At 40.0% G+C, this 72,089-nt stretch overlaps 1 protein-coding gene across 6 annotated transcripts; it reads right to left on the bottom strand.

Annotated features, from left to right (window-relative positions):
* Window positions 1–18,093: 18,093 nt before the first annotated feature.
* CTXN3 (cortexin 3) lies at window positions 18,094–40,350 on the bottom strand. 6 transcript variants are annotated; one of them, XR_009353886.1, is made up of 3 exons: window positions 28,645–29,010; window positions 20,430–20,826; window positions 18,094–18,335 (listed from the first exon to the last, which is right to left on the bottom strand). XR_009353886.1 is itself a non-coding variant. In XM_059174471.1 (2 exons), exon 2 carries the CDS (start codon window positions 20,725–20,727, stop codon window positions 20,482–20,484), a length of 246 nt encoding a protein of 81 aa, XP_059030454.1. In that variant the 5' UTR covers window positions 20,728–20,826; window positions 40,283–40,350; the 3' UTR covers window positions 18,342–20,481. The 6 variants fall into 6 exon arrangements, 4 of the variants coding, with proteins under 4 accessions (XP_059030454.1, XP_059030453.1, XP_059030452.1 ...); XR_009353885.1 differs by having other exon boundaries at window positions 19,842–20,826; window positions 28,645–29,005; XM_059174471.1 differs by lacking the exons at window positions 18,094–18,335; window positions 28,645–29,010 and adding an exon at window positions 40,283–40,350 and having other exon boundaries at window positions 18,342–20,826.
* Window positions 40,351–72,089: the final 31,739 nt, after the last annotated feature.

Below are 72,089 nucleotides of genomic sequence, written 5' to 3'. Positions count from 1 at the left end.
AAAGGACAGAAACAGTATAAAAGTACAAAGAGACAGTTAGATCCCCCAAAATGTCAGAAATTAAGCTGGGAAAGCTACTCATTTGCAAATGTATGGTATCTTTCATGAAAAAGGAAGGATGACTCAGCAAGCAGAAATAAGAGTCCTGTTTTGGTTTAGATCATGTCTCCCGAAATTCAGATGTTGAAGTCCTAATCCTCAATGGAATTGTACTTGGCTATAGGGCCTTTAAGGAAGTAATTATGGTTAAATGAGGTCGTAAAGGTAGAGCACTAATTGGATAGGACTGGCATCTTTTTTGGAAGAGGAAGAGACACCAGATCGATCTCTCTCTCTCTCTCTCTCTCTCACTGCACATGCGCAGAGAGAGAGCAAAGGCCACTTGAGGATGCAGTGAGAAGGTGGCCATCTGCAAACCAGGATAAAAGATCTCATCAGACACCAACACTGCTGGTCCTTTGATATTTGATTTCTGGCCCCAAAACCGTGAACAAATAAACTTCTCTTGTTTAAGCCACCCAACCTATGGTACGGTTATGGTAGCCTGAGCTGACTAAAACGGTCCCAAGACCAAAGCCAAAAGCCATGGAGAATGATTGTAGGACCCAATTAAGGAATTTCCAACATTTTGTCATTTAGATTTCTGAATTGCTGTGCACCAAGGTCTCCTTTATGACTACCATTTTTTCTCCTTTTCTGACCACAAATGCTTATAATGGTTATCTTATACCTGTTCCACCATTATGTGTTGAGTGTATCAGGAGAAGATTACATAGACCTTTAGTTTCATAGGTCTTTATGTTGAGAGAAACTGCACTCAAGTTGCTGGGTGGCTCAATCTGTTAAGCATCTGCCTTTAACTCAGGCCATGGGATCAAGCTCTGCCCCCAGGTTGAGCTCTGTGCTCAGCAGGGAGTCTGCTTCTCCTTCTGCCTCTCCCCCAAGCTTATGCTTGTGCTTCCTCTCTCTCAAATAAATAAGTAAAATCTTAAAACAAACAAACAAACAAAACAAAACAAAACAAAATAACCACTATGCCTTAATGAGATAGAAGCCTCATATACACCTAGCCCAGATTTAGATGATGAGACTCTAGACTTTAAGCTACTGCTATAATGGAATGAGACTTTGGGGACTCTGTAAGCAGGTGAGTGTATTTTGAATGAGGAAGGAATGTGAACCACTGGGGCCTAACATGCAGGCAGGCTGTAACAAGCAACCACTCTTATGGCCCCCCACTGGGCCTCATCTCCCAGGTATTTTCATCTTATGTCATCCTCTCCTTTGTGGCCTGGACTTACTGACATGCTTCTAAGAAACAGAACACAGTAGAAGCAATGGTATGTCATCTGAAATTAGGTTACATGAAGATTGTAGCTTTCATGTTCAGCTTGCTCTCTCAGTCACTCTCTAAAGAAAATGACTGCCATGTGTGGAGCTACCCAGTGGGGAGAGCTATGTGGGCAAAGAACTGAGTTCTCAGGCCAACAGCCAGTGAGGATCTGAGACCCGACAAGAGTTGCATAAATGAGTTTGGGAAAAGATACTTACCTAGTTAAGCCTTAAGATAATTTAAGCCCCAGTGAACAATCTGATGGCATGAAGGACCTGTGTAGGACCTTGGTCCAGAAACACCCACCTAGGCTGTCCCCAGGTTCCTTTCCCATGGGATTTTGGGATAATAAATATTTTCTGTTTTCAGCCACTAAATTTTATTCTAATTTACTGTGCACTGAATGATAACTAATGCATTTGTTATCACTGCATTTCTCCATCTTAAATTATCTCTAGGATAACCTTTAAGTTTGTCTTTCAACCAATATTTGCCTTTACCCTCTAATTTTTAGTAAACAAATCTCTTAGATTGGCTTATGCTAATTATATATGGTTGTATATAGTATAATTATTATATAATATATACAATTCTTTTTATTTTATAGTATATATTAACTAATTGTATATAAATTATATACTATATATAAGATAGAACAAAATCAGTTATTAGAGATTGTTTTATAAGCATATACAAAAGTAGAGTGAAAAAAATGGAGCACCAGGGTGACTCAGTTGACTGAACAGCTAACTCTTGATTCTGACTCAGAGAGATGAGATGAGATCTAGCCCTGAGTCTGGCTCCACACTCAGCGGGGAGTCTGCATAAGATCCTCTCTTTCTCCCTTTACCCCTCCTACCCTACACTGTCTCTCTCTCTCTCTCTCTCTCTCAAATAAATAAATAAATCTTTTTTAAAAAGTTGAGTGGAAAATGTAATGTGCCACTGTGTAGTCATCACCCACTTTCAACAGTCATGATCAATATTGACACAATACAATACTGATACAATTAGTCATCACTACTGTTTCATCTCTTGCTCTACCCATTCCTTTCCCCCAGAGTATTTTGAAACTAGCCCCAGACCTATCAGTTCCTCTGTAATATTTTCAGCTTGTATTACTCTTTAGAAAAACATTTTAAGCTTATGAATTGATCACACAAATTATATCATGGAGTGTTTTGGTGACAAAGATAATGTCTTCACAGCAGAGCCTCATATAGCCACTTCTGGTAATATTCTTCTATTTTGAGATATAGATAAATTATTATACAGGAATTTGGGGGTTAAAAATTAGCAAGGTGAAGAGAGAGGGGAAACAGTTGAAGGAAGAGAGGAGAACCCAGCAACACGACAGTAGAATGTGGCCCAAGTCAAATATACAACCAGTGAAAAATAGCTGTAATGGAATGGTCCACTTGAAGAACAAGGCTGTCTAACACTGAAGGTTAGATTCCATCAAATACGCTGTACATTTTACATAACTGTCCTATACACTGGCAGATCTTCAGGAAAACCTACTCTACACATTTCCTAGATCCAGAGATATTTGGGTAATAGAGAGATTCAGAGAGTGTAAAACAGAGTGAAATAGTGCAGAAGGGCCTGACAGATAGCAAGTGAAAGACCAAGAAGAGATTGAGAATTCAATAGAACAAGAACCAGAAGTCAGAAGTTCTCAGAGAAGATGTAAGCAACATCCCTCACCAATCAACAAAAATCAGTGTCACTTTTGGAAAATATTCTACATTTCCAGAAAGATGTGAGGAGTCAATAAACTTTTTGCTTAATATTTATATTGCTTAATAATAATAAGCAATTTATATTGCTTAATATTTGTTTAAATATTAAGCAAAAAGTTTGTTGACTCTAGAAATCTAGCATATGCATAATTGCTCCAAGAGGCAAATGTCTTGGTTATACACCCAGACACAAAAGCTCAGATACAGACATAGGTCCTATTGATGGAATCAGAAACAATACTACTACTGATGGCCTTTATAACATCTACAACTTCATATTGGGTTTTGCAAAAGAAAAGAATCAATTTTGCCACCTGGTTCTGCCATGTTGGTCAACTTCCAGATATGATAGTGTGCAAATAGCATTGCTCAGCTGAGTACATCTGCAGAATACAAACATGGCTGTTCCTTCACAGGTTGCTCACAGAGGGTTGTTTAAGATACAGTAATAGACCTAGAATATCATTTTCAATTGACAAGAAATAAAATAGCATTTAAATCCTAGTCTGTGGGCTACAGTAGTTTTCAGTTAAATATGAAGCAATATCTTTCTACAGGTTTTAAAATTCCTGTGGCAAATCAAATCCAATTTACTATGTTTCAAAATTTTAAAAAACAAAAACAGAAATTTTGGCCCCTTTGTTTTACACAATCAAAGCAGCAGAGAATATTGTGAATTTTATATAAGAATTTTTTATCTTGGTCACAGAAACCTAGCTTTTTTAGTAACAGCATCCATGATTCACAACTCTACTTCAACCCATAAAACTGGAAACTTTCATCTCAGTAACCTAACTCACTGTACTGGAGGAATATTTTATTTTTCTTGGATTTTATTGCCAAACACAGAGGGATAATATCACAGAACAATTTTCTTTCTATTGCTCATAGTAATGATAAACCAAAAATGCATACAAGTTAAGGGTAAAATATGATGTCAATCAAAAAACAATCTATTTTGCCATATAAAGAGTTCTTTTTTAATAAAAATATCTTCCTAGAGTAAGTATCAGCCTGTCCTTGATTTCTGAAAGGAAGATGGTTTTGCTGGTTATAGTCAAGGGCAGCCAATTCCTTACTTCTCTCTCATAACCTCTCATTTTATGGGTCATTCATTGCAGATTCAAAAATTACAAATTGAGGGTGCCTGGGTGGCTCAGTCACTTAAGGTTCTGACTCTTGATTTCAGCTCAGGTCCTCACCTCAGGGTCATGAGATTAAAGCCCACATCAGTCTCTGTTCTGGGAGTGGAGCCTGCTTAGTGTTCTCTTTCTTCCTCTTCCTCTGCCCCTTCCCCACCTCCCACTCTCTCTCTCAAAAAAAAAAAAAAAAAAAAAAAAAAAAAAAAAAAAAAAAAAAATTTACAGATTGTCATCTTCTAGCAACCCATCATGTTTGAGTTTATCAGAAACATCTTAATAACTTGTGTAAGGCAGGTATTATTTGGAGATAAATCTATGTGTACACACGTAGTACACATTCATAGGCAACCATAAGGATGGATGGATGTAGGAATGTGTGTGTGCATATACAGAAAGCAGGAGGGAGGGGTACTGAGGGAGAGAAGAAGGAGAGGAGTGAGGAATACAAACCATCATACCATGCTCATTTCCCCTCTCTGGGCTCTCCTTCGTCTTCAACTCGTTGTTCTTGACTGTTGTATCCTTCCTCTCCTTTCCTCGTCCAGTTTCTCTTTCTCGCTTAGGACACTCTGTGAGTCTCTCCCAGCCCACACTGCCCCTCTGCCTCCTCCCTCTTTCCATCCTCCTAGTATACAATCTGATACACCACATGACTTAGCATTTAACTGCACCCTGACTTTTCTTACTCTCTGTTCTATGTGTCATTTTGTCTCCCCAACTAGATTATGGATGACTCAAGGGCAAGGACTCTATGATCATTTTGCATTACAACATTCTCGCTTGTATGCTGGATCATGGATACTCAGAAAATGAGCATTGATATAATGAAATAACAAAATTTCCATTTAGCTTGTAAATTTGATTAAGGAATTATAATTGGCTCTTACAGTGGGGCCTAAACTTTTGAGACCGTTTCTATGCATTCCAGACACCCATGCTCTCCATTTGCAATATAATATAACTTAGTGATTAAAGCTACACTGTCTTTGGGGTTTTGTTTTTAAGCTTTTATTTTAATTCCTTTTAGTTCATATACAGTATCCACACAGTCTTTGAGTACCAGCTCTCCAACTTACTAATTGTGGGATCTTGAGCAAGTAACAAAAATGTCCTCTGCTTAGACTTAATCTATAAACTATGGATAATGATAGCATCTAACTCACAGAATCCTAGAATATTTAAACACATTAATTCATGATCAGCATATAATATACCTAATAAGTAGAAAGCATTCTACAAATGCTATTATGCTATGGTTGAATGAAAATCATAGGTCATTTCTAGACTAGCAACTTCCACAAAAGGTTGGCTCTTAGTAGCTTGGGAAAAAAAGTAAAACAATGTCATTTTAGGCTCAGTTTCTAGAAGAAACATAATATTTAAGAATATATAGGGAGGCAAGGTCTGAATGAAATCATAGGAGGTTTATGCCAAACACAAGTTAAGAATGATCAAGGTTAGTTTCTGCCAAAAGCCTAAAATGTAATCTTTCCCCAGGCCTAGACATTTTTTAATTTTGTCACTTTCCAACCTAAGAGAGTTTATACCAAATTAGTATGGCAAAGTTGATTTCAGGAGAAACCCAAATATAATAAATTGAGGAGGATTAATATGCCCAGTAGCCTAAGCAAGCATCTTAAGCTGACAGAAATGGGGTTTATTTTGGGAGGGGGGGGATAAAAAATTTATATATATAAACTTATGAATCTACTATTTGCCATATTCCATATACATTTCTCTACTTCTTGACAACCTCATTAAGAAGAAAGATGTTTAGGATAAGTCATAAATGTGTCCCTAGGCCATTTTATCACTTAATAAAACCCTATCACAGCATGAACCCTGAAATATACTTCATAAGGCTTTTGTGAAAACTCAGTAAGATAATGTTTATAAAGCTCTTGACATAGTATTTGGCCCATAGGAGAGGAATCAAGTACTATGAGTTATCTTGTATTATTCTAGTATTACGGTTAGAAAATAAAAACTCAGATACATGGTAGTTTCTCTAAATCCAGTTCGTGGCAGAATGATCCTCAAATCAAAACGGGAATTTCTTACTACCCCTTTCTTACGGTGATTCCCTTTCTCTCCTGTCTTCTGTCCCTTCTGAAACCTGGATAGGCCTCAGCTCAGGAGTCCCTCATTCTAGCACTGCCAGACCTGGCTCTCCCTCCAAGCCCCTGCGTGGGCCCCTTTCTCATTCACCACACCACCTTCTTTCCTGTCCCCTCCGACTGCAGCATTCCTCAAGGCTCTCTCCTCTCCCTGAGTTTGGTTACATCATTGGACACCACCATTCAGCGATCACCCCCTCAGAACCAGTTCCCAAGTTGTTGTTTGTTTGTTTGTTTTTTAAAGATTTTTATTTATTTATTTGACAGAGAGAGATCACAAGTAGGCAGAGAGGCAGGCAGAGAGAGAGAGGAGGAAGCAGGCTCCCTGCTGAGCAGAGAGCCTGATGCGGGACTCGATCCCAGAACCCTGAGATCATGACCTGAGCCGAAGGCAGTGGCTTAACCCCCTGAGCCACCCAGGCGCCCCAGTTCCCAAGTTTTTATATCCATTCTGAGTTCTGTCCTGCATGCCAAATTGTAACTCTTCCTTCACAGTTGCAGACTACATATTTCTTAACAGCTATTCCACTGGTGCCTGTAAGTCAAAATGAGAATCATTCCTTGATCTTCCTCTCTGTTCCCTCTCTCTCCCCACCCACTTACATCTTCTAACATTTCCAGTTTTAATAAAGGAGTCGCTCTTCTTCTTTGAGACTCAAACCCTCACCTATTCTTCCCCTTCTACTTCCAGGCTCCAATAGATCTATAATTTATTGTTATTCTAGAGTTACAGTGAACAATATGGTAGGCACTAGCCACATGAAGCTAATCAAGGCCGTGAAATATGGCTAGTCTGGATTGTGATGAGCTGTAAGGACAAAGTGCACACCAGAGTTCAAACACTTAGGATAGTAAGCAATAATGTAAAATATCTCACTGATACTTTTTTATATTGATCACATGTTACGATGACAATATTTTGGATGTATTGATTTAAATATATTATTAAGATTATTTCTCTTATTTTTTATCTTTTGTTTCAATGTGGCCACCAGATAATTTAAATTATATATATGGATTGCTTTATATTTCTATTGGACAGTATTGTTCCAGATCATTCTAGTCTTTTTCTCAACAGTTGTTGAATCTCTTTCATTCCACTCTATTATCATCGATTAAATCTTCCTAAAGTGCATGCTAGCACGTTTCTCCACCTGTATAGTCTCCTTCCTCCCCTGCCCGTCATGCATGCTGCATTCTGTCTCTAAGTCAGTATTCCTAATGAAAGGTTCAAATCAAACCATTTCCTACACAAAAATAAAAAACAATTACTTCTGTCTGCCTAGCAAATGAAGTCCAAACTGTTATAGCATTATAGCTCTCCAGTTTCTTGCTCCTTCTTATATGCATTGGGGTAATAAGGTAATGCAGAGTGAGATAAAACTCTTTTGGATGGAAAAATTTCCACCACCCCTTGTTCTGAGGTTGTGAAAGTTGAATTGCATTTCCACAGGAGTTGTTCAGTGACTTTAAGTTTAACTCTGATCTGGTTCAAAGAAAGTTATCTTTCACAAGTATTTCACAAGCTGCAATAATACATCTCCTTGCCTGAGTTCTTAAAGCTACCAACCTGTTGACAAAACCAGCAACTTATGTAAAAATAGGATAGAAGGAAGGGCTTCTGATGCCATTTGAAGGTCTTGGCTCCTCCTTTGAGATGCCAAGATTGATAATATTGTGACTTAAAATCTCAAACAGTGGAACAAATTCCTCTCTGAGAAGAGTAAGAAGTAACCAAACTTGTCTAAATCAACTAATTGGAGCAACTAGAAATACAGAGGAAATAGTGACAAAACCCCATGCAAATACCTGGCCGTTCAGTTCTGTCTTCTCAATGTCTGCCATGGGTGGAGTGGACCCGAAAGTTCTTGCTCTTGAAAACTAAAATCTAATACTGTTTCCATATTGGATATTGTTATTATTGCTAATATTCTTCAATCTCAGTATGATATTTAAGATCAAACTCTATTACTCTCTCTTTCAACATGGACCCACACACACCAGCTCCTCCTGATTATTCCTCACTCCAGACAATTTGTACTAATTTCACGCCCCATCAAGGCCATGAAATGGTAATGCTGGGAGGTGGGGAAGGGTGTTGAAGAACACCTAGTCCAATCACTGATTGTAAATGAAGACCCTGTGGTCCTAAAGCTCATGAAAAGAGTTTCTGACAATGGCCAGAACTCAGATCTACCACTTTCCAGACCTAGGCCTCTTAAGTCATGTCATTCATTCTTCCTCTTTCTTCTGGTTTCGCTTATTGAAAGTTCACCTACTCTTCAAGATCTAAGATAAATGGCACTGCCTTCATCGTTACCAACCAGCAGGGACCCATCTTTCTTTGCCCATCCTCAGTCTGTAATCTGCCGGATATTTGTAATCCTTAAATTTCTTCTTAGATTTTAAACATATCAAAGCCATTCATGCTGACACGATGTACATCCAGTACAATGCCTTCTACACAGGAAACTCTCCATGCATCTTTTGGTCAGATAAATGATTGAACAAAGGAAAATGGCATAGCAACTTCGAGCCTTGGCTATCAGATTGGTACTATGAGAAAACAGATGCATGAGAATGTAAAAAGCATAAGGCATAATGCAATGAATTTTGATCTCCTTGAACAAAAAGGCCCCACATTCATTTTAAAGTGTGTTATTGATTTTTTTAACAAAATAATTTCATCCCTCCTCTGTAAGCCTTTCCTTTCATTTGAACAAGCAGAAGGGAATTAGTGAATTATAACAGAGACCAAGCTGTAAGGGGTTTAAAGATTAAGTTTGGAAATCCATGTGTCTCTTTAAAATATGAAGAGTGCCAGTTCAGCTAAGTGCAGAAAGGCTTCTGGCCAAAAAGATTCAGTCAAGTTAAACTGAAAAAGAGTTAGTTTTTGCCAGTGGATGTTTAAATGTAAGATAATCTATCATTCCAATTCTTCTGTCCTGGTATGTTTATTAAGTAAATGTTTATTATACTAAATTCCATTTCCAACTGAGGCTGGGGAGTGACTTTTAAAAAGCTGAAATTTAATATAAGATGGGATTAGCTTAAAAGGGACAGAACCATTAATATAGTTCTGTTTTTAAATATGTCATTTACATAGGGCTCAAAAGATGGTTAGAAAGCAAAATTTATCCCTGATGAAAAGTAACCCTGAGGAAAAGCCCACACAAAAAAACAAAATTTGCTCACAGAGGGCCTACTAGTAATTTTTTAAATGGGAGAGAATGGTAGAAAGGGGGGTTTAAAAAAAAAATAAAGGCAGTCACAAGTCTGCCATGCTTTTGACCTTGAGAATCAGAGGATGGAAGTTTATCACCACCAGTAGTTAGTGGCCACAGTGATAAGTAGGCATTTGGGCACCCAACTAAATTTGCTTCTGTGCTATGTGACAAATAATTAGTGCACATTTGTTATATCTAAAGCAGTATGGTGGCTAGGAAATATGAAGTAGATAAGGATGATAACAGTAATCCTTATCCTGAAATTAATCGGAGCTTTCAGACAGTGTGGATACTGTTTACAGATTAGGTAATCTGAATATCAACACTCTCCCCCTTTATAGACTTTAGCACTGGTTCCTTAAGGCAGAAGAACCACCATTTGCTTCCTTAAGGCAGCAGAACCACCATTTGCTTCCTTTAATTCAACTTGCTAGAATTTATAATTCTTCATTTGGCATAAATCCAAAGGTTTTCTTTAAATCCACTTGAAAGACATTTCTAGAAATGAATCATTGGGTAGTTCTGGGATATGAATACCTCATTTCAAGGTATTTACATATATCAGTAACATTTGCTCATATATTGTATTTTACTGAATTTTATGAAATGCTTTAAAATTATATCCATTCAAAAAGAAATAGAGTGTAATTTATTGTCTCTAGAAGGTATATTAAAACACAAATCAGGGCATCCAGGTGACTCAGTCAGTTAAGCATCTGCCTTTGACTCCAGTCATGATCTCAGGGTCCTAAAATTGAGTCCCATGTCAGGCTCTCCACTCAGCAGGGAATCTACTTCTTCTCCCTCTATCTCTGTGTTCTCTCTCTCTCTCTCTCTCTCTCATAAATAAATAAAATCTTAAAAAAAAACAACCCACACAAATTTAATTCAAGAGGCACCTTGAGCAAAATTTTATCAAAATGCTAACTTCTTCAAAAATTACTAAGTAGTGAGTCATCAGAATATGAACTTCTTCCTGCTTCCCACCTAGAGTGTATGCTCCTTAATAGTCAGTGCTCTGTGTTTATCTCTGTAAACCTAACAAGGACCTAGCAGAGTGCCTGATACCCCTTAGGCACTAGTGATACAGGTTGATGAATGAATTAATAGATTAATGAAAATTATGATTTTGCAGCTTTTGGAAGCTTTTGCTTCTTTAATTGAAATTTCCCAGAAATGTAAGCAAAGGTAGAACATGACCTGTTAATGCAGAACAACCAAGGAAATAGGCAGGTACTTCCTAGTGCAAAAGAGAGAGATGACATTTTGAGAAACTTCACTGGGTGGAGCGTGGGGGTGGTGATAGCAGCTGACCATGGGAGTTACTCCACTGAGCCTCCCAGTGGTATATCCTATAGCATTCACCAATAGGAGGTTTCTCCCCAGAGGCATTTGCCCCATAGAAACCTCACTGCAAAAAGCCATGGCCAATAACCTGATATCCTGGAAAACTGTCCAACGTCCTGAGCAGAGCTATCCAATTTTAAGGAGTCAGCCCAAGTTATTGCCAAGAATTCCTTTGCAAAAGTTAGAGGACATATCATTCTCATATTTTGCCCTCCTTGGTGAGATATTTAAATAAACACATAGTTTCATTCCTGGGTATTCTTTGAAACTTCAGTTACAGATCACTCAAAGGAACAGCGTGACCTCCGTGAAAGCTCAGTCTTGGAATTCTGCGAGGAGGGTAATCACAAGATTAATGTTTTCCCTATTTAAAACTAATTTAAAACTAAAAATAGCGGCAACAGCCTTTAATTATCTTAGAGGGGGAGGCAGGCTGGCAAGGGGCAGGGATTATCCTGCTAGAAAACATCCACAACCAATTCTCCAGAGTTTCAGCATCAAATATGTCACTCAGGGACTACAAAAGTAGCATTGGCACCATGTGCAATGTTTCTTGTTTTATCAATAAAATGTGTGCTTAATTTACTTCTTTTTGGAACACAAACAGAAAGTCATTATTTTTAAATATTCACATTTCGATATTTAATATGAAGGCAGGATTTTAAGCACTCAAAAAAAGATCATTGATGATTTTCTAAATCATCCCATTTATTATTTCCTTTTTATAAGGGACCATGAAGGAATTCAATTGACTTTATCAAGGTCACCAGCAAAACAATGATGAGAAACCTGAGAGTGAACCCTTTCTGCTTCCAAAGATTTTGCAAGTTGGCTCTTGCAAAGAAAAAAAAATCTTATGATGAAAGAATACCTCTGGGGAATGGAAAAAGAGAAAGCTTGTGTCTCAGTGCCTAGAGGTCTATGCTAGTTCCAAAGTTAAATCTTTTATTATAACATGAGCAGAGCTCGAAGGAATCGTCACTTAAAATGGACATTTTCCACATTATATCCTCAACTTGGAAAAATAAATGAAATCATCACAAAAGCACAATTTTATCAAATTTGCCCTCAATGACCTAGTTTTTAATGGCAGAGTTTTATGTTTGAAGCATATAGCTAAAGGACACATATCTAAATTAGCATCTCAGTGAGATATGCCAATAAAAGACCACACCCACATTGTCACAATCATTAAGCCAAAATTTGTTAAAAGCTTTCTAGTCAAGTACTAGTCTCAACTTCTCATTTAGTCCTTGCAAAACAAACAAACAAACTGGGTGGCATCACAGATGCTAGGAATCTCATACCATTGTACAGATGAGAAAATGAGTCCTAAGAAAGGTAACCCATTCTCCCAAGGTCACAAATTTAGTGAGGTTTGGAGGCTGAATGTGACTAGGCTGAGTATCGGAAACAAAACAAAACTCACTATATTAAGAGAACCTCCAAGCCGTGGCCAAGGCCACTTTCTAGCCCTTAAAAACCTCGTTTCCAGGTAGTTTCTTAAAAATAACAGTAATAACAACTAAACCTTCAGCAAAATGTTGGTTCAATGAGTATTTCTAGAAAATGTGACTTCTATTTCTGGGGTTTCACTTATTTTTAGAGTTTTCCCTCTTGGTCTGACTCCTAGTGCTATTTTGTAGAGAGCGAAGTATTCAAGGCAAACTGGGTTCACATATTAACGTTGCCCCCAACTGGCCATGTGACCTGGGCATAGCATCAGATTCCTTAAGTGCCTTTCATATTGGCATTCCATAAAGGATTCCCCAATTTCTAGCTATAGCTGTTTGTTTGTTTGTTTGTTTGTTTTTTTTTTTTTTTTTTTTAAGAAGTAAAAGGATATTTGGAGATTTAGCAGTCTAACATCTCAATTTACAAGTAAAGAAAGTGAGGCCCAGAGGAGTTAAGTGACTTCAGAAAGCTTCCCAGCTCCCTTGTCATCCTTGAACCAGTAATGAACCCAGGCTGTCAGGGAACCAGGCAGGAGCACTTTTCCTTAGTCCAAGCCTTCTCATCTGGATTAACATATGATTGATGATCTCTGCCACAGGGGGAGAAGTTTTCCTCAGGCAGCGATTACATGATCATTTTCATGTAAACCAGAGTGACAGCGGTTGGGCAGAGAGGTGGGTGTCGCCAAAAGTCTTTTCACTGCCTCTGAGTCTTAAGCTGGAGGGAATGTGGATCCAGTCCCTTATTGACATTTGTGTGACTCCCACTTGCCAATTTGGATCCCTAACGTTTCAGCTGAGCACTGCAAGTTACACAAATATCACTTTGGCGGTTTCCCTGTCATCTTAAGCTCTGCTGCAGACTTAAATGAGTCCTCCTGCTTCCTGCTCACCCCTCACTGAGCGTCTCCATGGAGCGTCTCCATGGAGCTTCTGTGGGGAACAGTTGCTTACAATCACCACTGCCAACTCATGCCCGAAACGCAGCGCGATCTCCATGGCATGGCCCGGGGCTCTCCCCTCAGCTCCAAGATGCTCAAAGTTTCATCATTAATTCGGATAAATATATAGATGGCTTACTCTGCCAATTTACGGATGTTGCAAAGATGGTGAGCCCACGGAAGAGGATAATGAAGGAATCAAATTATAAAAAGCCTAGAACAGTAGTCCAAAGGGAATACAGCGAAATCACAACCGGGAAATTTTAAATTCCTGGACTCAGGTGTAAAACTTAAAACCTGTACAAGAATAGGGTGGGAACTTACATTTGACATAACATTGGCATACATTAATTTTCCCCTTGGTGTCAATGAGAAGGCCCCAGAGTTTAGGTTGATGGTGAATTCGGTATGAATCAACAGCAACATGGCTGCCAAAAAGATCGTTTCATCTTGGGCTGCCTCACAACTTGTGGCTTTCAGAACAAAATAAAGGACAATTTGTTTTCACTCATTTTAGTCATATTGCGTGTGGACGGTTATTTTCCTTTCTAGGCAGCAGAGACAGAGTTAAACCAAAGAGCATCCAGAATATTTGATAAGAGCAAGAGATGATTCAAAACACCTGACCGTAGGAGATGGTTAAAAGAACTGCATTTTTTTTTTTTAATCCTGGGGGAATGCTGATATGTCAAGAGCTATGAAGGAGCTGAGGTTTTACCGTACTTGGAAGCTGACAGTTTAGCGGGACACAGTTTCACGAATGCTGGCAGAAGACGTGAGGCTCAGAGACAGAGGAGGGTTCATCACAGCAATCACAGCCCCAACAACACCAGCATTTTCTTGTGCCAGCTCCCCAGGGCAACACAAAGAACCACCAGACGATGTCTGCCCTCTGTGGGTTGCATTGCAGGAGAGGAAACCTGTCCATAGAAAATCCCACTCTTTCATGATAGTGTCCAAGCAAACCCATCAACCATTTTCCTAGGGGATGACAGAGCCTATCTCTCAACACACGTCTTTGAAAAAGAACAAAGTGCTGTCATGCCTCTTCCAGAAGCACAAGCAGAAAGAGGAGAAATCCATACATCGTTTTCAACAAAAACTACATTGGATCACTTCAGGAGGAATAAAACAATGTCCACTTGGTGAAAATTGACCAAAAGACACATTTATGGTAGATAGGTAAATATTTCTATTAAAAAAAAAAAATAGGCAGAACAGAACAAGAAAGAAGAAGCAGAATAAGCTCCAAGTGCAATGGACTCCAGAAGAAGTTGGATGTGGTCAGGCAGAAGCCAGGCAGCCATTCGTGGTGACTGTTAAGGACTATTAATACTCACATACCAGCGAAGTGCTGCATTCAATGTTGCATTGAGCTTCTTCTAACACTCCACTTATCAGAAAAGAGAGGGAAAGAAATAAATGAAGTAACTAGGAAAAAATGCATGACAAAAAAGGGATAAAGAGTACTTTCAAACTTGAAATACTTCATTGTGTATCTTCTGAAGCTCTATCTGGGCCCCAAGAGGATCCAGACGTCTCTTTGATAAGCCAGAGATAGGGCCACAGCCAAAGCCTTTATGAACATCATGCTGTAATCTCCCTCGTCTGCCTCTTCAGCTAAGAAAAAACACTCAAAAATCTACTTGGAAATAAAGACCCTTTGAAGCTTTACCCTGGATTGGTTATCCTGCGTTTTGAGAAACAGAATCTTTGCTAAGGCATCCTTTACAATCCACCTAGAAATATTTCTGGGTGTCTAGACATTTAAACTAAAGTTGGAGAAGACCTTAAAAGAAAATACAGTACCCATAGGGTTTTTGTTGTTGTTGTTGTTTTAAGAAATAAAATGTTTGTTTTACCCCTCCGAGAGAGAGAGATTACTTAAGGATAGCCATCATGACAGTTAGAACATGGACATCTTTTTACCTTGTGGATTGATTACCTGCCCATTCTGTTTGAATCCCTCTTCACACCATTTACATAAGGCAAACAGCTATAACCAGTAGGTGGAGATGACAGAGCGTGCCCCTTTGACCTCTTTGCCTCTCCATTTCTTCATAAGCGAGGTGAGGGGCTTGAAACAGACAGCAGCAGTGTTTCTTTCTAGCTCTTCAGGCTCCAAAGAATCCAGAGAGAGCCACTTTCTTAAAAGCTGGCATAAATTTGGAGCTCTTAGGCTGGGTAATAAGGCTTAGAGAAAAAGTGAGGGTGGAAATCACCTTTGAAAGATGGTTTAAAGGGAATCTCTCCTGCCTTAAAGCACAGTAACATCAATCAGGATACTGGGAAATGAGACAGGATGGAGGGATAGAATAGTATCTTGTGATGCTTTGTGACAAGACGTGAGCATAGTTTATGGCAGGAAACTGCAAACGAAACTTCCATTCTATACTAAATTCACCCAGGGAATGCTCTTCTCAAAAATGACCTTGGAAAGGGCCCCCAGCTGGCTGAAATGTTGGACCCTGGCTCATCCGGCCAAACCACACTGTAGGACAGAGAGGCCTTGCTTCTGATTAGGTAGATATCTCATATCTCTCTGGAGATAATTCACTGATTCTTTTAAGAAACAAGAGATACAAAGTTTAGAGACTCTTTCTATCAAACCTCACAAAGAGCAAATAACTTGCCACCTGGGTTACTTTGATCCCAGATTGTACATACAATACATATTTAGTGATTTGGGCTCTTCCGAGATCCTGGCTCTGCTCTACAATTCTGTGACTCATCAACAATTAAGACTCCCTCAGTTTGTTTCAGCAGACCCACACCTCAAATCTCATAAATCAGAATTTGTTCAGGGCTCTGGGGTTAAATGATTGGGTTTCAATATGCTTTACATATCAGCTTCGGAAGTTGACATCTTCTTCACTACAGGGTTTTTAAAAATTATTTACAGTGGACAAGTAAAATTTCTTATCTCCCCAAATTTACTAATACATTTACAACGGGAAAGCTCCAGGGTTTCAATAAAACACTATGCAACGAAGCCAATAAAAAAGGAACTTGAATGCATATTTTTCCTACATACATAAGCATCTGTTCCAACTTCTGCCTCCTAAAACTTGCTTATTTTGTTTCAGCTTTAACCCTTAAAAATAGTAAAAGAATGATCTGGCTTGGAATGTTCATTACTTCAACAGCAGGAGTCAAGTTAATCTGCTTCACACCCCATGTCAGACTTACTTTGCTCCATGCTTAAGATATTTAAAAGAGGTCTCTTGGAGGGAGTACCGATGATCTAGAACTTAGGGTCCCTTGGGGGCATCCACCGGGCAGATCTTAGGCGGACAATGAGTTAGCCATATTTTTCTGAATCAAAAAGCAGCTCTACTCCAGACTGACCTTGGGAAAGTAGTTTTTTTTCATCCTGGGATGCAGATATACACGATAGAGGGCAGCTGCGCTTGTTATAAATATCTTGTAAGGTAGGCAAAATGCTGCACTGTAACTCCTGAAGCCAGAAAGCTGGGAAAGAGAGGGCTTATATGACCTTTGGAGAATATGCTGTTCACCCCAAGGAGCCATGAGTAATTAAAACAGAGAGTTAGCACTTCTCACAGGAGGGATCGATTTACTCTGAATAGCCCAAAGCTTCTTATCACTTGTTATGGTCCTCCTGCTCTGGACAAGGGAGGGCTGGAGCACGAGAGACCCAGTGAGGGCAGGCTGAACAAGGAGCAGTAATCTGAGAAGGGGAAACAAAAATGGGGCGAGGAATGAAGGGAGGGAAGAAAGAGGAGCAGGCTTCCGGAGGCCCCCTTGCACTTACTGGCAATCCTGGGCTCCAAGCCTCAGAGGGCAGGTGGCTATTTCAGTCCGTTCCCATTATAGAAGCAGATCGCCACGTTGCCCTGAGGAAGGCTGCACAAACTGGAACTGACAGGCACCCTTCTTGTCATTTTCTTTCTCGCCAACCTGCACTGACTCCACACTTCATTTTGCTTTTAAGGACACTCTGGTGTCCACCTTTATCCCTTCTACACAAACTCTGGCTGCGCCCCAACCATCTTCCCCAGCCAGGCTGCTCTCCTCATGGCAGGCTCCACACCCACAGAGTTTTCCTTACTCTGTTGTTTTCCCTCCTCTCTCCTCTTTTGCATATATCCCAAACCTCTCCATCCTGTTAGGTCAAGATATAATTTATTTCATAATAATGACTTCCATTGCAAAAAACTTTCTACCAAACATTTAAACGTGGACCATCGCACCTAAATCATTCTGTCCCAGGAGAGTTCCTTGAATGTTTTGGCCCATGTCCATCACTCCCGTGTTCTGTCTCCCATAACATTTGTTCACGGACCCAGGTCCACAGAATCAGCCTCAGGGGATGGATAGCTGTAGCACTCTATATTTTCAACAACCTCCCCTAGAGAAACTGGAATTGGAGTGACCTAAGAAGGCAGAATTTTGACTATGGACACTTACTTTATATTTTTCCATGACCTTCATACATTTTTTACCATGATCATGTATAACTCTTATAAGAACAATTAGTGGGGGTAGGGGGGCATATATATCTTTTAAGGTCACAGATGATTTTGATACCATGGGAGCCCTAAGTCCATACTGGTCATTTAAACAAGGATTCAGACACAAGCCTTCTTTCATTTCTTAAGCCTCCAACGAGTTTGAAAGGTACTAAAGAGCAAGAAGTGGCCCTGTGCCAGAAAGGCCAGGCTCAAAGCAGGTGCTTCATTAATACTTGAATAGGTTTAAATAGACCCAATAAAATAGGAAAAAAATTGAATAAGGACACATGGGATGTGGTACATTTCAATAAAAAAAGAAAGCTTTTTAATTAGTGGGTTAAATAAATATGTATTAGTAAAGCAGAAAAAAAATATTCAGGTGACATCACAGACCACAGGATGACATGTAGCTCAGCATCGGTATTTTGCTTTAGATCTAGAAGCAAAGGATCTTCAGAGGCATCAGTAAACTAGCAGCATGTAGATACCACAAGGTAGTTCTCTCCTTTTAATCTGGCTCATTCTTGAAGTGGTGTGTTCCATTATGAAGTCTATAGCTAAAGAAGAAATTTGGGTCATTGGAGAGAGTTAAGAAAAGAACCAAAAGCCCCGTACATTGCCAATGGGAATGTAAAATGATGCAACAACCACTTTGGGAAACAGTCTCTTCCTTCTTCAAAAAGTTAAACATAGAGTTAGATATAACCCAGCAAATCCACTTCTAGGAATACACGCAAGAGGATTGAAAATATACAAAGACTTGGAAACAAATGTTCACAGCAATACTCATACTAGCCACTGTATAACGGTGACAGCCAATAAACCAACAAAACATGGTACATGTTTTGGTACATGATGGAATAGTATCTGGCCATGCAAAGGAATGCTACCACATGGATGAACCAACCTTGAAAACATGCTACTGCAAAAAGCCAGACACAAAAGATCACATATTCTGTAATTCCATTTAAATAAAATTTCCAGACTTGGCAAACCCATAGAGACAGAAAGTAGATTCAAGGTTGCCAGGGGCTGGAAGAAAGGGGCTGGGAAATCGCTACTAATGGGTTTAGAATTATAGAATTAGGCAGTGGTGATGGTCATACAATTCTGGAAAAGTACTAAAAGCTGCTGAATTGTACACTTTCAAAGTGTAAATTTTGTGGTATGTGAATTATATTTCAATAAAGCTTTTATTATTTTTTTTAATAAAAAGGTCAAGAGGGATGCCTAGCCCACTCAGTTGGAAGAGTGTATGACTCTTGATCTTGGAGTTGTGAGTTCAAGTCCTACATTGGGTGTAGACGTTATTTTCAAAAAATTAATTAATTTTTAAAAATTTAAAAACGAAGTCAAGGGGAACATGGGGAGATGGGAAAATCCGAACAGGAGGCCCTCCAAAGAATGTTTAAAAAAAAAAAAAAAGACAAGGAAGCAATTTTACTAAGGGCTGCTTTTTTAGGCATAGTTGACTTTTTGAACTTTTTTAATTAATTAAAAAATAGGATGGCTATCTGAGGAGAAAATTAGAAGACAGAGATTATAATATGGCCTCAGGGGCTTAGTGTAGATACAAGGTTTTCCTACCAAGAGAAGTTGGAATAAGAGGTGTTCACAGCTCTCTTTTCAGTGGTCTTAAATAGTGCTTAGAATAGGTTGTACGTGTACAGGACAATGTGTGGGAGCCCTTTCTGAAATGGGAGAGGGATGAACTCGATGACCTTGCAGCTTTTTCTGTCTCTCGAACACGGCTCGTCCCCCGCGCTCAGCATCACACGCGGCCACCAAGGCACTCGTCTCAGTAAAACAGGAGAGAAGACACTACCATTTCTTGAGAAGTTTTATTTGACTTCTCTATTCTGTTACAAACATACATTCCTCTTAAGACTGTGACAGTCTTCTCTTCTAAACAATTAGCTTTTTATTAAAAATACATACACACACACACAACAGCAACAACAACTCATAACTGTACTCACAACCCATTATTTTAATCACTTGCATCAAGAAAGTCAATTCAGGTTATGTATAGCTACCTCTACACTAATAATTAATATGAATACCTAGAATATACTTGGCCTGGTGTAGGGTTTGCAAATCTCCAACAGCCTTTGAATTCAGTTGTACTTGAGAAATAAAATGAGATCAACATCACTCATCTTTTCCAGGGAAGGAACCATCTGTGCTAAGCAACCCCCACCCCCTGGCTTCCCAAGGCTCCCCCAGGTTCACTCAACCCAGTCTCTCTCTGCCCAGAACCCAGATTCCCATGTAAATAAGCCAACTGAGAGACACTCAGAACTCAGAACTCAGAACAAGAAAGCCTCTTCATGGTGCTGTGACCAGATTTGCTTCAGATCCTTTCCATTCTTCATTCTCTGGTTGGGTGGTAGAGGGCTTCATTTTATGGCAAAGTTTGTGTCAGTGCTGATGCTCTTGCTTTCCCCATTGCACATGTTCAGCAAATTCATTCACTGAGTCAACATGGAAATCCAAGGCTTCCTATTTTAGGAGAGTGTTATAAACCTTCATCTCCAATATCCTTCAAATGCTTTTAACTTAACAGCATGTTTAATAAATGAGGGAGGTTTAGGACAAGGTGCTGTTAAAACTTAGTTTGTTGAGAACATTGACTAAAGAGAATTCCTTACCAAGACATGCCACACGTCCCCCTTTCAGGAGGGGAATCCTGCCTCCCCTCTGTTAAGCAAGGGCATGGTCAAACTGCCCCTTCTCCAGCCCTTCAAGTCCATCAGCCCAGGTTGAGGTCGGCATGCTCCGATATGGGTCCAGAAGAATCCGGAAGCACCTGACAATGAGGATGCCCAAGAAAATGAACAACAAAATCACAAACACAAATGTGGTTTTTTGCTCCAGAGACATGCTAGAATCTGCTGATGCGTTCTCAAGGGGCACTAGGGGTGAAGGGACAGGCTGTCCTCCATCCATCGTCCAGAGAAGCAGAAGAACGGGATCTCCCAGTTTCCTTTTCTCCCATCATCAGTCTGCTGAGATCATGGTGGCTGCCCCGTGGAGACGCTGAGTTATCTGCAGGAAGAATGAAAGGCAAGGAGAATCATAGAAAATGATTTCTGTGCTTACAGTCCTATTCGTCAGAGAAAACAAGGAATCTCTAAACTTTTTCACCAGACGTGCTACATTCTGTGTAATTATGAGAGAGAATATTTTACTCTTGCATGAAATTACCAAACTGTCCTCAGAGCAGGCACCTGGTGCCAGGATGGCTGGGCGGGGAAGACAACCAAAGTACAGAAGATGAGAAATGTGCAAGGTAATGTTGACCTCGGGGTATGCTGCCAGCTTGACATCCAAACCGAGTGTCCCCTGCCAAGTCTCTTCCAGATTCCCTCCAATAATATGACTTTCACATCATTCTGATAATGATACCATTGATGGAAGATCAGCTATGTGCCAAGACTCTAGCTAAACACAACATAGGTTAGCCACTCTACTACAAGCTCCGTGAAAGCGGAGACCTCTAAAACCCCAGTGTAAGGAAACTGAGGCTGGAAAAGGTACTTAACAGAGAAACTCTCAGGGGTTCTGAGCCCAAGCCTCTGGCCTCCATTTTACCACTCAATGAGTATGGGCCCTTGATCACTAAGCCGAAAAATGGAATCAGAAATGCCTGTGTATCTCACGGTGCCATAATGAGGATGGATGTCTGCGAAAACACTTAGAAAAAGTATACAAAGAAGAAAAACAAAACTATGAGTTGCTTCTCTTCAGACATGGCTGTGGAAGCCAGGATGTTCCTCCTTTGCTTTCTCTTGCCTAGACCAAGGGAAAAAGAAGGCATCTCAGACTCCCAGACCATCAAGCTCCTGCTGCTTTTCTTTTTTCTTCAGAAAACAAAGGCCAGGTCAATACTTGACCCAGAGAAGCACCTCAAGAACTGAACTAAGGAGAAGGAATTGATTGGCTGCATTTTTTTCAAAAAAGCCTTACAGTGGCCTCCTACTGCTTGAGACCATTTGATAAAGAGGAGGAGAAGGAAAAAGATGTTATCACTATTTCCATTTTACTGGTGGAAAAATTAAGATATGTAGATATTACTGTTTGTCTTTAAGGGCAAGTTGGAGTATACACAAAGGCCATAAAAACTCAAGATGTTGAACTAAATTTATGTGTGAGTCTGTTTATAAGAAAAAATGCAAAAGAGAGTACTCAGCTATGGGAATTAACATGGATTCAAAAGAAATTACATCCAGTGAAATAAGCATCCAAATAAAAATAGAAATTATGACTTAAAGCTCAAACACAATATTTCTACAGCTAACTTCTAATTGTTGCCTTGAAGTATAGCATTAGTGATCATAATAACAGCTTGAACGTATGTTGACACTTAAAAGTTTATAAAATCACAGTTTAGGACACCATTTATAAAGGGATTTACAACCAGTGTCTAGAAGGAAGGAGTTACCAATTTGGGGGGGAAAGAATATTCTGCAGCTCTGTGACTAAATTTTGTTTAAGGCTGGAATAGTTGCAGTAGATTTTGTTTATCATTCATTTTTATTCTGAAGCAAGATCGGGATAAAATTTGATGGTGTTTCTTAAAAATAAGCTCCTTGGGGATATGGAAGATGTTGACGGATTGGGTTTGGTTTGATTTGCTTGCTTTTAAATACCCTCCCAACCTTCGTTTTTTTTTTTTTTTTTTTTTTAATATATATATAAAGATTTTATTTATTTATTTGACAGAGATCACAAGTAGGCAGAGAGGCAGGCAGAGGCAGGGGGGAGCAGGCTCCCTGCTGAGCAGACAGCCTAATGTGGGGCAGGACCCTGGGATTATGACCTGAGCCAAAGGCAGAGGCTTTAACCCACTGAGCCACCCAGGCACCCCCCAACCTTGGTTGTTAACTCTTGGCAGATAACTGGGTTGAAGGGAGGGGGCAGGAAAGGGTGGCCAGCAGCAGTCCTTAGTACTTCCTTAGTACTAGTCCCTAGTACCTCCAGCAAGGGCCGTTTGCACACCCAAGAGATACCCAAACTAGACTTGTTCATACCGCATATAAAATTCACCAAGGGCTGGGTCAAAAGAAAGTTGTGTGCTGCTCAAGGAATAAATGCCTAAGCTCTCCTGTCATGTTCCTTTTTGTCCTTCCATGTCCTACTGAGCATCCCATCACTTTGACCCTGCCCTCCCCACAGACTTACCAGGAGTCCCACTCTACGCCCATTTCCCCTCCAGCCCAAATGAGGCCAGAGTCCCTTTCTGTGTCTGTATCTGCTCTTGACACGGCTGAGACAGCTATGCATTTTTAGGACATTCTCTATGAAAACATTATGTAATCCAGAAAGGAAACAGAGGAAAACGGAAGCCCATTAACTATGTAAGCATACGACATAAAGATTTCTGGGTCTGTGAAGTTCATCGAAAACAGTGAGCAACCAGAAATAGGACAATTTGAGGCTACAATGACTCCCTAGCCACAAGGTCGGGGACCAAAAGAGTGATACCTTTCTTATTCAATCCATCCCTTCTCACCCCCGGGGCCCATTTGACAAGAGCCATCTTGATGCCCAGGAGCAGTCTTTCCCACCCTTGTCGTTCGTCCAAGGCAAAGTACCAATTCCTCTTCTCCTAACTTCTCATCTCGTACTGCCTAGACTTCCTCCATCACTCACCTTTTCGAGCTGGTTCACCATTCATGTGGGGGCTTCAGGCATGGGTGACCCTTCCAAGAAGGCCTACAAGTAACCCAGTCATCCTGATTCAGGTTATGAACCCCATTTCCCTCTTCTGTTGCCCTGTAAATGAGCCTGGGTCCTGGCTTCTTCCCAGGGAAGCCAACCCTTAGAAAGACTTAAAAATCAGTTTTAATTTGCACAGATGCCACCTTGTGCTGATTAAAAGGCAGATGCAAGAATACGGTTAACCCTCTCTGCAGCCTCCTCACTGGTTTTTAGAAGCCCGCTGAAACAGAAACACAATATCCTCCAACCCCTTCCTGATACACCCAACTGATGGGAAAACAGAAAGGAAAGCATTTTGAAAATGCCACAGCTCCTTATAAATCATCACAGCATACTGTGATAACCCAGTACCTGTTAAAATAACTTCATTTGGCTAACTCTTCAAAGCCTTTTATTAAATTGCAGTCTTTTACCAAGGAGAGTGACACATTAACACTTAGCAAGGATTTGTCTGGGAAAACTGTTCTCACTTGAAGGAGGGGAAATGTGGTAGATAGTAAGGGGCTCATGGGTCTTGCTGGAAATGAGGGGCCACTGGGGTTTGGGGGGAGGAGACATGGGGTGCTGAGGGCCAATGGCCCAGGAGGAGAGAATTCCTGGGGAGGGTGGGGAATGGGAGATACAGTTGAGAAGATCTGGAGATGGTTATAAAGGGATATGGAGATACAGAGACCAAGGAAGAAAAGCCAGGTCTCTCACAGTTTTGCCTGGGATGGATGGAAATCCCTAGAAGAGCCTGCTTGATTTTAAACCCGCCATCAGCTAATCAATAATTTACAAATCTGGAAAGCTCCACAGCACATTTAAGTTAAAGGCAGCATCGGATAGAGGAAGAGGCAGAAAAAGAAAAATAAATGTGATCCCTGGACTACCACAGTCCCCAAATATTCAAAGACAGCAAAATTTTTAAAATGTCTGCCTTGGAGTGAAATGTCCCCTTTCTGCAAAAATGATCCTTGTGAAACAGTCACGATGGCTTCTACCTGAATAACGAAATCTTCCTTTTAGACAAATAGAGAAATCTGGGCAAGTAAATTATTTCAAAGGATTTCCAACACAATCATCCTAAGTGGTAATAATAACAAAAGGCGGTTGTGTTAAGTATTAGAGGACCACAGTTTCTCATGTCCCTATTTCAATCCTAATAATCTTCCCCATCATGTGGTACATGCCTGTCTTCCTGGACCTCCATCTGTATGGGCTCAGGACATAATACTGGACCAAGGAAAACTGAATTAAAAGATGCCATTCTCAAAAATCTTATAACGCATCCCTAGAGTCAAGCTCCCTGGACTCCGATCACACAAAATGTAGAACCCTCTGCATTACCTACGAAGCCCAGGGCGAGCAGTTCCTCTCAGCCCTAGTCACTCTCAACACCAGCCACGGGCCCCACTTAGAATGATGTACACAGAGGCCTCACTTTCTTTCCTCATGCTTCCGACATACCACACCAAGACCCAGCCTTCTCAGCTCAGATCTTACCACTGCTTCCCTCCAGAAAATCTCGGCGCCCCAACGACCAAAGACCCTCACCGGCCACTGAATCCCTCCCGGACCTGAGAGCCCTGTTTCCTGGATGACCAATGAGGTCATATTCCGACAATGGAATTTTTGTCAGATAGGAATTTCTTTTCCTCCTAAGTTCGAACAGGAACACACGTCAAATTGCATTTGGCTTGGAGTGCAAGGACCAAGAAGAACAAACTTACGTGGGATGGAGTCTGCAGACACCTGAGGAGGCCGTCCTCACTGGGTCTGCGCAGCAGCTCTACCTAACACGAGCTGTTCCTTAAACCCCTCCAGGTTTCCCACCTCTGAGCTTTTAGTCATAGTGCTCTCTGCCTGATGCCCTCCTCCTCGCTCTATTCCCGCCTGTGGGTTTCACTCCCTCCCTCGGGGTTCGCACCAAGTGCCACCTCCTCAGTGGGGCCTCCGTCTCTCCCTGCACCAGAGGGATGGGGTACTTCCTGCTCTGTTCCTCCCCGCACCCCGGGGAGCCCTGCACCTGCTTTCTGCCGCAGCACCTCTCACAGGACCCGTCTCCACCGGGTGTTCAGCTCGGTCCCCTTACTAAATAGCAAGCTCCTTGAGAAATTCCGGGCCGTTCTGGGGTCACTGCCTTTTTTTTTTTTTTTTTTTTTTTTTAAATAGAGGTTGAGTCAAATCTCTGGCGCCTTACAATCTGAGGAACTGAATTTTCAAACTTTGAGGGGCCAGCTGATAGAAAGAAGGGGTAAAAATGCCCATGTCATCTAGCCAGCCTGGGATGTCAGACCATTGTGTTTGAAATAGATTTTATTTCAAAGAATTGTAGCTAGTCTGAGTCACAGTGACATGTTAATAGTCTCCGATTTCATGATTTGAAAAGCAGTTATTTGGCTTTTTACATTTTCCTGGGCTTCCAGGCTGATGGGTCGAGTCCCATCGAATACAAAAATTAGTGGTGGCCCTGCTGTTCCAGGGCTCAAGCCTTTCTGAGCTCAGGGGCTCTGCTCCTAGGGAAGAGCAACCGTTCCAAATATCCTGAAGCCAGACGCCTTACCTGGAAACCACACATGTCAACATGCACCCTCCCCAAGCTTGGATCCTTCGGGCATTTCATTTTGTTAGCATCACATTATACAATTTAACAGTAGAGGAAATTATTTTATCTGAAGAAAATAGACCTTAAAGCAGTGACACATTCCTTTTCTTATTTTTAAAGCGACAGCAACAGAATGAGTTTGGTGCCTTTGGCACATGGCTCTGTGGAGCTCTGTGGTCCGCCCCCCCTCCACTTTTGTGGCCAGTAGCTCACAGACACCCTCCCCCCACCCTTCCACAGCGGTTTGCAGTGGTCATAGTTAAAACAGATGCAGTGTCTGTGAAGTCCTGCCTAGCACATTGTAAGCGTTCAATAAATCCATGCTGATGAATGAGCGCTTCCTCTGTATACCATTTGTGTGCAAAACAAGTTTCTTTCTAATTTCTCCTATGCAAATAAGCACACTGGGGAATGGAGATTATAAGTAAACCGCCCCAAATCATAAAAATCAGTTACCAGAAGAGAAGCATTCCCCGAAGGCTGCTGACTCGCAAATTTCTTCCCAGCATGTAGGAATGAGTAGCAAGCCAGTCATCCCTCGGCAGCTCACGGTGTGCAGGGTGCCGTGAAGCCATCCTGCCTGTATTTTAAGTACCTCTAAACCACTTAAGTGCCACACCCCGTTTTTAAAACTTCTAGGCCAGAAACCTCATTATGTGACTTGACATGTTTTCCAAAAATAGACGCAAAAACAGTGGGTCTGCTGAGCAAGAACACTCACAGGTTTGTAGAGTTTACATTAGCCTGTGACGGACAGGACACTCCATCCCACAAAGCCATCCTGTGTATCTTATTTATATTTATCTGGCGGACTCGTGAGGCCACTCTGCAGACTGTACCAGGAAGGGAATTGACGAGGTGGGCAAGACTGAATTTGCAATGTCTAACAGATACCAAGTTCCTCCAAGTGCCACATTATTCTGCAACAGTTCTGAAACTGACTGTTGAAATGTTAACATGCCTTTCAATGATTAACATAATACATATGATGAGAGTGAGACTAAATAGAATCATCTCTGCTTTTTGAGCTAAACGAAGCCTTGGCTGCATTGCCGTTTGCAAAACTGAAGGCTCCAGAGATGAACTCCACCCTTCCTCCCAACCCACACACCCCAGACGTGTAAACATCCCAGTTGACCCTATTATATATCTTCCCCTATAACTGTGAGCCTTCCACAAAACCTACTTTATCATCTAAGGAGTCAGATCACTACATAAACAAAAGTTATTACCCATGAATCTTGTAGAACTACTGTGTATGAGCCCAGGGAACAGTAATTTGCATTCCAGAATATATGCACAAGGATGCAAAATATTTCCTATAAATTCAAAGAACTCATGGCCCTCTTGGTGACCAGCCCAGAGATTCAGGTAAAGAGTTCCTGGCTCTTTTTAGGTACTTCATATATTTTAACCAACATATACCTCCCTTTTTTTCTCTCTCTCTCTCACATAAATACATAGCAACTTCCATATTTTTCTTTTCTGAATACAGCCCTCTTGATCCAGTGCAAAAGCCCTAATGCTTCAGAATTCACAGGATGGCTAAGGACGGATAGTACTTTGTACGCCCAACAAAAAGACCCACGGCTATTAGAAAGCGCTGAAACAATGGCTTGACACACACGTGAGTGTGGTCAGCTACAAACGTCAACAGGCAGGTTCGGAACCGTCACCAGCCCCAACTGCTGCACTGGGAAGTCTGTTCCCTCAGACTGTCACTGCCAAGTCAGCCTGCTTGGGTTTGGGAGTGGACCCTGTTGGTCCTGGCTCGCTAGCTCTGGGTCAGCAGGAGACCTTTCTCTTCAGTCTGAGCCCTACCCTTCTCTTTACTTCTTCCCCATCTTCATCTTCCTCCCAACACTTGCTAGAAGAGTTTTAAAGGGACTGCAGGGGAAGTCTGCAGCCTTGCTCAGAACATCAGGAAAACCCCACGTGAGTGCCCAATCGGGAACTGGGCGTCCCAAAAGGCACCATTAGCAAACTGGAACTTTTCTCTTCAAACGATAAACCTTACTAGTATCCCCGGTTTGCCTTCTCTGTCCTTGCATGTTTCCTAGTGAAAAACAGTGCTTGCTGATACCTCAAAAGGCTGGGGCTGCACCGTGCTGACCACCCAGGGACACCAGGGACAGTCAGCATTATCATTAGGAGTAGTTAAGTTGTGATCCTTTGTGAACAAATTAAAACATCCCCATAACATTTTGGAAGGTTTGATGTTTCGGGTGAATGGAAGAATTACTATAATGGGCAGATAGCTTTCAGGAATAATTTACTGCAGCTTAGCAAAGAAAAGAGCCTGTTTTACTACTCCTTTTCCAGTATCGGCAGCACTGTAAACTTAAGCATGCTTTAAACATCAAGGCATCGTTCCATTTCACCCCCTCGTTATTAACTTTACCTAGCAACTGTTTAATTAGACTTCATCTGACATGTAGATCTAAATTCAGAACTTGGATGCAAAAGGCATCTCTGTGATTATCGCTCATGCATACATCGTAAAGTTAGAGAAAAGCATTAATTAGCCCATCAAAGACCCGGTGTCAGTCAAGTACCTGAATCTGGCTGAACAAACACTTGATCCATTTCCCGGTGGAACAGTTACAGGTAGTTACAAGCCTCTTTAGTTTCCATTCTTCCCGACCAGGCTGGGTTGAGGCAGGAGACAGTGGCAGCTGCAAGCAGCTAATGGCACACCCCAGATCTCAAGCCGTTGTTTCAGGCTTAGAAACTTCCCATTAAAACCCCCGAGTTAAAGGAACATCGTCTTTCTGTGTGAGGCATCGTTAGCGGCCAATACGGCTGCTGCTTTGTGGCGAGCCATGATTCTGGTTCTGCCTCAGCAACTCTTCAGAGGATTCTGCTTCAGTGAGTAGAGGCAGTATCCTAGCAGTGTGTCTGAAATCATCTTCAAGAAAGCATTAACATTCGAAAGGAGTACAGGGTGGGGGAACATCACTGGGCATTCCCCTACCTTTTCAAAATCAAAGCCATAAATCTACCAATGCTCACCTCTTCCCTATTGATTGTTGACACTATTCCTCCTTGGGGATGTCAATTAGCACCTTGCAGTACCCGGCCTCCATATTGATTATGGTTTGTGACCTTCGGGCCAACTTAATTAAGGGGAAGACTTCTAAGGAAGGGCACCAACATAGTATTTGGGAAGCCAAAGGAAGGCCCTTTTTCCTAAAAACAAAAACAAAATTGACCTTTCAGAAAAGCAGTAATTATGGGAGGCAAAGAGGAAAGAACAATTTTTTAAAAATCACATTTTTACCACCTGTTTGTACATTTGCTAGGCTGTGGGTAGCCAGGTCCAGCGTATCCTTTGGCCAGCCTGCATTGACTGTGACCTTGACAGGTACCCCCACCCCATCCAGGCTGTCAGAGACCACTGATGAATAAAGAGAGAACTTCAGTGAAAGAAAGTTGTTCTAATTCTACAAATTCTAGTTACATGGCACAATAGTTGAATTATTTTCCTTGGATAGAATGCCTAAATAAATTTGGAAAATGTTTTAGGATAAAATTTATCTTTTTTTTAAAAAAAAAAAGTGCTTCTCTGGAAAAAATTCAACACAATCCTTAAGATGGAACATCCTTGTTTTTTGGCAACTCACCACTTTCTTTGTTGAAATGGAAGCACAGTTAGCAACAACACCCACCCACCAAATGATGGGGTGCACGATATTTAAAGCTCACTCTGACTAGGCCTGTCAGCTTTGCTGTCTCTTTGGCTCTTTCGAGAGGCCGGCCATTACCCAGTAGCTGTAGGGGACTGGGAGAGAGCTCATTGTCTATGAGGAAAATTTCCATCTGCTAGCAACAGACAACAACTCTGGCTAGACCTCAGACCCAAGAAAATGTAAATGCCAGATGTTATGATCTAATGTCAGAATCAAATGCTTGACATTAGGAGCTAACCTCACTCAAATAGGAAGGTTCTCTCCCCATAGGTTTTCCAGATTTTTAACCGTATTTCCTTTCCAGTGAGCTTCTCTGACTGTATTTTCACACACACACAAACACACACGCATGCACACAGAGCAGTGGAACAAATGAAATCCAACAGAGCACTATCGTTCAATACTAACTGGTATCCTTGGTGCTCTTCAGCCCACAGCGCTGGTGGAGGCAGCGACCTGTCTCGGTAATGCCAACAGAGGGTGGCTCAGGGAACATTCTGACCCCACCCGTTCTTATATACTTCTCATTCCATGGGGTGAGAAAGCCCTCTAGTTAGACAGGAGCTGGAGTTACTGTGAGCTCACCCTGCCCAGGAGGCCTCCTCAGATATTGTTTTACCCTATAGACTGGTAGAGGTGGAAGGGAACATGAGAGGCTGTTCCTGCCCCTCAGCTCCTCCGCAGGCTGAAGCCGTGCCACAGAGACGAGTGTCTGGCCTATTTTTAAAACTCTCCAGAGAATTAGATTCCATACCCCACTCTGACAACCTCTGTTTAAACTAACTTCTCCGTTGCTTACTTAGTCTCGATGGAATGGCGTATTTCTTTTCATTCTACCCTGGTTGCAAAGTCAGTCAGGAACCACGACACGGTTTTGTGAGAATGCTCTTTCGCCGAGGAAGCCGAACTAGGGAAACCAAAGGATGCTTGGTGAAGATCCTGCAGCCAAGTTTGGGTGTTGCTTTTATGAGGTAGTTGTAAGTGAAATGATGGGAGTGAGCCCATTCCCCCCATGCACTTGTTATGTGACTCATTGTGACTTCTGAAACAGCAAATAAGGATTGGTGGAATGTTGAGTTTCTTGAACATCTTACAGTAGGTCCTGGTTCTTTAGTCTTTAATACTCTTTTCCTCTTCCTCTGAATTCTTCTCAAAATTTCTGCTTTCTGGTCCAGCTTTAAATCGAGAACCTAGAATGCTCCACAAGGCTATGCAAAGCTCAGACTCCCATGGATTTGCGGGGAATAGAATGACTTCGTGCTATGCCCCTCTTGCACACTCTGATCCCAGGGTTACAACTGGGTGTTAATTCAGTCTTTGTAGCCACACATCATAAGGCAATAGTACTAGAAATCTATTTTCAGAACTTTCTCTATATTCTAATTTCAAGTCTCACTCTTGAATATTCTCGATTACAATTCTTCCCACAACTTCCCATGCTGCATTTTTTCATAAAGTAACAGACAATGAGTATTTTTTTTAAAAGTTGCTTCATGAACCATCAAGCTTTATACCAACATGAAGCTGTTATTATTAGCATTAGCATTACTGTAGTTCTTTGTCTAATTCTCAAAATCAAATTGATTCTTGATAAAATCTTCAAAATAGAAACCTGGGTTTCTTCTCATGTTCATCCCTAGATTCTTGATAAAAATCTAGTTGCTTCCTTTGTGTCCATTTTTCTTTCACGTAGTCAAGAAACATTCACTAGTTTCATTCACTCAGCATCAGATATATATGTTCCGTGTTGGGTGGGGGAGGATGACAGATACGGGGACGTCGGTGTCTGCTTGCGTTTGTTCAGGTTGTCACGGCATAATTCTGGGAGGCTCCCTGGGAAGGACCCAGAGGTGCTCCACATCTAGCTGCAGTTGACCAAGCTTCTGGGCAGATGAGCCCCTCCACTGTTTTCCACCCCCTCACCTCCTCCCTGCTCAGCCAGCAGACATCTGAATTATGTCCTCATTTCTCTACAGGACTTGATCTCACAAGGTCATCTGTGGCTTCTCATTGTCTCAGGCAAAAAAAAAAAAAAAAAAAAAAAAAAAAAAAAAAAAAAAATCCCAAAAAAACAAAAAATAAAAACTTGTAGTATTGATCTTCCTTGCTCTTTGTGGCAACTCTGAGATATAGCTGACCACTGTCTTTAGGGAAGTGCTAGATAAAAGGACACAAAGTAAGGTGGAGTAGCAGAACTGATATCTCAGCCCTCTTCCCTCTTGGTCCACCCCTCTCCCTGGTGCCCCCTTGGTTCTTCTCCCTCCATAGTCTCTCATTCACCCCTTAGAGGCTCAAGCCATGTTTAACTCATGTAACCACCAGCCACTGTGAAATTAAGGGTGGAAAGAAAGGCAGACTTGGATACATATTAATGGGTCCTGCATTTTTAATTCATAAAAAGCAGTGAAAGTCAGTTTATAGGTTATTTCTATGTTTCTGTCTTCTTTATTTAAAAAAATAAATTGATACATAATGTAATATAAAGTTGGGTTATTTTTTAAATCAAGATGAGCTCTAGTTCTAATATCCCTCTGATTTGCCAGGTCTACATATAAGTTTATTTATCCACTCAGCTATCTTCACAGGTCAATGAACATTCAAAGCACAAGGGAATGGTAGGGAAGGTTTAATAATATTCACATGAAGCCCATAAATTAGGATCTATATTCAAGCATTATTAAAAGCAAGCAGGTTAAAGTCCAACTGAAATTGGCAGCCTCCTGGTTTATTTTTTTTTTTTTCTTGAATGCATTCTGTGGTATGTTGAATGCTCAATTAGTAGCTGATGAATCTGGAACAGAGTAATATTTGAAATAAAATGAGAATCAAACAATGCTGCAACCCATTGGAAATGCATTTGGAAGGAAGGAAACACTGATAGAATGTAATATTTGCGAGCAACAAGGCTTGCCCCATAAAATGAACAAGTTTGTTCATTTTTTCCTTTTAAGTCAAAAATAATAGGGCATCAAGGAAGGAAATGCATCATGAAAAAGCTGATGTCCAACCCTGTTCTCTTTAGAGACAATATTTGCAAACTTTCAGATATTAATTCTCATTACAGCATGAAGGTATTAGAACATTACTATGGGTTCTTCACTGTTCTAAAGAAATTCATACCGAGAACTGAACAGCCTAGTGGGTGAATTTATCCTTTTTATATGTCTTGTACAATAATAACAATTTTCTTAATGACTTTGAAATAATTAATGCCTTTAAAATGTCATATAAAGTACCGATTAGAGCTTTAGACACACCATTCCTCTCCATTTTTATGCTCTCATTTCGGCACTGTTCTCTCTGTTCAACAGCTGCTCTTTAGAAGGGACCTTTACTGCATGAACACTTTGAGGTTTGAGCAGATTAAAACATTAAGATGATTTAGAAAATGAAATAGAATCAGCCTGAGAATTACCTACCTCTTAGCCTGACTTTCATACCTGACAAAATTCTGGAACTAAAAATCTCACCACTAAAAATCAATTTGAAAACACCCAGAGGAGAAAATTAATCGTACAAAGCAGTTTAAAAAAATGCTGGTTAAAAAAAAAAAAAAAAAAAAAAAAGGAAAAACCAATCTCAACTTCTGAGATTTCAACTTGTGGAAATGATGGAAAGGAGGCTGAAGAATGAAAAAAATGGTCATAAACAGAACTTATGATCTATGGTCACTGGGCACAAATTCCAGCTGCCTTAATGCTATGTCTTATGAATGATGTAATCAACTGCTGCTTGAAAAATCATTTAACTTTACATATATGCCAATATTCCAGTGGGATCAATCAAAAGTTCCAGTCAGGTAGCATATTATTTTAAGAGGCAGACACCAGAGGCACCTGATCGGTTCAGTGGGTTAAACCTTAGATGCTTGATTTTGGCTCAGGTTATGATCTTGGGGTAATGAGATCAAGCCCCACATCTGGCTCCGGGCTGAGAGGGGAGTCTGCATGAGGTTCTCTCTCCCTCTTTCTCTGCCCCTCCCCTGTCCACTCTCTCTAAACTAATTAATTAATTATATCTTTAGAAAAAAAAGGCGGACATTAAGAATACATCTTTCTCTTCCAAGCCTGCATTTCAAACTTTGCTAGCAGCCTATCATCTATAATTTTGCCTGCAAATAGTATCTATTACATATTTATATATAGCATGTGAATAGTCTCCATCATATGTAATAGGAATACAGATGATTTCTATACATCTGTATATTTCTATGTATTTCTATACATCTGTATATTTCTATGTATTTCTATGTATATTTCTATGTATTTCTATAGAAATACATCTGTATTTCTATTACATATGATATTAAATTACCTCATGAGCTTGTTAAGCATGCAGAATTGAGGGGCCCGGGCTCACAATTTTTAATTCAGTAAGGCCAAGAATCTGTATTTTGAGTAAGAAACTTGTATGATGAATGACTGAGATAGGGCATATGAAGCCTACATTTGGAAAATGATACAGTTAAGTATCTTTTTCCCCTTCTTGGTGGGCCAGATTAGGCATTTTATTTTATTTTATTTTATTTTATTTATAATTGAAATACAGTTGACAGATAATGGTAGTGTTAGTTTCAGGACCATAACATAGTGATTACACAAATATCCTTACCCCAAGATTAGGCATTTTAAGTCCTTGAGGGAAGAGCCTTAAGCTCAAACTTGGAAGTGTTTCAGACCTCTTGGATTAAATCTATGGACCCATCATTAGAAACACACATATACTGTGCCCTCCTTAGAGAACCTCTGCCTGAAATTTCCATCGAAAATACATGCCTCTTCTCTTTCTTTCTCCCCTTCTTTTCTCCAATAAAGTGATAGTGAACAGCGACCAGGATAAAAGCCCATAGTGACGGAGACAGCAGAGTGGAACGAGAGGCAGAGAGGAGCTTGGTCTATTTCTGGGACAGGAAATGAATGGAGGAGGGCTGATTGGTGGCGTGCTCAGACACCCGTGGATAGGGGAAGCTGCAGCTGGGAGAGGGTGTCTGCCCGTCAGGGGACACTGAGGTCAGGCAAGAGATATGGGGCCACAAATAGGAAGAAGTGCCAGGTCTGGGGATAAGGGAGTGTTCCCATTGCCTTCTGGAGCCGTTCAGCCCCTTGTGGGCCTGAAATCCTGGTGTCATTACTGGGAGAGGCAGCCATGAAGACTGACCCAGACTGTCACGTAGGGCGGCAGGGTAAGAATAGGGGGTGTCAGCATTAACAAAACAGACAAGCGTGGGGTCAGTTTGTTAATGAGAAAATTACCAGAGAGCTAAAGAGCAACCATTAAAATCTGATTCCGCCTGAGGTGAGACCTGAGAGGTGAGGGTTGCACACCCGAGCGCTATTTGACATTATTAGCCTCTCCAAGCAATTTGACTGTTTAAACGTGTGCATGTTGTGTATTTAACTATGTGCAATTTCACTTGCCAAAATCTATCAGAGTAATGGGAAAACCATTAAAAAAGAAACAAAACCCTTGCTTGAAACCCAGGCAATGAGTCTCATGATGGCATCTTAGGGGCCAGCAGCAAATAGTGGATAATTCTTTGAGGACAAGGGGCTTCCTTGAACACCTTGAAACTCCCCTTGAGGACTGTGGTCTATTCTGCTCATAAGTAAAGCTAATCCTTCTAGATGTTCTTCAGACCTCTTGTGTATACTTCAAATGTGATTTCTTGTAATCACAGGCAATGCAGTAAAATCTAAACTCTTACCCTGGTTTTCCCCTATCATTCAGACGTCATCTATTTTAATACATGTTGTTTATTTATTTATTTAACTGACTGCTATTCTTTGTTCATTTATTTATATTTATACCCCATTAGATTTCAGAAACGTTTGAAGAAAGTTATGACATATATGTCATTAGTGGTAGCTGTTACTATGTATAATAATTAATTTTTCCCATTGCTGATCTACAAAAGGCTGGATGTACTAGTTCACATTTTGAAAAATAAAATCTTTTTAGAATGGTTGCTTGGTTGAAGTACTAGACACCACATTTTTTTTTTTAAGATTTTATTTATTTATTTGACAGAGAGAAATCACAAGTAGGCAGAGAGGCAGGCAGAGAGAGAGAGGAGGAAGCAGGCTCCCTGCTGAGCAGAGAGCCCGATGCGGGACTCGATCCCAGGACCCTGAGATCATGACCTGAGCCGAAGGCAGCGGCTTAACCCACTGAGCCACCCAGGCGCCCGACACTACATTTAATCTTAAAAAAAACTTGTCTTTTATAAACTTTATTTTGCAGGAATGATATATAAACAAATGCAATAATAAGAGGTACAACGTATATTACTAACACCAAGGTGGAAATGCTGTATGGGTAATTAGTCGAGGTTGAATACTAATTTGGGAAAATTTTTCAAAGAGCTTGTGAAAAGGCAGCTCTTCATTTTCAATGCTCAGGAATAGCACCTTTAAAATAACCTGAGGCAAAGAAGATACCAACTTTCATTTGCTTCCATCCTCATGAGAATGCCCTTCAGCATGACTTCTAGGAAGGGTCCTTGCTCTGGTTCTCAACATTTCTCTTAATTCAGAAATGGATATGGAGGCAATTGAGAAAAATGAACATTTAGTGTTGCCAATAGCCTAGCAATTGGTGTTGTCTATCATGAATACGGTCAGGGGCTCGGGTCAAATGCCAATACAATATTCAGTGGACTATGGGTTACTAATGTATAAGCCAAGAAAAGCTGTATTTGCAAATGAGAAAACGATGAAGAAAAATCTCTATCGTTCCCTGCACATGCCCACATTTGTACACCAAGTCAGGATGGGAGAGTGGGCCATTCGTCATTAACAGTCACCCCTTCTCTGGTCCTGCCTTTGAAAATTAGCCTCTATGATTGGAGTTGAGCTCTTGCTGGCTCCTGGAACATTGTCTTGATTTCCATCTAGAGATGAAGTCCATGCTTTCTTTGTCTACCTGATTACAGCTCCTTATACCTTTTTTTTTCCCCTCCAAAATATTTCTCCTTCTCCAGAACCCCAACTTTCCCTAAGTCATCTGTTTACATCAAACAACAAATTATCCTTCTCCCATCATGGATGGTCCATTAAAAAACTACCTGGCTCAGGAAACTAAATACGACAAAGAAGAGGAATGGAACTTATTTTTGGAACTCCAGTCAACAACTACTCTTTTTATATCTTCTTAATATCTAACAGCACAAAAGCAACAATAAAATATTAATTAGAATTAAAATAATAATACAATCACAATAACAAAATTCAGCCATCTTGTACCTTTGGTCTCCCTAGACTTTGAACTCTTACAGTGGTGAGATTTGTACCCTTTTATATGTTTTTATCCAGTGAAAGTAATATGTGTGTGTGTGTGTTTGTGTATGTGTATGTGTGAATTTGTTCTCACTTCCTGATTAGACTGTAAGATACTTGAGAATAAAGAAGGCTGGGCCTCCTATTAATTAATTTATTAATTTATTTTGACTGGCTATCATATTAGCAGAAATAACAAATTTACCCACGTATTTCATTCTCTGTTACAAATTGTCCTAAATAAACATTACAGTTGTATTCTTTCCTACTTGTTTTCTCTTACAACATCATTGTCATACTTTGCCTGCCATATTAAAATAAGTCTAACCAAGCATAACCATTAATTACTAGCTTCCAACCAGTAATCTGCATTTGAACCAGTCAAGATGGGCCCAATAATGCTGTGATTAAAAAACACATTTTCAGTAACAAAAAAATAACAAAATTTATTTTTTGCTACATGTTCATTATGGGTCACTTAAGGAGTCTTCTCCAAAGTGATCATTCTCCTCATTCCAAAACCCAGACCAAGGGGACAGCCCCTGTCAGCTATGTAGGTGGAGGGAAAAGAGAGAATGGCAAAGCATGTCATGATTCTTACAGCCTCTACAAAGTGGCTTAAATTACATGGACAAAGCAATCTCATGGCCATGTCTGAATGTAATAGGCTAAGAAGTATAATTCTTCCCTAGAGAGGAACATGGAACTCTGTCAAACAGTGACCTTGTCTACCATTACATTTAACTGGAGCTGTACCCTTTACATAGTGACTTCCCATAGATCACACGCCCATGATCACCTTTCTCTGACATACAAATGTCACTCTTCTCAGCATCCTTGAGCTTCACCCAACATCGTCTCCCATCCAGTCAGTTATTGCTCCAGGTTGCCCTAACCTCAGTTGGACCTCCTGCTTCAACCTCCAGGCCTCCCCTTTGCTTCTCGTCTCAGCTTAGATCTTGTTGCCTGGGTTCATTTCATTTATTTAGCCTCTGATCTCTTAGGTCCTCTTTTAGAGTATGTCCTGTCTCCTTTCTAGCTTAGCCCAAGGAGACAGTCCATTTTGCATGTTGCCCTTCCAGTGCAGTCCCAAAGCTATTTGCTCTTTTGGGAGTGGGCCAAGTCTCAGCCTGACATTTCTAGATCCCCTCCATTCCCAGTGTGTTTATTTGGAAATGATTAATAGTTTTAATTTGGTATTTATAGCCTCGTTTTTCCTCCATCCCCAATGTGTCAAGTATCATACTGAGTACCTCACAGGGGTCATACCATCCCAAGACATGTTACATAATTATTCCAATTTTATAGGTAAACAGACAAGGTTTGGGGAGATGAAGTGGTTTGCTCAAGAACACAAAGATCACATTTTAAAATATTTTTGCCTACCTTTCTTCTGTATAGCCTCAGATATATGGACATGGCAGTGTTCTAAATAACTCAAAGTTTGATGGGAGACTCTGGAAAGACACTCATTTCTTAGTGGACAGGGAAAGCGGATGTGGACATACAAGAGACTGCATCCAATCTGGAGTTTGAACATTAACCCTCTGGTTTGCAGAAGTGTCTTGTGCAAACAAGGAGGGGAAGGAGGGAAAGAGCATGGGTGTGGGTGTGACCGGGAGGGGGGTAGAAGGTGGTGAGCTGGATCTCTACAATAAGGCAACCAACCATTTCTTGGGTTTGAGATCCCTAGAGAAAAGGATCATGATTTGAACCCACCTGCAGCGTTTCAAAAATAACTTTTTTGTTCATCAGAGATTATTTTTGTCTTCCTTGTTCTCCTCTTCCATCTTTTATTGTTCTGTTGTTTTTTTCCTAACTGCACATCCCCGTAAAATCCTTGTAACCATCCTGACCTTGGCCACACCCTATCCTGGATGCAGGTAGAATCAGAATTTTAAAACAGCAGCAACATTTCTAATAAGATGGAAGCATTAGTATAGACAACTAGAGACTCCATAAGGCATAAAGATTGTTTAATGGTTCTGCTGCTTCTCTGTCCTCTGAGGAGAACACAAACCTGATGCTTTCCTCAGTGCAGAAACAAAAAGCTCCTCAGAGCAATCAAAACAAAACAAAACAAAATACCCTCCCCTTATGTCAGTGCTCTTGGTAGTGACCAGCTCATTCACCTTCCTGTGGAGATTTAAGAGTTTTGAGGTTAATAGGGGTTTTGTAGAGGCCACTGTGTGGCAACACCACTAACCCAACTACTAGACAGCTGAGTTTGGTGGTCCTTTGCTCCCTGTCCCTACCTCTTACACTGAGACAACTGAATTTGCTCTTGAGTTCAAATATTTCATGATAGGTGCCCCCCACTGAGTATAGCCTTGGGTCAGGGGTTGGATGCAGGAATAGACTGTCTAACTTATAAGTCCACAAAACTTACTATAACTTGATTTAAAAAAGACATTTCCATCAATATGTTTCATGTTTTTGTTTAGTATTATAAAACCATTTCTCTGGGCGCCTGGGTGGCTCAGTCAGTTAGGCGTCTGCCTTTGGTTCAGATCATAATCCCGGGGTCCTGGGATGGAGCCCCCCATCAGGCTCCCTGCTCAGCGGGGAGCCTTCTTCTCCCTCTCCCTCTGCTGCTCCCCTCTGTGCATGCGTATGCTCACTCTCTCCTCTCTCTCTCTCTCTCAAATAAGTGAATAAAATTAAAAAAAAAAAAACAAAAACGTTTCTCAGAACTGTACTCTAATTAGCTTGGAACCAAAAAGACAGCTCCACACTCCATCTCAGGGACATTTTACTGCAGGAGGTATCAACAAATAAGGCAATCAGAGTTCTGCTGGTTTAAGAATATTGAGTTCCTTTATATCAGGGAAAGTTTTTTTAGTCTCTGGCTATATTTTATAACCAGAATGCAAGCAAGCTGCAGTTTGGAGGGAATCTTATGCAATTCTGGACATGATAACTCATTCAGAGCAGTGCAATCTACCACTGAGAAAAAACAATTGAAAGTTACTGGAAGACTCCTGGGTCCTTTAGGATGGGATCTATGGGAAGTAAAACAGTGCACAGAAGACTGAGATCTGCATTCTCACAGTGGCTATGGGCCATGTTACCCTAAGCCAGCTATCCCTTGGGTCCTGCTTTGCTCAGCTATTAAATGAAGGAGGTTATAACTAGACCTAAAATGTTATGATTCTAGGTCTATCATATGCACAAAAGAAAAACATCACCACTGTCTTCCCATGCTTAGATGAGCTTCCCAGAGCACTCACCATCTCCATCAGGAGACCTGGAGGGAACCCCAGCTCTTCAATAGTTCCACCTTCCCAGAGTAGAATGGTTCTACCTGTATTTCAGGAGGAAAATTAGAAGGAAAATTTCACCTGGAGGATGAGAGAGATTTCTTGAGTGTTCTTGGATGGATAGCAGGAAAAATCAAATCTGCAAGATTGCCTTTGCCTGTTGTGGACAGGCACAGTAACAACGTCCATACAGTCCTGCCTTGACCACTGAAAGCATCGAATATCCGGAAGTATTTCCCAAAATCCATATAAGTATCAAAATAGTTCAATGTTGCCTATAAACCAATCAGAGGTAATTATATTGTTATTCTAAAATACTTGAGCTATCTTCTTACTGATAAGTGATGGGAAAGAAAATTCAGTTCTGCAAGCATGTTTTCATAAACACAAAGAAAACTAATTCAAATCCATCATGATTTGAGTAATTGGTTCAATTCAAACTTAGTGGCTGGTAACAGCACTAGCTACATTCCTTTCAAAGGCTACCATTTATAAAATGAAAATAAATTCAGTGGATTTCAAGCAGAAGCATATTCTGGGAAGACCTAAATATAAAGAGTCATTTCAGAGAGTAATTAGAAATCATGATGCTTTCATCATTACTTTCAATGGAAATTTTCTCGTGATGCTTTGCTTGATGAGTTTTTGCCATTAGGATTCCCCCATACAACAACTAAGAACCTATACTCAAGCATTTTTACCATTTTGAAGTCTGGTCATAGTGAACCATAATGTAATTTCAAGACTATTTCTATTGTCAGCAATTGTCATTTATGTTGGCTTTTCTAGTTCTCTGACCTCTTAATTATCTCCAGAAACCACTCCTCCACTATAGTCCATTCCTCAATTAGCTTGGTCCTGTCTCCAAATGACCTTCCATAAAATCCACAATCAGCAAAATCTTAATATAAATAATTCATAGATAAAACTTTGCTTAAAATATGCAAATAGATTATAAACATATGAAAGAATGAGTCTAATGGAAGGACAGGAGTTCATAGTTAACGACAATGTAAGATGTAGAACAATCCAAATAATTGCATTGTCCTGCTTCTCTTTCAATTTCCCTGTGCTTGTATTCTTACACACATAAAATGGGGTTAATAATAGTACCTACCTGTCTCTGAGGGTTGTTGTAAGGATTAAATGAATCAAGTTCATATAAAAGAGCTTAAAATCATTCCTGGCACATGAAAATATAGGCTATTACATAAGTACAAGCTATTACATAATCACAAATATTACTTTCATCTTTTGTCTTCTGATTGCACCAATGATAATAGCACATCTTCCCATGATAAAGTACATTATAATTTTTCATTTCTGCATAAAGCCAGCAAATTCAAATGCAAGTATAATTTTAAAACCTACTGCCTACGCTCAAGTTGGAATGGAAACCTTAAAGAAATATTGAGGTCTATTCTGAATCATTAATGTTTAGATCACAGTTATTTTTTATCAAATCTTCGCTCTGTGCCAAACACTTCAGAGATGCTTCCCGTGTAGTAATTTATTTAATCCTCACAAACAAGGTATTGTTGTCCTGATTTGGCAGCTGAGACATAAACTGGTTGTAGAACTTGCCCGATATCACACAGATAGGAGGGGATGGGTGGGGGATTCACACAAGGGCAGCTGGCCTCTGGAGGCCATTTGATTATCCTCTATGCTGTTTTTGATATGGATTGAAAATTTCTCATTTCAGTTCCTGAGCTAATAGTTACTATTGTGCAATCACAGACCAGTCAGTTTTAAGTTATTCTTGGGAGAATTGCTCAAGTTCAGATCCTTACAAGGGGCACGATTTTATTTAGCAAACTTTTATAGAATCTATGTCCTATCCCCCTAATTACACGTAAACCTCCACGAGGAGCCTCGTATTCTCCAGAAAGTCAAGTTTGGTCTAAGGCATATAAGAGGCCTGCCATAAATATATGGGCTTATGGGATGATTTCCCCATCTGATTGTAATTCCAGAATTTGGGTCCCATGAGGTGATCTTTCCACTTCTGATTTAGGACTGTTTTCCCCCTGAAGGTACTTCTCCCCAGCACCGTACATCTGCTCAGTCTGCCTCACGTTCCATAGAGGTCCCCACCTGGCAAGGCTTTGTCTTCATTCTTCTGAGAGCCATCTGCCTCTCTCATACTTTTAAAACAAAGTTATCACTCAGCCCTTGATGGAAATCTGGAGCTCTCCAGAACACGTTAGCTAAAGATGTCAGGTGGAGACATCAAGATCTTCCCAGGAGTCCTGGGTTGGGCAACACAGGTCAGATCATGCATTAAAGGACAGCTTCCTTGCAGGTATAGAGGGCGCTAAGTTCCTATCTTTAACCTCTGTCCAACAGAGACAGCTCAATCTATACATGTAGCTTTCATTAAATTCTATGACACCAAAGTAGCTGTGATATAGAAGCAGCTCAATAATACAAATAATTCCACTCAATAATACAAATTCCAATTCTGCCAGTTCCCAAATTCTATACACTCGGGCAATTCACTAACATTTCCAAACCTCATTTTTCCCAGATGGAAAACGAGGATGGGTGTGCTAACCTTCCCCATAGGCTATCCAGGAGCATGTTCTTGCACTTTATTTAACTCCTGGGAACATTCAACAGCAGAATATGCCTTTTAAAAGGCTTAGTGCATAAGGCAATAATGAGGAATCAGAATCATCATTCGTGAAGACTCGTCCTATCTTCCCTTTCTCCCTGACTTTCTCCTCTTCTTTGAAACACTAACCAGTAGACTGGCCTTTCAGAAACTTCACAGAGCAGTGAAACATTGCAGATGTCCATCTGAAAGCATGTACCCAGCCAAATGGTGATTAAGACCTATCAACCAAAAACAAACTGCAATGGGTTTATGCACGTAAGCATCCTCAGCCTCAAAGATGAGGCATTGCAATATGGCTAAGTTGACTGCAATATGGCTAAGTAGGTAGAGAGGGAGAGGCTGGGGATTTGGAAGTCAGCTATGTGGGGAAATCTTCGGGAAGCATTGCCTCTCTGCCCATCATTCTTTCAGAGGCAAAACCTGAGGCCCAGAGTCATCTTCAGCCACTGAACTACCAAAGCTCTCCAAGGGACAGTGGAAAATTCTTCTCCAATTGTGTTAGCAACACACATTTTTTGATATAAAGCAAATGTTTCCTCTCCTGTGGATTCAGTATTCTTATTCACGGTAGCAAAAGCCATTTCCTTCTCATTCACTCTAATTGTAGAGCCACCTTAGCTTGTATTTGGTTGTGATAGTTAAATACTATTGATAGGGGGGAAACTCCACAAATATGAGATGTCTTCAAAATATTAAGTACTAATAAAAGGTGATGGAAAATGTAACCTCCCCAAGGCAGTTAACTCACTTCCCCTCAGGGCATCACTTTCTTTGTGACTGCATTTGAGAGCTCACTATTTTATATTGCAATTCAGAGGTCAGCAAACTTCTCCTAAATGGCCCAAGAGGAAATATTTTCAGCTTTGTGGGAGAGACCATTTTGGTATTTACTATGGAACTCTGTTGGAGCATGAAAGCAACCATAGCTAATGCACAGGCAAATGAATATGTCTGTGTTCCAATCATACTATTTATAGACACTGAAATTTAGCTTACATGTAATTTTTCATGTTTAAAAAAATGCTATTTTTCATTTGACTTCTCCCCCAATCATTGAAAACTGTAAAACCATCCATAGCGCACCAGGCGGACACAAACAGGTGGGCCAAATCTGACTCCCAGGTCATAGGTCCTCTACCACTGTTTTAATTCATTTGTAAGTGCTTTGAAGGCAACAACTATATTTTCCTCAACGAAGTACATGAAAATCAGATGCTTCTAATGTCAGCAATGAGTATAAATGGTAAGGAGCACATGAATGTGTGAAGCAAGACAAGGAAAGAGAGAGGAAGGAAGAACAGGGGTATGGGTAACTGAAAGGTCACATCCTTAAGAGATGCTCAAATTGAATGCACCACTGTGCAAGCATTTCTTGATAAATTATTTGGAAACATTACCTTTGCTTTTTACTTTTAGAATTCGGGTCACAGTTGAACATGGATTGCTCAGCAGTGCTTCAAGAGGCTGCTGGGGCCTCGCCGTGATTAGCATCAGAACTGAAAAGATGGGCTACGAGCCATGATTGTTAATGGAAGCAACAGCTTTGTACCATTATCATTCTGCATGACAGGCAGAGAGGAAACAAATCCAGATAGAAAGAAAGAAATCTCAAGCCTGTTTATGTGCCTTGACTAGCCTTAGTGTTGAAGAGTGTTTTCAGAATAATTCAAATAAGGCTCCATCTCTCTGAACCTAGGAAAAATCTTGAGATAAGAGATTTCTTCAGAGTTGCATGGTGCTTGTGGGTTTCAGTTGGGCCTCTTTAGCTGCAGTGAACGCTGCTGGTAACTTGTGGTGTCAGTTTATCTGGTGCCCAGGGGAGAAATGGGCTCTATGCCAGTTCAGAAAGTTTCCTGCTTGTTACTATCCTGATCACCATAGATACATCCTTTCCAAATGAACAGCAAGATCCCTAGGAGAGCTAAAGCAAGGCATAAGATAAAATCTTTAACTTTCTAATCTACATACCTTTTAAAGAAATCACACTATTTCAGCTAGAAATTCATACAAATGAGTGCCCACCTACAACTCTCAGGGCCCCTAAAACTTTAGCAACACCATACATAGAAACTCCAGACTATTTTCACTCCAGGAGGAAAAAAATCTCAGTATTTTACCAGATTAGAATAAACATTGGGTATCAGGTAGCATTCCTCAACATTTATTAGAAAAATACTTAGGTGACTTAAGTTGGAAGAAAACCCCATGTACTTTCCATACACACACACACACACACACACACACACACACACTAGATCTCCTGTCCCAATATTTATGGTCCTCCCACAGTAGATAATATGTTTGTGCCTAATTCACTACTAGAAGGCAGTTCACCTATTAGATCTTTTTTTTTTTTTTGGAAATTCACTGAAGATTATGCTAGCCCACAATACCAATAACTGAGGAAAGAACGTTGAAAATTTTGATGAGTTTTAACAACTACGTGAGTCTTTTTCTCCTTCTGCATTGGTGACTAACAAAAACATAGGAAATTTTGCTACAAGAAAAATAAGGTATGAACATGACTCAGAAAAATCCAATCAAAAAGTACGGTCCTGGGGTGCCTGGATGGCTCAGTGGGTTAAGCCGCTGCCTTCAGCTCAGGTCATGATCTCAGGGTCCTGGGATTGAGTCCCGCATCAGGCTCTCTGCTCAGCAGGGAGCCTGCTTCCTCCTCTCTCTCTCTCTCTGCCTGCCTCTCTGCCTACTTGTGATCTCTCTCTGTCAAATAAATAAATAAAATCTTAAAAAAAAAAAAAATTCAGTCCTGGAACACTCCTCTCATTTAGAAATTGAAGTGAAAAATAAATTTACTTTGTTTTATACCTTTCAGGAGCAACCCAGATTTGAACCTAAAGCTCTTTCTTTGGCTTTAATATAAACTCATTTTCTACCTCACATAATGCAAGCTCTTCTTTCATGTTCCTTAGGCCAACCACACTTCTATCTTCTCTCTCCAAATATACAGCTCTTCCAACAATATACATACCCTAAAATCTTGCTAGCCAGCACTGAAAAAATGTGGGGGTATCTTCCAAATCTACTTACTCTGACTATGTGGTCTCATGATTCTTAGTTTACCTTCTAGAATAAGTAAATATCTACTAAAGTAGGTATATTATATCACCTTTTTCATGATACAGTGTGAGTATTTATTTAGTGGAACTACTGAATTCTTAACATGTCTATCTTTGCACAAATTATATGTTTTAGATTGAGATTTAAGGTAGCATAGGAACTGAGTTTAAATTATTTTGTTACTCAGAGTTGTCCCTAGACACTCTCTTTGGGGTTGGCCACTTGTATTGTTAGTTCACATGATGACTTGTGAAAGAACTTTCTGTATTTCCCTGTATCAAAATTTAACAACTTTGGGAGTACCTGGGTGGCTCTGTCAGTTACACATCTGGCTCTTGATTTCGGTTTGGGTCATGATCTCAGGGTCGTGGGTTGGGCCCTGGACTCAGCATGGAGTCTGCCTGAGATTCTCTCCCTCCTATCCTTCTGCTCCTCCTGGTACTCTCTCTCTCTCTCTCTCTCTCAAATAAATAAATAAATAAATACCTAAAAAAAAAAAAAAAAAACTTACCAATTTCAGAGGCACTCTGCTCTGAACTAGCTGTGAGTTAGGAGGGAGTTGAGATCAGTACAATGATGTTAATGGATATTAATGTCTTAACATATTGCTTTCTCTGGAATATTGTGCTTTAATCAGGATCATATTGAAGAAAATCAGAATGGCAGGAATTAACCTATATCAGAGATGGAATTGTAGGCAAAGAGGGAGATATATTTCAACCTGAGAGCTTTCTCAAGGTTCTCATATACAAGGAAAGAGGCACCTCACTTCCCACCAAAGCTAGCTTAAATAGCCTAGCCCACTGGAGCACTTAACACACAATCTTGATAGTAATATGCACAGATTGTAAGTGAAAAATATTCATGGCAAGTAGTAGACATGGCAATATTTTTAAGGTTATGATTGTAAAGGGCCTCTTAACATAATAATTCTCGATAATGAAAAGCCTCTATGTTGAACTTATTTAAATAAAGCTGTAATTATCTGAACTTCATCCCATTGGCCATATGCTTCAACTATGCATGGACTTACGAAAGTAATTAGTCAATTCACGAATTTCAACCCACTTTTACTCCTAATCTCAAAACTTAATTTTAAAAAATTTCTTGTGTAAGTAATTCAATCTTAAGTAGGTCATTAGTTGCAGTGAGAAAGGGAAAAAAAATCATTTATTTGCCTTTCAAGTAACTCATATTTCAGCCAGGCTTAGCTAATGTTTGCCCTTGTGGTCTCTAATAAAGGCATAAGCAAATGTTTCTTAAAAAGGTGTTTCGGCCAAAGACAAAACAGTGATCAATGACTGCATCAAGGAAAAGTAGTTAAAAAATTCATAAATCAGTGTTCAGTTTATATTCCTATGAATAAAAAGGCAAACAACGTTCAGGTTAAGCAAAACCACTGGCCTTTATTACAGGTATAAATATTTGAGATTATTTTTTTTTTAAAGATTTTATTTATTTATTTGACAGAGAGAAATTACAAGTACACTGAGAGGCAGGCAGAGAGAGAGAGAAGGAAGCAGGCTCCCTGCTGAGCAGAGAGCCCGATGCGGGACTCGATCCCAGGACCCTGAGATCATGACCTGAGCCGAAGGCAGCGGCTTTACCCACTGAGCCACCCAGGCGCCCCGATATTTGAGATTATTAACTGAACTTGTCACTGCTATTAAATTCCTATGAGCACTCAAAATTTTAATGAAGGCAGAACATTTTGCATTAAATAAACAAATTTTTTGGCAATGAATATGCATATTTAAATGGATCTTAAGTCATAAATGTGTTTAGGTTTTCCCTAGATGCAAGTAATAACAAGAATTCCCTTTTTATGTGGGCCATGCATAAATATATATTTATTTAGACAAGCTTTCAGGAAGAATTTAGAAATGTCTTTAGAAAAAGTGACATTGTTTAGAAATAGTGACAGATATATTTCATAAATATATATCCAAAATATTTAAAGGGGATGGCTCCTCACATTTTTAATTATATTCACTGACTTTTCTGATGAGAGAAACTCTTTTTGCCAGAATTCACTATTTATTGCTTAAAATGTCTCATTTATTCACAGACTCATTTAGAAGTCATTTATTTTAATAATTACAGCTGAAGGTAGGGAGTATAAGTCTCTCTCTCTTTCTCTCTAATTCTCTTTCTCTTCCAGTAAGAAGGCAGAATGATTTGAGGAGTAAAAGAAGGAAATCTAGCTTTCTACAAGACAATACAATGTTGCAGTCTGCCCAGAAACACTACTTTGTGTCTAGTTCTTAAGATACTTATATCCATTCAGGCTTAATTACTGTTAGTTGGAGGCTCTAGGGATCAAAAAACAGGCTAATGGATATCTGAAAGAAAAAAGAGCATAGTAAGCTTGAACATGGCCACATTCATTTCTAGATCCCCTACCCGCCTGTGGGGAGCTGAGGGACTGGTGATGGGTCCAGACAGGAGAACTGACTTGAGGACATGAGTAACGACAAGATAGGGGCATGCTTTATCCAGACCTAGCTTGCTTTTCCTGGGAGTAAAGGGGCCCAGGCTCCTTCAGACATATTATACCAAGTATTTCTTCCAGAGCCCTGCCAGCTCATTTCTGCGATCCCTCTAAATGGACTAGCGAGGTGGGAATGATTCAGTACACCAGGAAACTCTAAAATCCACACTCTTCTAGCAATAATAAATAAACCTTTAGAGTTCTGATGGTCAGGCAATTAAAAAAAAAAAAAGTCCCTTTACATAGAGTACTGATGATTTATATTTTCATGCCAGGAAGGCAAAATGGACAGTTTGAAAAAGATTATGTTGTTTCTGGAGGGTTTTGATTCCAACAGGACAGCAAAGGGAAATTCCCTATCACCTCAAGGCCATGCAGCTCCAACTCTCTCCAGGAGTTTGCCCTTTAAAAGTCCCTTTAAGGCAGGAGAGTTTTGATAGCATTCCCTTTCCCCTCTCTTTCATGAAATCAGGTGAGGAAACCTCAAAGCCTGAGGTGCTGAGGTGTGGGGACAAGAGTGTGTCACCTCTTGACACCTGGCATTCCGAGCTTAGTGTAGAAGATGAGGCTACATCTCCTCAGGGAATTTTCCACAGCAGCCGATTAGCTACACCCTTGCAATGGGGTTTCAGGGTATTCAGGTCTCATTCTCTTTTATCTGTTTGTGTCCACTGGCACACACACAAGACAGCAGAGAAAAGCACAAGATGCATTGGTGTTTCAGCTGGGCCATAGGTCCTCAGAGGACCCTGAAGGCGTGAGGAGAGGCCGTGTAAAAGGACAATGGACCGGCCAGGGAGGCATCAGCACATTAGTCACAGCTCCCATCCATCAGGAACACTTCTGGGGTGAGTGGGTGAGGTGGTGCAAGTGTGAATGAGAAGTGGGAATGCTCTCACACTTCATTTATGGATTTCACAGCATGGCGATGGGGAGTGAAAAGATTATTCACAGGAGTCTCACCAAAGTTTTCTTCTAGACTAATAGTATTCCAAAAACATATTCACCTAAGTATTTTGAATCATGGGGGAAATGCTGAAATGGATAGCATTAATTGCTTTGTATGAGTGTATGATATATACACACATATATAATCTTACATCATTTCAAACCTATATTGAGTTACAAATGAAAATGCTGTCAAGTTTTAAAAAATAAAAAGTAAGAAATAAAAATTATAAAAACAGAAAAGCTCTAAGTTCAAATAATAGAAATATAGTATATATATTAATATGTAAATCCACAATACACATAGTATATAATATGCAAATCAATCATGAGTATATTAATATGCAAATATGCATTATTTGTTAATGTGTGGGTTCATATTCAGATATATATATATATACATGTATAGATAGTCTGACTATTCTAATCATCTTATCTTAACATTAATGGGCCAGTCATCCTCCCTCAGCACTGTTTTTCCTTCCACGGTAGACCTAGAAATTCTTAATGACCAGGAATTTGAAATCTCCTCAGCCACTTTACATATTCTGGGATCTTTAAACTAGACTTAACATTTGTATTCCAAAATATAATATTTCATAAAATCATCCTTTACAATCCCATCCAAAGTGGTAGTCCAAAGTAACAGAGTCACTCATTAAGCAGGGTACTTTGCTGAGTATATACACACAGACATCCAGACACACAGACATACACTTGACTGAGTGACAAGCTCAAGTGACTTTGCACATCGGGAGTAAAAACAACGGCCTCTCTCAATCCCACCCCCAGGCACCTCTCATCTCTGGGAGAATAAAAAAGAGGCAGAAACCTTAGCTCTGACTATTTACCCAAGAGATTGGGATTTAATCTGCAAGTAACACAGATTGCCTAAAAGTAACTGGATTTAAAAAAAAAAAAATCTGCTATTTGGCAAAATGAGAAAACAGAAGCATTCTATCCCAAGTTCAAAATTTAAAAATAAATGAAGTTGCATTTATTTTTCACCCTTGAAGTTTATGACTGTAAGTTACACAACCAACGGTGTGATTTTCCACTTCATTCACGTTATAAGATTCAGAGCTGATGTTCAGAAACTTTAGGAATATCAAATGGTACTCAAAAGAGTTGGTTATACATAAGATAGGAGTTTTGCTGGGTGAATGCAAGCAGTTAAAACTCTTTTGTCTTTAAAAGAAAATTTTGATCTTTTAATTCATATGCTTTGTGAAAGTTACTGTCTGAGAGTATCAAAGTGGTCTTGTCCTCCTTGTTGATTTTCAACTAAATAACAGGATTACAGCTTATGTTTTCTAGATATACCAAAGAGACTCTACAAAACCACCCATGACAAATACTATTTTCTTAAGGATAAACCACAGAAGATATCAGCTAAGAAATACATTTTTAAAATCTGATATCAGAATTTGAGGCATAAAACATTAATGTAGAAACTACTTTGTCATAGGGACAATGAGAGTCCTCTACGTTAGCAAATAATTCAGGGAAAATGCAGCTGAAGTATTTCTGATCTCTCCTAGTCACGCAAAAGTAAACTTAAATTGATTTTTTTCTTTAGCATAACAAAAATCATCTTCAAACTTCACTAGTATCTTTTATAAACAAAAATAAAGACAATTGTTTTCATTTCAATAATTTCCATTAGTTATCATTTTTTAAAGATTTTATTTATTTATTTGACAGAGAAGGATCACAAGTAGGCAGAGAGGCAGGCAGAGGTGGGTGGGGTGGGGGGAAGCAGGCTCCCTGCTGAGCAGAGATCCTGATTCAGGGCTCGATCCCAGGACCCTGAGATCATGACCTGAGCCGAAAGCAGAGGCTTAACCCACTGAGCCACCCAGGTGCCCGAGTTATCATTTTTTATCTGTCAAATCTCACCACAAAAATTAAGGAGACAAAACTTTAATAAACTGAATAGATTAAATTTGACAGCACTGTTCAAATTGTCTGAGGGAGCGCATGGATCACAATCAGTTCGGAAGAAAGAATACCCACCGTCATGGGTGTGAAGGCATGTTCTACTTACTGGGTGTCATTGTGGCTGAGGGTGCCATGACACATCCTCCTGATGGGCTAAGGCAGGAAGAAAAAAAAAATACATCACCTATGAAATTCTCAAAGACGTTCCCTAATCCTAACTACTTACATGTTCTGAACTGACTGTAGTTAAACTAAATAGCATTAATCTACACAAAAGGAAGCCTACCAGAACAATCTAATAACTGCATATTTCTTTGACAAAATTGCTAGGATTCTAGATCTTAAAACTAGTAAATATAGGTGCATGATTTTGGAGTGGCCCATGTGAGGAATGGCAATCAGAAATTTCCCAGAATTGAAGTGAAAATCACAGATTCATATACCTCACTTGCCAGTGTGAGAAAAGATTCTATGTCTTTCAGCATAATTCTCCATACAAAGATCAGGGGATTCCTTAAAGCAAAACTGAGCTACGGACCTAGTCCTTTGTTACAAGGACCCTGTTCTCACCCACTGCTCCATCAGGGAGAGAGATTCCCATCCTTCCAGGTTCCCTACCAGGGGTTACTTTGATACCATCCTTGATTCTTAATTATCATTAATTAAGAATTAATTATTATGATCTCTTAAAAGTGGCAACCAACCCATTCCCAGGAGCATACCCAACCCTCATTAATAGAGAGTGAATGATGGGATATAAAGAAGATTTACTCTTATTCAAGCAGAATTGTGTTTCCCCCTTCATTCTTGCCTATGGGAACAACAAGCTCTTACCAAGACTGCAATAAAAAAAAAAAAAAAAACCTGATCTTTCATGTACACCATAGTATTTTACTATGCCATCATTTGTTCTCATTGTATAGTATACCATTGTGGATCTCATCAGTGGTTTCAATGATCTGCACTGTATCTATCTCTTCCCTCTGGGTGCAGGGAAGGCTGGCAGCAGAGGAAAGCATGATGCACTGTCCTTGGCTACAAGTTTTCCATCTAAAGCTGTGGCCCATGCACCCTGTATGATGTGGAGAGAGAGAGCAGCCTTTTTGGAATCTCTCCTCACTCTTGTCCTAGAAGTTCCTTTTCCCTCTCTTCTGTGCTGGATTTCCTATTTGCTGTGTCCCATGTTTTTCTCCTGCTCCTTCAGTTTGGCTGGATCACAATTTCTGGAAAATGATATCTGTCATATTTGATCATGTCTGTATTCTCTCCTCTCATTGGGCTGACATTCTGGCTCTGTATTAAATTCTATAAGGAAATTATATTCTTTCTGAGTTTTGAGGAAATGCTCCTTTTTTCTCACTTACAGAGTTGATATGCTATTTAACACTTTGTATATGACTGGTTTTTCCATCTGGATGCCTTGAGAATCTTCCCTGTGCCCAGTTCTGAAATTTCACACTGATGTGCCTTACGTAGACCCATTTTCATTCATTGTTTAAGCTTCCTAGGAGCCACTTTAATTTGAACACTCATGACCTTTAGTCCTGAGTAAATGCCTTCCATTCTTTTCTTGATGATTTTCTTTCTTCCATTTTCTCTGTTCTTGTTCTTTTTAAAATTCTATTATTGTATACTTCTATTTCAATTATTATAGATTTTCTAGACTGTTTTCTAAATTTCTTATCTCTTCTCACCTGTTTTCTGTTGTTTTTGCTCTACTTTCTCAGTTGATTCTCTGACTTGATTTTCAACTCTTCACTTTTCTATATTTTAATCTCCAAAAAGATGTTGCATTTTGTTTGTTTTCTGAAATCTTTCTAGCATCTTATTCTCAATTCATGGATTACTATCTTCTCTTAACTCTCTAAAATATTTATTAAAAGGGTTGAAAGATGTCTTTTTCCTCACCTGTTTCTTTTTCTGCTGAGTTGTTCATTCCCTGTTTGTTCTGGTTTTTATCTTCCACCTTGAAGGTCTTCTGTGGCTGGAAGCTGTGAACACGGGTTTGAGGCTTATGGACTTTGAGCTTCATTATCATGTGATGTGGGTGTGCCATTTGTCAGAAAACTATGATGTCAGTCACATTAGGTCTTTTAGGCTACTCACACTCCCCACGGGACAATCTTTCTGGGTCCTATTTGAGTGAGGGAAGCCTGGTGGGGCACCCAAGCCCTCAGCATCCAAGATGCATGAATTCACCTGAGCCTGTTGTTTGCGGGATGGACAGCATATCCCCCATCTGGAGACCAGTGGTCTAAACTCTCATTGCTGCCCCTTTTTTGACCTCCCCATTTTGCTGTGGAATCCGTTTGAACTTTGCTGCCTTAAAGTATTAACTGTGAGGAATATATTTCTGTTTCCTTGACCACATGTGGTCATTGACTCATTTACTATTCAGGTAGGAAAGAACACATGAAATGATTTCTACATACAGATGGGAAAACTGTCTCAGTGGTGGCACGGGATCTTCTATCCAGGAAACTTCCCTATGTACCTGGAAACCCCAATAATCATCTCGCTTCTCAAAATTTCAAGTTGCAGTGCCAGCAAACTGAAATTAAGCCAGTGCTTGTACAAAGTAAGCACATGCAGCTCTGGCAAATATTTAACGTTAACTACAAACTAAACTTGCACTTTCTTTTAGTGCTGTTGATTAACAATAGCCTTCTTTTCCTTAAAGAAACTAGCTAAGGGAAACAATATGAGATGTTAGTGCTGGTGACGGACATAAGCAATTCCTCAATAGTATATGTCCTTCAGTCATTTCTATAGTAATTTTTCACACCAAACACTCATTTTCCCTATGGCTTCCCCTTCGTCTCTATATTTTTATTTATTAAAATTTTTCCCTTCTGTTTGGCATTTTCTATGGTTTTTTCATTTTCCTCATTTCTACTCCTCCAACTCCGTTTCTACAAAACTTTCTCTTCTCTATTTACAGAGTAAATTCATGATCAGTGACATCTTCTAGCCAACAAGCTCCTCAATTATCAATAAATCAACCAATAAATGATTGTCTGAATAGAGAGAGAGAGGGAGTGTGTGTGTGTGTGTGTATGTGTGTTGTATGCACGTGTGCACACACATGCACACACACACATGGGGGTGTGGGAGAATATATAAATCCAGGAAATAAAGCATGAGAGGTATAAGAAGCCATCTTCATGAATATTCTATCGTTGCAAGGTGTTTTCATGCAAACCAGTTTTGATAAATGTATATAAAATGTAACATAAAAACGTGGGAGATGGATCCCTGATTAAATTTCCTCCAGCTGGCACTTTGCCTGCCCCTGACATTGTTAGGGATGATTAGCATTCCACAACAGCCAAGTTCACGGTGTCAGTGGTTGTGTGCTTGTCCAGATGAACAGAAAGTCATTCTTGTTCTGTTAATATCATTAACAAAAAAATAATGCTGGCAAGATTTGGGTTTGAGCTTCCGTCCTTTATCTGCCAAATTTCCATTTTAAATGTAATCAGAACATACTTTTAATACTGAAAGCAGCTCGGTAATAGCTGACATTTATTGAGCATTCACTACAAGCCACTGAGCATACAAAAAACATACATTATCATATTTTATCCCTTCAAATCTCTGAGAGGTACTTGTGATTACTCTGCATATTTTACAAGTGGGAAAACTGGCTCTTAGATTAATCATGTGCCCAAGGTCACATAGCTGGAAAAATGTAAAATCTAGTTTGCATGGCTCCAGTGTCCATCCTCTTAACTACGATGCCTTTGTGTCTCCAATATTGGATAGAATATACTTTAAACAATCCATTAAAAACTCAGGGTAATAGTCTTCTTGTTCCTCCATGTCATTTTATTAAGAAAATATGATAGATCCTAATAAATAACAAAGTCATCCAATTGTATGAATCCTGAAACATTCTTCGTATGTCAAAACTGAGTAAGCATTAGAATCACTACCTCTATTAAGAATGTATTAGTTATATATTGTTGCCAGATAGGAAAAACATTCCTGGGTTTATTCTACTCTACTAAACCCTTCTGACACCACTATGTGATTGTCCACACCAAGCAATTCTGATACTAACTGCCTAGTGTTACCGCCATCCCCAGGGTCAGCAGACTGTCCGCCACTTCAGATGCCAATCACAAGTAGTGGGTCCCCAGGTTACTCTAACTTCTGTCTGACTCAGCTACAAATCAGCAGTCCCAGTGGCATAATGGTTTTGAAAGACCAGGAGTTTGGACTCCATATAAAACCCTGACCCCAATGCTTGAAAGCTCAGTATTTCAAGCATGAGACTTTATCTGAATTGAAGTCTTATCATCTGTAAAATGGGTACTTACATTGCAGGTTTGTGATGAAGAGAAAGAAAAACAGAACATATAAAAGTACTCAGCAAGTGGCTGAGCAGTACACGTAGGTTTGCCTTTATCTTTCACATAATTGTAAGAGGTTGAGACCCTAGGAGAGAGAAGAAATGCCCCCAAACTCTTTAAATCACCTGGTCTGCTCTAAAGGCTGTCTAGGGTCATCAAAGCGTACCTATATAAAAAAAATTTTCTCTGAACTTCCAGAAATAGACAATGCTGTTCAAATTAGCAGTTGATTCTATACTATATTCTACTATTTTCTAATCGTCTTTATGGAAGGGTGTTTTGTACTTAAAATGCCTTTAATCCTTCAAGGAATTTTCCTCCAGTTCTTTCGTGTTCTCTACTGATTATAGTAGTTTAGAGCTACTGCATCTTTTTTTTTTTTTTTTTTTTAAGATTTATTTGTTTATTTTAGAGAAAGAGAGAGAAGGGGGTAAGGGGCAGAGGGAGAGGGAGGATCTCAAACACTCTTCCCACAGAGCAGGGAGCCTAAGGCTGGGCTGGAACTCACAGGCCTGAGATCATCACCTGAGCCAAAGTCAAGAGTCCGACTCAACCAACTGAACCACCCAAGCACCCTGCTATCATATGTTTTCGCAAAAAACAGGGACACAGAGTCCGACAAACAAATGGGTCTTTAGAATTTTTTAAATTTACATATGAATCCTGCTAACATTATACAAACTTAATTGTATTAGTTATACTTTTGATTTCCCTTTTTGAAAAAAAAAATCCAGAAAACTGTCCACTAAGATCATAGTGTGCAGCCGTGGCACTCACAATCCCCAGTATAGTTCTGGGTACTCTGTACCTCTTGCTTTCACCTAGAAATCACAGCTCTTTGGAACTAAGAGGGGATTTCCAGACTTGAGAGCTACAAAATTGACTTCGGGACTGGAGGAAAACAGGCATCGTTTCACTGAAGGCTTGAAATCTCAACTGAAAAACCAATCTGGTAGCCATTAAGTAGCCACTTCTTTCCAACCCCAATATCTTTATCTAAAGATCGTACAACAAGCACATAGTAAAAGGTACTCGAGATTGGTTGGAGAGCCTGACCTACAAAATCAATATTAAAAGTAAGAGCATAAAAGGAACATTGCCAGGAAAAAAACCCAGCAGACTCAAAGGTTTTCTAATGAATGGTCTTAAATGTCTAAGACTAAGTAATCAAATGGGCAATGGACTGTGTGGAAATAGCAACATTAGGGCAAGAAGAGCTCATGGCCACATTGTGTATTGATCCAGTATGGTCCTAGGAGGAGGTCGGCTGCTTCTCAGGAAAAGGACTTTATCACGGAGATGTTTTCTCTTGAGGAGACTATGAGCCCCAGTTGTGTCCAGGTGAAAATAATTCACATTTAGTCACTTCCTGCTTTGATTTCCAATTACTTCTCCATTATGGATAAGCCTTCTAATACTAGGAAAGAGGCATCTAAGATATTAGATCTGACATCCACCAAGACATTATAATAGTCACAAGCATTTACAAAACTAATCACATTGCTTTGATAGGAGCCAAAGCTGTTAGATATTCAGAGGGGAAATTGACCAAGCCAAAATCCTACTGAGAAAATTGAAGATAAATTTCTTAGAAACTGTTAATGATAGAGAAGTCATAGAGGACTGGAGGTTTAGCATAACAAGAATGAATATTGACATTTAATCAGGAAATAGAGAGTATACATTATTTTCAAAATAATTGTGAAGTAAGAACTTGAAAACAATTGACATAGCAGGACCAAAATAATCTTTGTTAATCAAAAAGCAGAAATCACACAGACCACATTCTCGTGCCTATGAGGCAATAACTTTATAAAATAGTGAAAGGAACAAAGCCTATGAAAATTGCAGTTTAAAAAAGTACTTTTCTCAATGACGCAAGTTAAAGAAAGAAATTAAAACTGAAGTGAAGAGGCTATTGCCCACAAAGTAAACTGTGATGTTTTAGTCATTAAAGCAAAAATATAGATCGAAAGTACAGAACCCAGAAGCAAGCACCGGAGTTTTTGAGTTGATGGGGGAAGAATGTATAATTCCAAATGACTATCCATTTGGAAAAGGAAAGAAAGCAGTAGTAGTTCCTTTTCGCACCGCGGGTAACAATTAAGTTTATCTGGATTACAAAGCTATCTTTTAAACTGTAATTACCTTAGAAGGAGATGTAGGAGACATATGTTGTAATATTATAAAGAGGATGTCCTTCTTAGGAAAGCCACATAATTTCAAAGTCATAAAGATAATTTTTTAAAAAAAAGGAAAAGAGAAAAGAAAAAGGAAAAGAGAGTCATAAAGACAAAGATTTGCTTACATAAAAAGCATAAAACTCCATTATGAAAAACAACCGTCTGAGAGAAACGATGGCTTACAATACACCACAGACAATGGGACCCTATTCAGGGTTCCCTATACTAGAGAACCTAAGAATAAATAATTACCTTTGGTCCTAGACGCCCCATACAGACTGAAAGGTCAGACCATAAATAAAACTAGAACTCCAGCCAATAGCCCAGTAGGTCACTTACCCTGGCAGCAATTGGTCCAAAACAGTCAAGACTTGATTATGAACCGGCAGCTTCCCTAATTTTAACCCTGCTCCCATCTTTGGAACAACAGGAAAAAGCCAAATATGTACCCCCAACCCCTCATATGGGACGCCCTACTCTGAGGAGTCCGCCCGCAGCTCCTCCACACCAGCAGCTTCCAGTCAGTGCACATCTGAAGCCTTCCCTCTTCCAGTGCTAGGCTTTCCATCTTCTTTGCCTGCCTTTAAGTCTCTGCTAAAGGCACCACCATCACTTGATGGTGGCTCGTTCCCTCGTCGTAGCAAACTCCAAATAAATAGACTCCTGTTCTCTCTCCTGTGGGAGAGTCTTCATTTATTTCCACAGTGGGGACTCTAGTTGTTAATTTTCCACGTAGGTGGACTTAGAGAAAAAGCCGTGAAAAGACATATTCCTGATTGATCACACATCGATTAAAGATTGAGGCGTTTTCACTTTTCTCTTAAACGTGCCTGTGTGATTTGAAAAAGGTCCAGAACTTTCTGTTGTGTTCCACTCTTTCCTGGTGAGGTTGATGCTATGGTTCCAGTGCCTCTCCCGTGGATTCCATGCGAAGGAGAATAAAAGTAAACCTGACCCAAATCTATGGTTTAGGTCACTTGGCAAGGTCCTAGAGTTTCTCTTACTCCATGGCCCAGGGAACAGCCTGGCCACAGAGCCGCATTTAAAGGGCTGAGCACACACACTACTATTTTGCTTCTCTAAATCAAGTACTGAGCTGTGCTAGTAAGTGCCTATCTTAAAAACAAGCAACTAAGGAAGGCCGAATCATAGCAGAGCCAGGAAGAGCCACGTTTCCCCTGTGTGATGTTTTTGGTTGGATAGTTGGGTTGGGTTGGGTTTGCTTTGTTGTCAGAATGTGCCTGAAAGAATGTGTATGCAGCCCTAAACAAGGAAATCATAAACATCTGGACACCAGAGTCCTGGGTGACTTTTCCCCAAAACACAGTGACAAAGGACAGGAAGCAGAGTTGGAGCCCTAGGAGAAGAGCAGTCTTCGGCCTGGGGAAGCCTCAAGGCTCCTGAACTACTTTGTTTAAGAAACATAGCTCATGAAGGAAGAGTACAGTGAGTCCACGACCGTGGGACTGATGGTCTGTTGGCCATATTTTAAAGTAATCAGTATCCAGAACTCCTGGGTGCCTCAGTCGGTCAGACAGATGCTCAGGTCATGATCACGGGGTCCTGGGATTGAGCCCTGAGTGAGGCTCCCTGATCAGCAAGGAGCCTACTTCTCCCTCTCCCTCTGCCGCTCCCCCTGCTTGTGCATTCTCTCTCTCCCTCTCTCTCTCTGTGTGTCAAATAAATAAATACCTTTAAAAAACAAGCAAACAAACAAACGAATAAATAAATTGGTGTCTGCTAGAACCCTCACAGGTCTGAGGAGCCCCAGGCCACTTCTGTTTACTGAAAAAAGAAGAAATGCCAAAAGGGGGATGCACTGTTGTGTCCACATTTTTCATGCTTGGTCCTGACTGTGTAGCTTTGTGTCTACCTGAACAATGTTTGTGAACGGAGCCTGGGAGCCACACAGAGGGAAGAACAAAAGTTCTTGGAAGATTAGGAAGATAAGGATCCATCCTCTTAAGTAGTTGTATTTTCTTATTTTTAAGGAGAAATTAACCTTTATTAACTGATTAACCTTTACATTTTGGTCTTATTAGTGTTTGTTTTCTACCACAGTGTCCATGATATCAGCTGGTAGGCTACTATTATCCGAACACCCCATGTCACCTTCCTAAGCAACCCAAGGCAACTGGAATGTTCTGTCTTACTAGCCCTCCAAACTTACCATTGAAAAAATTCTAACTAGGGGGCGCCTGGGTGGCTCAATGAGTTAAAGCCTCTGCCTTCGGCTCAGGTCATGATCTCAGGGTCCTGGGATCGAGCCCTGCATCAGGCTCTTTTCTCGGCAGGGAGCCTGCTTCCTCCTCTCTCTCTCTCTGCCTGCCTCTCTGACTACTTGTGATCTTGGTCTGTCAAATAGATGAATAAAAATCTTAAAAAAAAAAAAATTCTGCTTAGGTATCAGCCAAAATCAAAGTTGCTTCAACCTCTATTCCAGTCCAACGTCTTCAAGCAAATTTTGTTCCATTCAGATCATTTATTCTGAGAAGTAAAAATGTTAAGAGAACATATTCTAATTCCAGAAACATTATCACAGATGTCACTGACAAAGTTACTAGGAAATAACTATAAATTCTTGGAAAGGCAAACTGAAAGCAATTTGTCTCCCATAGAATCTCAATGAGTTTCAGTTTGTAATTTATGAAGATGTTTTCCTGCACCAGGATATTGTAGTGTAGTGAATAATAACCCAGTAGCAAAAATATTGAAAAACAGATTACAAAAACAGTGCCTAAAAGTACTTTTAGGATCTTTATAAGTAAAGGTGACTTGGAGAACTTACGGGATCATTCCATGAACCACAGAGATGCTTATTCTTCTCTTTTTAATGCATTTCTAAATATACAAATGTTTAACGAATTAATTGTAAAAATCTGTAAGTTTTGGCTCCCGATTTCTATGTATAACTAAAGACTTTATAAGGAAGTTTCCTTGAGGTTACTTCTCTCTCTCTCTTTTTAATTTAAATTTTAGATAGTCAGCTAGAGTGCAAATTGGCTTTTGGAGTAGAACTCAGTGATTCATCACTTGCATACAACACCCAGTGCTTATCACGAGTGCCCTCCCCCTGCTCATTCCAGCCCAGCGCCCACCCACCTTCCTCCATCCAACTGCAGTTTGTTCTCTGTCTTTAGGAGTGTCTTATGGCTTGTCTTCCTCTCTTCCTTAGGGTTTCTTCTAGCTGGAAGTCTATGCATGGAGTTTGGCGTATGTTTTTTACCTAAAGATGTTGTCTCTGATTTACATTAATCTGCATTTGTTAGTGGTCAAAGAATGACTTCTGTGAGATCAACATTAGCACTAATTCTGAAATGTGTCCATCCTACTTTCCTCCATCCCAGACAAGATCCACATTTACTGCTGGGATCTGTGTCAGGGGCTTTTCCAGATCCTGCATTTCCCGGAAAGGACAAGACCTTTTTCCTGGGAGCAGATCTAAGGACCATGGGCTCATGTTAGATATCATTCATGTTTATCTCATCCATCTAAATATTCCCCAAATCAAGGAGAAATATTAATTCATGTGCATCAAAGTCATCACCTTTTTATATCTTCTATGAAACAATAACTCTAAACCCCTATTTCCTTTCAAATACATAACACGTTGGTATAATGGAAAGAGAGGGAAAAAAAAAGAGAGAGGGGTGTTTGGGGTGAATCATGTACCCTCAAGTTTCATATGTTGAAGGCCCTGGTACCTCCGAGTGTGGCTATGTCTGGAAATAAGGTCTTTAAAGTTGTGATTAAGTTAATCTGCAGCTATCAGGGTGGGCTCTAACCCAGTATGGCCAGTGTCCCTCTTTATTAAAAGAGATTAGGACACAGACATGCTGCAGAGGAAAGCCCACACGGATATACAGGGAGGAGAAGACAATCATCTGCAAACTAAGATGAGAGGATTCAGAGGAAAGCAACCTCGCTGACACCTTCATCTCGAAGTCCTAGCCTCTAGAATTAGAAGGAAACAAATTTCTGTAGTTTAAGCCACCCAGTCTAGGGCACTTTGTCGTAGCACACAAATATAGAGGATAAGACCTCGATTTATGGCCCAGATCTGCTCTTTACTTGGATGAGTGACTTAAGCCCTCAAAATACCAGGACATCTATCCCCAAAGTGGACATAATGCTTTCATCAAAACCTCCTAACAGTTCTGTGGTTTTAAATTCTGTCTCCACATGGCTGACACTAAATGTCTCTTACCTTTTCCCTAAATCTATACTGTAGCCATCTACCCCCCCTCATATCTCCACCAGGGCGTCTAACAGACATATCAGATTTCATATCGCTGAAACAGAACTCCTAACATTCCCCACAAAAACTGAGTTCTCTGTAGGAAGTGGAAACTCTCACATTCTGGTTGTTCAGGTCAAAATCTTAAAATCATTCCTGACCCTCTTTTTCTGACGACCCACATGAAGTTCATCACCAAAACCTGTCATCTCTACCTTCAAAACATGTTCAAGTTCATGAATTGAGAGAATTTTTAGTGGAACCAACTGTAAAGTCAAGAATTTATCTACTTGAAAACAAAAAAACACTATGAACAAAATCAAATGACAAGTGACAAACTGTAAGACAATGTTTGCAGCATCTACCTCAGGAAAAAAGGCTGTCATCCCCAATATATAATACATTTTTTAATTGAGAGAAAATATTCTATAGAAAATTAGGCAAGAGTCATGAACAGATGATTCACAAAAAGGATCTAAAAATGTCGTTAAAAACATATGAAAAGATGTTCCATTTCACAAGAAGTGCAAATTAAAACTACACTGAGATACTATTTCTCACTCATCAAACTGGCAAAAATGCAAGAGCTTGACAATACAATCTCTTGGTAAGGCTGTGGGGAAATAGGCCCTCTCATATATGGCTGTTGGGATTATAAAGGGGTATTACCCTGATAGAGGGCAGCTTGGCGTGAAGTAACAAAATTACCCATGGATTTACTGCTGATCCAATAGTCCCACTTCTAGGAATTCATCCTGATGATACATGTCCATCAATACAAAAATACAGAGGCACAAAGTTATCCTTTTACAGCATCACTGGTAAGTGTAAAACATAGGTAACTTCCTAAATGTTCAAGTATAGGAGATTAAACAGATAAACTACTATACTATACCCAGGGGAATACCAAACAGCTGTGATTGCCAGGAGATAGTAGTAAGTTGGAAAAAAAGGCACGTACAAAAGACCATACTTAGAATGCCAATATTTTCATGATAAAGTGAAAATAAGAAAATATGCATGTTTTCTTATCATTACAAAAAAGAACTCAAACCAAAAAACACGCACAAGAACAATAAACCCAGAAAATAATGAAGTTGGTGACCAATAAGGCAGAAGGAGGAGAGGGGAGAGAGGAGGGGGTGACATTTCTCTGAGTACATCATTTTGTGTGGTTTTGGGTTTTGAAAGCATCTTAATATCCTACATTGCTAAAAATAAAATTAAATCAATATGGACAGAAAAATGAAATTGACATGAAAGCAAATTGAAACAAATGAATCTAAGTATAGGTCAAAGGAATGGCACAACTACACAGGAGGGAAGGAGAGAGGGCGGGAGGGAGGATGGCAGGAAGGAAGGAGGAGAGGCGGGAGGAGAGGAGGGCCTTATCGCTATGGCTTCATCTCATGTGACCCAGGCACTTAGCTCCAGACACATGGACCTTCCTGCTGCTCCTTAGACATGCCAAGCAGCACCCACATCCGGGTATTATACAATTTACAGGGCTCTTCTCACTTACTTTCGGATTCTGGTCCTAAGTCACCATAATGGAGAGATCTTGCCTGCCTACCACACTCCCTTTTTTCCTCTTTGATATATTGTTGTTCTCTCTAGCCCTTACTGGAAGATACTTATATACCTATATAAAATATAGGTGGGGTGTGTGTGTGTGTGTGTAAGAACCTGGTATATAGGAAATGCTCAATGACTATGTGGTGATTGAACGGCTGGTATTGTTGGCCCAGACAAATGAGCACAGGTGCAAAGCCCCAGACACCAAGCAAATGTTATTTCCCATTCTTCATGTGCCCTTCTTTGCTTTGGGGATTTCCTTTTTAAAGCCTAGAACCTAAAAACCAGTCAAGAAATGCAGCAAATAGAGCAGGAAGAGATGTGTTCTGCCTCTAGCTCTTTCTGACTAATCAACTCAGCTTCAAGGGCCTGGAGGAGCTATTTCTCTTCTTCCTATAGCTCTTCCATTTAAAATGGTAATCCCAGGTCTCATTTTGTATTTTCTCCTGTACCAGGATGTGAAGGTCACCCACTTAGAAAACTCTTCAGTTGATGTGAAATGCATTTACAAGCAGCAACTAAGGCAATATAAAAGTGAAGATGAATTGGAGTTATTTATATTCAGGAAAAATGTACTGGAGGAGTAAGGTAAGAAAAATGTGTCTCTCCAGCGGGAATGCCTTATACATGGTTACAAAATACCCATGGGCCACCAACTGCAATTATAACCTCCCTTTTCTCCCAAAGCAGCTGGGGCAGGCAACAGGCAGGACAAGGAGGATGGGCCTGGGGCACTTCCAAAGGAGAGGCATTAAAGGTCTGAGGAAAAACTTGAAACAATTTTGTAGGTTGAGGGCATTAAAGTGCTAGCCAGTGGAAACATAAGAATTCAATGGATTTGCTATGCTTATTTCACAGTTTGGTCTTTGGTTTTCAAGTGGAATTCTGGAGTAGAGAAGCATCTTAATCTTTCTGGGCTTTAATTTTTCAAGGTGGGTCATTCCAGGCTTTTCTAGACACCCATTCTGCTCTTCTGCAAGTCTTAACTCCATCCTTCATTGGTCAAAACCTTAACCTCCCCAGTCATATCTTCTCCTCTGACCCAGCAGAGAGCACTTTCAGAAAGTCTTGAAGCTTCCACCAGCTGCAGACAGACACAGTATTTTTCCAGAATAAAAATAGCACTTGTAACTTATTTTTCAGGGAGGTGAAGGTTGTGGGGGGAGCTGGGAGGGTGGAATATTGCTCACAAAAGAAAAAGATACTGACATTTGATTCCTTTAGATACATTCATTTAGCTGGTATGGATACCCTGGATGGAATTCTTTATGTGCTAAAACATAATCACAGGTGTTCATAAACAGTAGAACAGATTCCATTGGAACGTGGGGCTAAACCACCTCCGCAACTTTTAAAAAAATTATTTAAAAATTCTTGTGGATAGTCTGTGTCACTCAGAAGTCATTATAAATCTAAAAAAAGTAAATTTAACAAAAAAAAATTTAAACCATAGTCTTCATGATTCAAGGATTTAACTTTTTAATCTTTTTATAATAGAATATGTTCAGATAATTCATTTGAATTACCCAGAATGATGGTTTTTTTTCTTTCCAACTCAAAATAAAATGGATTTTTGTGTCATTTCATAACACAATGTTTGTCATAGTGCTGGTCATGAATTGATTTAGTGGGTTATAAACGAGTAGTCTCTTAAAGAAATAGAATAAAATAGAATTAACTGAATATCTCTACAAGAAGGGCAATTATTTTTCTTAAAATTTTGTTTTTAAACTATGTAAATGTGTATCTATACTATGCTAGGCTGCCCTGTAAAATGTAGTTCTTACTGTGGATTGCAGAAAAAAGGTATTTTGTTTTATTTATGAAAAACCATAGATTGGAGCTCCTGGGTGGCTCATTCAGTTAAGCATCTGACTATTGATTTGGGCTCAGGTCATGATCTCAGAGTGGGGAGGTTGAGCCCCACCTCCTGCTCTGTGCTGATCTGCTAAAGATTCTCACTCTCTTTCCCTCTGCCTCTGCCTCTCCACCCTCCACCCAGCACAGGCAAGTGGACACACGCACCTGCCTCTCTCTCTCTCTCTAATGACTTTTGGAACACTGAAAAAAATAAAATAAAATAAATATTTCCTATTAAAAAAATCTTTAAAAATTAAAAAAAGAAACCCTTAAGAAAATCATGGATTTAATATTTGCACCTTCATAAGCAGTTAGCAAACACCCACGGTAACAAATCCAATCTAATTCTTAGATTAGCTGAAAAAGAAACACTATTTATGTGAACTAATTCATAGAAAGTTAATCAAAAATATTGGATCTTTCTCAGGAAAAATAAGTACTTTACTACAAAAAAATACATCCCTAACTTCTTAAAAATTACTGCCCTCAGTCAGTGTATAAGCTGAAGGGTTTTTAAAAAATCTTACTTACCTTAAATAAACTTAAGATTTATGATAACTGGGCTTTGTTGGCATTTTGAGGATTAATTTGAAAATTTTTTATTAAAAGGAAATGCAGACAGATTTATTGAGAGTTAAGTCTCAAAAGAGGCCTTTTCAGGGCTTATTTCATTATGACAAAAACTGGTGAGCACTCAGCAGTGAGCATGACATCTTTGGCAACTTGATGAGGGATGGGCACTTGACAGATACTGCCCTGGACTTTTACCCTGGTTCTGGAACCTTCCATGGCTTCCTGTGTTAGAATTCCCCAGGGAATCAGGCAGGGGAAGGAGGGCACTTCCCATGTCCTATGGCAGTCCCTATCAGCAGAGTAAGAGTCCAGTGTGGCAGCTGCTCTGGGACTGAATGAGAAAAACGTGGTATGTGTACTTACAGACTTCCCCTTGGGATCATGGCATTTCCTGAGAGCCACTGGGATGCCCCCAGATTTCTGAAGCACCTTGTGTATCGGGGGTCATCCCTGTACCGGTCTGGGATGTGGTGCTCTGACTGTGACCATTTATCCTATTTTGCCCTCCGTTGCCCAGTCTAACATTAACTGCTGTTTGGCAGTGTCTTCCAAACTCATTTGTCCCTATGTCGCTTCAAGGAACGCTTTTATTGTATGCCGCCCCCAACCTTTTCTGAATAAAAAATCAGCATAGATTGTGGTACCTGAGTAAAAAGTAAACAGTTGACAGAAGTACTTGATGTAATGCTTTCAGAAAAAAAATCTTGGTGTAAAAATTAATCTCGTCCATCAGTAAGAATATTTGAAGCTGACTGACCAGCTTCTAGAAGCCTTGACAAGTCATTTTCAAAATGGCACAGAGTATAAATGGGAAATGGAAAATGTTGTTTTGGCTGGGAAAGAGTCCAAAAAACTAAAGTACTCCTAAAATTTATTTCACAGCATTTCAATATCCCTACCCTCATGCTCTCTTACAAGCAGTGGTATAGGTTTAAAAGCTAAGTTCCCAAGCCCAAACACCATAAATAAACCTTTACCAGAGAGACCCTCTGTGAGACAAGATGGTGTAAATATTAAAATTATAACAGTGGTTGCAGCTTAAACATTTTCTCCTCAGCTATAAGAATAGTGCCTGCTAATTCTAGGGCATTCTGGTGCCCTAGGGTTCAAAAGAAAGCCTAGTGAAAAAAGTTTTGAGGGATACAGAGCATTTGTTTCCTATGCTATACAGAATGGGATATGTGAAGGCCCCCCAAAGATGTCTGCCTCTGATGTCCAGAACCTAGGAATACATAACCTCACATAGCAAAATAGTCTTTGCAGCAGTGATTATGTTAAGGAACTTGAGATGAAAAGACAATCCTTGTTATCTGCCTATGTCCAGAAATTACAAGAGGACTCATGAAATAGGCAAAGGAGAAGTCAAAGTCTGAGAGACAAGGTGTAAACAAGAGTTGGAGAGGAAATAAGATGTTGTGCTTCTCACTCGGAAGCATGGAGGAGGGGGCCACAAGCAAGGAATGCAGGCAGCCTTGAGAAAAGGCTGAAAAGTCAAGGACATGGATTCTCCTCTTCAGGCTTCCAGAAGGAAACAGCTTGGCCAAAACCTTGTAGCCCAATGCAGCCCAATGACACTGATTTCTGACTTTCTGAAGAGCAGAGAAGAAAGAAATCTGTGTTGAGTCCCTGGTTTCAAGATGAATTATTATAGCAGCAATAGGAAACTAATACATTTATCAAGCTCCTAAAAAAAAATAAATAAAGGAAAATAAAGAGAGGAAGCCCCTTGCATCACTTAAACTTTGGGCGAAGGTATTTGATTCTTAGAACACCTGCAGGAGGGACACCTGGGTGGCTCAGTGGGTTAAGCCACTGCCTTCGGCTCGGGTCATGATCCCAGAGTCCTGGGATCCAGTCCCACATGGGCTCCTTGCTCGGTGGGGAGCCTGCTTCTCTCTCTGCCTCTGCCAGCCTCTCTGCCTGCTTGTGTGCTCTCTCTCTCTCTCTCTCTCTCCCTCTCCCTGACAAATAAATAAATGAAATATTAAAAAAAAAAAAAAAGAACACCTGCAGGATCTGCTTCCCCCCGCCCACCTTCCGAAATCCAAACAGGCTTTAGCCTTCAGTTGCCACTCATCAAAAAACAAAATAAGGAAGATGGGAAAATTTCCTACTCACCCAAATAATCTGAAAAATTCCATGATGGGGAAAATGTTTTGGCATAACATCTCAGACAAAGTGCAATTTTAAAAAGGTAAGTATACATACGGAACAGGTTCAGCACAGGAACAATACCAAAGATATGGGACCTGAAGCTTCATGTATACATAAGACTTCCATGAACGTTGTCTTAATTTTCATGATTCCTCCTTAAATATGTATTTATATTATAAATATAATGTGTATTTAGCTACCTACTCTGGACTGAATCAGGTAATTCAGAGGAAGTACAAATCAGCCACATTTGAACAAATGAGATCATTTAACTATTTTTTTTTAAGATTTTATTTTTATTTATTTGACAGACAGAGATCACAGGTACGCAGGCAGGCAGGCAGAGAGAGAGAGAGAGAGAGGAGAAAGCAGGCTCCCCACTGAACAGAGAGCCCAATGCAGGGCTCGATCCCAGGACCCTGAGATCATGACCCGAGCCAAGGCAGAGGCTTTAACCCACTGAGCCACCCAGGCGCCCCATCATTTAACTATTTTAAATGAAAACTTATTAAGTATTTTCTCTATCATTAAAATGTCAAGAACAATTTCATGCTGTCAGAGACATTTATTCTCCAAACTCTTTTTTCTTCTTTCTTAGTTTAGAATCCACCACTAAGTGAAAGACTCTCCCTTAGCATCTTACCCCTGATGTCAGGGTGCTTCAAACAAGGTCAGGTAAAATATAAATGACACATGGTTCTGATCATCTATTAATGTTGGGCTTTCGTATCAAACACACACACACATATACACACACACACACACACACAAATAGTAAGGAGAAAGGGAATGTCAAATTCTCTGGATTTTGATAGTAATCTGAATGAAGCAGATAGTTCTTCCGGTTCAGTGAAAGTGCTTACAAAAGATAAAGAGAAATCCTGAAAAGTCAAATTTGCCTAAGATTTGAAACAGAAAGGTCCAAATGGTAGAATTCAAGAGTTTGCAGGAAAACTTAGGTCATTATGTCATCTTATCCGGTTTCATTTTGTCTTTTCGTTTTGTTTTGTCTTGTCTTTGTTTTTCACAGGGGAGAGTTAGTCCCCATGTAAAATACAGCCTGGGGTCCAGAAAGTTCATGCAAGAAAGTATTCACCCTAAGAACTTGCAAATAAGAAAGGGCCATGCAGCAAGCTGGCAGCAAAATGAGAAACAACCTCTCAGAGAAAGGTCAAGAGATGATGTAGAGTGAAAAATCTCCAGGGAACTGTCAGTTTCTGAAAATGAAAATGACAAAAGTGACAAATTTCAGAGAGTCTGAGGAGAGCAAAGGACAGAGGTTGAAAAACACAGAATAGAACCACCGTCCCTCTTCCTCTGAAAGACCAGTCAAGGTCGTTTCCTCAGAATCCCTTAGGAGTTCACCCCTAAAGAAAGCAAAGGGGAACCTCATCCTGATCATTGTTAATCAAGAAGAGGTTCTTCCTGACCAAGGTGAAGCCAGGAAGGCAGAGATCAGGGCTCTCTGAGCTGACATCCACAGCCCCAACCTTATTACCTGAGCTCCTTAGGTACTTTTTTCTTTAATATAAAAACAGGGGGGCCTGTGTGACTCAGTCAGTTGAGCTTCAGACTCTTGATATTAGCTCAGATCTTGATCTCAGGGCTGTGAGTTCAGGCCCTGCATTGGGCTCCATGCTGGCCATGGGGCCTACTTAAATAAAAATTTTAAAAAATTAAAATTAAAATTAAGAAAACAATAAAAAGACATAGAAGTGTCATACAACCTGTTTCGTAGTGATCTCCTGAGCACCGATGACCAAGGTTAAACCTACACCCACAGTACACATACACACACACACACACACACACACACACACACGAGCATGCACACACAAACTCACAGTAAAGGGTTATTAAGCCACTCCCCAGCTGGTGACACCTCTCCCTGTCACTGGCAGAGGACACTTTCTCTCCCTTCTTTCCCATCCTATTGTCTCTTTCCATCTCCCTCTTCATCTAGGTACTGAGGGAAGCATTCCCAACATTGACTTGAACTGCTGATAATATTCAGCAATTTAAAAGCTTCCCAAGCCCTACCCATTATTGCATTTTTAAGCATTTTGAGAAACAATGCAGCAACTCCAGTGGCAGAGCTCCCGACCTGGGGCCAAATGGAAGCTGAACTGAGAACAGTCCAGAAGGTTTTCACGTACAGCCTGCCTATCTCCCAACCAGGCACTCCAGCCTCAAAGAGATAAAGACGTGAAAAAGCCTCTCTTTAGAGAACAAAATATGTAATATTTGTCCAACCATGAAGATTCTTTGCTTTTTTATTATATCTTCTCCACACTTGGGATATGGTTTAAAATGCACAGATAGGCATCACTTAACTACTTTGAGATAAGTTTATATCTTTTGGAGGTTTGAGTCATTTCTTTCAAAAGTTATTTTTAACGATGTTCATTTTTGAAGAAAATGCTAGAATACAATGTCATTCTGCAACAGCGGTTTTACATCAAATGCTTTTTACTTTAAGTTGTGAAAACAACATTGATTATACTGCCAAATGTTGCTTAAAAAAACCCCACAATTCTGCACCATAAAAGGACTTTGAGTCTTGTTTATTATCATCTAAATTGTACATCGTACACTTGACGGCAACAGATTGTATGCTAAAAAGCCTTCACTATCTCGACCAATAGATATTATAATAAAACAACTCAGAAGTTTTTGCAAAAGCCTGATTTGGTGGATTCCTAATCTAAAAGAAATCTTTTTGTTCCCCTAAGACAAACGCTGATTGTGTCCCTGCCTCGATTGTTCCGCCCAGCGGTGTTTGGTAATCCTGGTCACCCAGAACAGCATTGAAAAGAGATGAAAGGAAAGGACAGAGATGTTGAACATGTCTGAATTCCATCCCCAAAGGGCCGCACCCTAAGGCACAAAGGCTGGTTTTTGTCTCCCCACATTGCATCACACATAGGTATTTTTATGTTCCTCCTGGGAAACAGCAAAGAAATTTCAGAGGGACAAATCTATTAGCATCGATCGAACGAATCCAAGAGTCTGTCCTCGTCTGAGCTAATGTCATTTGCCTGGTTTCAAAGTTTACTTGCCTTTGGAAACAGAGTATGTGTCCAGGTTCCCATGGTGGTGACCACATTTCTTCAACAAGTTAGATGAGGGGAGCCAACGGTATTTCTATGTCTAAATAGAGGTTCAGAGTGTCAGAAACATGGGGACCAATCTCATGATTTCCTAACATCACTGCAAAATCCAAAGATTGACTTGGAGTTTGTGCATAATGATATGTTAACATAAAGGCTAGTCCTGGATAAAAAATTAATGTAGAATTCACTCAGCTGGCTTTTTTGATGCAGGAATAATCTGGTTTAGCTACTGTCTTATACTGTCATATATAGAACTTAATGGAAGACAGTAATGCTGGATTTGATACCTGCTTATGTCTGCTTTCTTACAACTGACAGAATATTCTAGGCTGAACTTGTACATTGAACTTGTACAAGGATTTGAGTTAAACCATTCTTTTAAAACTCTTGCATTGGCTCTATTGCCATCAGAAAACAGAAGTTTTATAGCTTTTGTATTGTCCAAAGATATGTCTCATCCAACTTGATCTTATGGATCTTGTCACTTCCTATCAAGAGGTGGACTCTATCTTTCTCTCGAAAGGTGAAATCAGACTCAAGATTCTGTAATTCCCTGGTTTTTCCAGTAGACAGCAATAATAATTAAAGACACATTGATTCTCCTAATGACATGAACAAAGCTTTTGATCAACTGACTACGGCCTTAGAC

Source organism: Mustela lutreola, chromosome 5, assembly GCF_030435805.1.
Source record: "Mustela lutreola isolate mMusLut2 chromosome 5, mMusLut2.pri, whole genome shotgun sequence".
Lineage (NCBI taxonomy): Eukaryota > Metazoa > Chordata > Mammalia > Carnivora > Mustelidae > Mustela > Mustela lutreola.
Note: the sequence above shows the minus strand (reverse complement) of the source record. Positions and strands in the feature narration are given on the sequence as shown.

Coding starts and splice junctions, on each gene's coding strand:
- CTXN3 (XM_059174471.1), bottom strand. CDS start 20,727: ATGGATGGAGGACAGCCTGTCCCTTCACCCCTAGTGCCCCTTGAGAAC.